Source organism: Schistocerca serialis, chromosome 2 (assembly GCF_023864345.2).
Source record: "Schistocerca serialis cubense isolate TAMUIC-IGC-003099 chromosome 2, iqSchSeri2.2, whole genome shotgun sequence".
Taxonomy (NCBI): domain Eukaryota; kingdom Metazoa; phylum Arthropoda; class Insecta; order Orthoptera; family Acrididae; genus Schistocerca; species Schistocerca serialis.
The window spans coordinates 790,235,601-790,296,548 of record NC_064639.1 but is presented as its reverse complement, the minus strand read 5'-3'; the positions used below and the strand labels follow the sequence as shown (position 1 = coordinate 790,296,548).

General features: G+C 42.4%; 2 protein-coding genes and 1 non-coding gene across 3 annotated transcripts in view; 2 read left to right on the top strand and 1 right to left on the bottom strand.

The window, feature by feature from the left end:
• Positions 1–14,803: 14,803 nt before the first annotated feature.
• Positions 14,804–28,417, bottom strand: LOC126456421 (cuticle protein 7-like). The gene is made up of 2 exons (XM_050092172.1): positions 28,406–28,417; positions 14,804–15,573 (listed from the first exon to the last, which is right to left on the bottom strand). The coding sequence occupies exons 1-2, from the start codon at positions 28,415–28,417 to the stop codon at positions 14,989–14,991; spliced, it is 597 nt and encodes a 198-aa protein (XP_049948129.1). The 3' UTR covers positions 14,804–14,988.
• Trnai-uau (transfer RNA isoleucine (anticodon UAU)) lies at positions 16,306–16,380 on the top strand. The gene has a single exon. It is a non-coding gene; the product is annotated as a tRNA-Ile (tRNA).
• Positions 28,418–59,159: 30,742 nt separating the features above from the next.
• The window catches only part of LOC126458018 (cuticle protein 18.6-like), a 2,641-nt gene continuing 852 nt past the window's right edge, over positions 59,160–60,948 (top strand). The window contains exons 1-2 of the mRNA XM_050094799.1: positions 59,160–59,191; positions 60,923–60,948. The exon at positions 60,923–60,948 is cut by the window's right edge and continues 852 nt beyond it. Of these exons, the coding sequence (XP_049950756.1) occupies positions 59,180–59,191; positions 60,923–60,948 (38 nt within the window). The 5' untranslated portion in view covers positions 59,160–59,179. The remainder of the gene's footprint in view (positions 59,192–60,922) is intronic.

Below are 60,948 nucleotides of genomic sequence, written 5' to 3'. Positions count from 1 at the left end.
CAAGCTGTGGCTGCTCCGTTCGGTCGATGGGACTGGGAAGTACTGAATCATCCACCATACTCCCCGGACTTAAGTCCTTGTGACTTTGATTTGATTCCAAAGGTGAAGGAACCACTTCGTGGCATTCGCTTCAGAACTGTCCCATAGATTCAACAGGCAGTAGACTGCTCCATTCGCACCATCAACAGAACAAGTTCTGCTAACGGTATACTACGCCTTCCACATCGCTGGCAACGGGTTCTACACAACGCTGGTGACTACTTTGAAGAACAGTAACAGGTGCAAACATGTAACTCTTTTGCATCGGTTGTGAATAAATAGTTGCCCCTATTTAAGTTCCAACCCTCGTATCATCAATAGCTGGCAGTTGCGGTTTGTATGGCACTTGAGGAATTCATTTTATGCTGCTGTGTGACTGTGCAGTTGTGGGATATGAATATTAGGAAGCACTGCTAGCGGTTTAACAGATACTGACACTACTGTTCCTCATGTATTTTCATGGCGTGCTACAGATGAGTTCAGTTTTTTGTCTGTGGGTACTGTTAAGGTAAAATAGACTGCTGGACAAACTAACTCACCTGCTACATTTCTGACAGCCTCTGGGTCTGATCCACAGATAGTTACAGGCAGCTTCTGGAACATGATGATGAAGTCTGTAACTCTGAGATAACTATATGGTACGATGGTTAAATAAAACAAGTCGAAGAAGTCAACCTGACTGGGCCGCAAGCTCACATTCGTTTACTAGCGTGAGCCATCAGTTATGTTATCCTATCACATTTTCTGAACTAACACAAAGCTTTCACTAGTTAAAGATGGGAGTCGCGATTGGTAGTGCCCCGCCAACGGAGTACAGGCAGACTATTAACTAGCCATATGTAATCAATTTTCTGCAACATATTCCTCATTCTCTCGGGACACAAACATAAACATCGAGAACGTGGAGGGATAACACCATCTGGCTGTCTACATCAGCCTACCCTTCCCCACATGAATCTTTTTATCATCTTATCAAATCCCCACCCATTCTTGCTCACACTGAACACCTTGATACAATATAATCTGCCCACAAACACGAGTCCACTTGTTTTCCTTCCAATTTCCAATCCTGTTACATTGCTGCACTTATACCGACATGTACAGACATAGAAAGCTGCCATGGTATTTATCCTTACTGTCAGTCAATTTTAAGCTGACAGCAGCAAGCGTAGATAAACTTTCAATAAATGATGTACTCAGCCACTCAGCTGCATAAATCTTATTGTAACAATTCTTGACCAGGTTTCAATACCATTAGCGGCATCTTCTTTAGGAGGAATGAAGTCAAATGTAATGGTGTTAAACAATACAAAATAAACATCTAAAATAACCACAACAGTGAACTGAAGCACGCAGAATAAGAGTGATAACAGAATAACGTACACCATGTTGAAATTGTAAGCAAACATTACGAGCTAAAACGCTCAAGCCAAACAGCATAAATCATAAATTTAGCCCTCCATGAAAAAAAGCGATAATTACTCCACAGGTAGAGCTCACTGTAAGAACAAACACTGAATTAAACATGTGGCAACTAGTTATGATGCCAAGTAAAAGTAACTTAGCGCAAGCCATTTTCTGAGCACTGGTAGCGTGATAAACGCTAAACCGTATGAAATACGTAACTGAAGTACTAATACCAGGTACATCAGTGCAACATTCATTTAAGTATTTTAAGTAGAGCAAATTGTACATACCGTAAAAGAAATAACGTTATAAAAGAGAATACAAAAGCAATATTTTTTTAAATAATTACTACAATACTTAGCACAGAATGAATAAATTGTTTAATTGTACAAACTCGTGCTGATGAAAATTAATAAACAACATACAGTAGCAAGACTTTAATAAGATATTACAAAACCGACGTTACTTTTGATACAAGCAGTGTTCACATGCATGAAGATATATATTTATTTATCATTATTGGTGTTATATTGTAGTCAATAGAACATTCTTCGTCATGATCAAAGGCAAGAGTTTCCTGTTACTATTGATAAAAGCGAAAGCTACTTATAATTAACAGAAACACTTTTTATGTAAGTTGGACGAAGTATTGAAGCAATTTTTGATATATTTATCTTTTGTGTATTTTTATTTTACTTTTTTGTTATGGAAATTGCGTTTTCTGGTGCTATATGATAAATCTGTATTGTTTTCTTATTTTTACTACAACATCCCTCTGTTTCACGTTAGAAATCAACTATTTTCGAATAAAACCTGAATTAAACATCGATATTTTCAGTTTTGTTATAAATACTGCTTATTGGTACGTAACAGACAGGAGGATAACTATGTCCATCTCTTTCATAAATTATTACTTAGTTTCTAGGCGATTCACCTCTCCTACTTGGGGGTAAATCTAGTGAGACAATGATCGCACATGATTAGAAGCATAAGCGTTATTAGAGGCTACTGTGTTAACTAAATTGATTTCTTTTATTAGTTTAGCTGCTGAGAACGGTGTGACTACAGCACAATGAATAGCGGAATGAAAGAAATCTTTCTTGTGGGACTGGGGATGTGGCGACTCAGAAGGTTGGATTTGGGAGTGCTTGCGCTGTGCGGAAGATATCAAAAGCACTCCATCGTCTATTATGGTCAAACTGAGATCCAAAAAACTTATTTTGACGTTTTCCTTTTGCAATTCGCAAGTGAAATTAATTTTTGCATGAAGATTATTAAATTTTTCAAAGAGTTGGTCTGCTGCATCATTAGTTCCATTGTATATAAGTAAAATGTCATCCATGTACCTTGAGTGAGACTGAATGCCTAATTCTGTAGAAGCATAACCTCTAAAAAAATTTTCTTCTACTGAAAATATAAAAACGTCTGCTGGATTGCTTGCTAACGCGTTACTAATTTCAAGACCATCTGATTGGTGAAACAATTTTGCTTTAAATTGGAAATAAATTTATTTAACTACCACTTTCAGTGGCCGAACAACATCTGGAATTTGGCCATTTATTGTATCTTTTTTTTTATAAGCTCTGACGTTTTTCTCCACGATTCCCACAGTTGTCTGAATTGGTACATTAGTGTAAAAATCGTAGCGTCGAAAGATAGTAATGTTGTCTTTTGCTTGCATTCCAAGTTCTGTATTTTATGTAGAGGGAGGCGGCGCAGTGGTTAGCACACTGCGCTCGCATTCGGTAGGACGAAGGATCAAATCCACGTCCTGCCCTCCTCATTTTGGTTTCCCGTGATTCTCCTAAATCGCTTCAGGCAAATGTCGGGATGGTTCCTTTGAAAGAACACGGTCGACTTCCTTCCCCATACTTCCCTAGACATATGGGACCGATGACTTTGCTGTTTGGTCCCGTCCCCCGGTTCAACCAACCTTTAATTTTATTTGCCAAGATTTGACTGTTAGCTACTGCATAATTATTTTGAAAATTGTATGTTTTTTAATCTTTTCATAAATAAACCTGGCTACTTCATGATAATCCCTGCTAATACTGTTTACGATTGAGCGAACTGGATCATTTATTTTATGGACCTTCAACCGAGAACGTAGCTTAAGAGTCTGTGGATTGACGAAAATCAGTTGCTTCGTTTGAAAAGACGTCACTTACAGCGTACCTAATTTCTTTGTGTAACGTGGAAGTCAGATCCTCCTCCAATTCCGAAACATTATTTTCCTCAAAGTATTTCAAACTGTCGGAGATATATTCGTCTCTACTGGCAATAAACAGATTTTGTTATGGAGTCTTCATTTTGTTTGTGTTTTACATTAATATTTTAAATTAATTTTAAATCTTTATTTTGTGAAAACTGACCATTAAATTCAGTTTTACCAAAGATGTTACAAACATCATGGGCTGTGCTATCATGTTGAAAATGTTCCATTTCTTTACTATCGAGACCAATTTTACGATCCACAATAAGATTTTTCACTATATTTACATCTGTAACATTTGGCTTTACATTATATTTGAGCCCTTTCTTCAAGAGGGTATTCTCCTATTCCGTAAAATTTAAAATTTATTTGTGTTTTATTTATGACTCGACTAAAAAATCTGTGATCAGATTATTGAAAGCCAACAGCATTATGATATTCTGCTACAGGAATAACGCTCCTGAGTTTATCTAATTTCTTTTCAAGCCTCTCATAAATTACGTCTTTGCCATGTTCCAAATCATATACATTTGAAAATTAAGGCAGGTGAAATACTTCTGTCAGTTCTAAATAGAAGTAATATGCCTCTTCATTCAAACGGTCTTCCTTTTGTATAATGCACTAACACTATGATTTTTTGAAACACACTTTTGAATGTCTTGGGTTCTTTCACACTTACATTGTTTGACCTGAATCTAGAAAAATGCAATAGATGAGATGTTGTTGTTGTTGTGGTCTTCAGTCCTGAGACTGGTTTGATGAAGCTCTCCATGCTACTCTATCCTGTGCAAGCTTCTTCATCTCCCAGTACCTACTGCAACCTACATCCTTCTGAATCTGCTTAGTGTATTCATCTCTTGGTCTTCCTCTACGATTTTTACCCTCCACGCTGCCCTCCAATACTAAATTGGTGATCCCTTGATGCCTCAGAACATGTCCTACCAACCGATCCCTTCTTCTGGTCAAGTTGTGCCACAAACTTCTCTTCTCCCCAATCCTATTCAAACTTCCTCATTAGTTATGTGATCTACCCATCTAATCTTCAGCATTCTTCTGCAGTACCACATTTCGAAAACTTCTATTCTCTTCTTGTCCAAGCTATTTATCGTCCATGTTTCACTTCCAACCATGGTTACACTCCATACAAATACTTTCAGAAAAGACTTCCTGACACTTAAATCTATACTCGATGTTAACAAATTCCTCTTCTTCAGAAAAGCTTTCCTTGCCATAGCCAGTTTACATTTTATATCCTCTCTACTTCGACCATCATCAGTTATTTTGCTCCCCAAATAGCAAAACTCCTTTACTACTTTAAGTGTCTCATTTCCTAATCTAATTCCCTCAGCATCACCCGACTTAATTCGACTACATTCCATTATCCTTGTTTTGCTTTTGTTGATGTTTATCTTATATCCTCCTTTCAAGACACTGTCCATTCCATTCAACTGCTCTTCCAAGTCCTTTGCTGTCTCTGACAGAATTACAATGTCATCGGCGAACCTCAAAGTTTTTATTTCTTCTCCATGAATTTTAATACCTACTCCGAATTTTTCTTTTGTTTCCTTTACTGCTTGTTCAATATACAGATTGAACAACATCGGGGAGAGGCTACAACCCTGTCTCACTCCCTTTCCAACCAGTGCTTCCCCTTCATGTCCCTCGGCTCCTATAACTGCCATCTGGTTTCTGTACAAATTGTAAATAGCCTTTCACTCCCTGTATTTTACCCCTGCCACCTTTAGAATTTGAAAGAGAGTATTCCAGTCAACATTGTCAAAAGCTTTCTCTAAGTCTACAAATGCTAGAAACGTAGGTTTGCCTTTCCTTAATCTTTCTTCTAAGATAATTCGTAAGGTCAGTATTGCCTCACGTGTTCCAGTGTTTCTACGGAATCCAAACTGATCTTCCCCGGGGTTGGCTTCTACTAGTTTTTCCATTCGTCTGTAAAGAATTCGTGTTAGTATTTTGCATCTGTGACTTATTAAACTGATAGTTCGGTAATTTTCACATCTGTGAACACCTGCTTTCTTTGGGATTGGAATTATTATATTCTTCTTGAAGTCTGAGGGTATTTCGCCTGTTTCATACATCTTGCTCACCAGATGGTAGAGTTTTGTCAGGACTGGCTCTCCCAAGGCCGTCAGTAGTTCCAATGGAATGTTGTCTACTCCGGGGGCCTTGTTTCGACTCAGGTCTTTCAGCGCTCTGTCAAACTCTTCACGCAGTATCATATCTCCCATTTCATCTTCATCTACATCCTCTTCCATTGCCATAATATTGTCCTCAAGTACATCGCCCTTGTATAGACCCTCTTTATAATCCTTCCCCTTTTCTGCTTTCCCATCTTTGCTTAGAACTGGGTTTCCATCTGAGCTCTTGATATTCATACAAGTCGTTCTCTTATCTCCTGTAAGCAGTATCTATCTTACCCCTATCCTTACATTTGTCCTCTAGCCATCCCTGGTTAGCCATTTTGCACTTCCTGTCGATCTCATTTTTGAGACGTTTGTATTCCTTTTTGCCTGCTTCATTTACAGCATTTTTATATTTTCTCCTTTCATCAATTACATTCAATATTTCTTCTGTTACACAAGGATTTATACTAGCCCTCGTCTTTTTACCTTCTTGATCCTCTGCTGCCTTCGCTACTTCATCCCTCAAAGCTACCCATTCTTCTTCTACTGTATTTCTTTCCCCCATTCCTGTCAATTGTTCCCTTATGCTCTCCCTGAAACTCTGTACAACCTCTAGTTCTTTCAGTTTATCCAGGTCCCATCTCCTTAAGTTCCCACCTTTTTGCAGTTTCTTCAGTTTTAATCTACAGGTCATAACCAATAGATTGTGGTCAGAGTCCACATCTGCCCCTGGAAATGTCTTACAATTTAAAACCTGGTTCCTAAATCTCTGTCTTACAATTATATAATCTATCTGATACCTTTTAGTATCTCCAGGATTCTTCCATGTATACAACCTTCTTTCATGATTCTTAAACCAAGTGTTAGCTATGATTAAGTTGTGCTCTGTGCAAAATTCTACCAGACGGCTTCCTCTTTCATTTCTTAGCCCCAATCCATATTCACCTACAATGTTTCCTTCTCCCCCTTTTCCTACACTCGAATTCCAGTCACCCATGACTATTAAATTTTCGTCTCCCTTCACAATCTGAATAATTTCTTTTATTTGATCATACATTTCTTCAATTTCTTCGTCATCTGCAGAGCTAGTTGGCTTATAAACTTGTACTACTGTAGTAGGTGTGGGCTTCGTATCTCTCTTGGCCACAATAATGCGTTCACTATGATGTTTGTAGTAGCTTACCCGCATTCCTATTTTCCTATTCATTATTAAACCTACTCCTGCATTACCCCTATTTGATTTTGTGTTTATAACCCTGTAGTCACCTGACCAGAAGTCTTGTTCCTCCTGCCACCGAACTTCACTAATTCCCACTATATCTAACTTCAACCTATCCATTTCCCTTTTTAAATTTTCTAACCTACTTGCCCGATTAAGGGATCTGACATTCCACGCTCCGATCCGTAGAACGCCAGTTTTCTTTCCCACAATTTTAAACATAGCTGACAGAAAAAACGTAGATAAACATTGAACATCAATTCTAACCCCTTCCCTCCCTATTGCATGCCATATCGTGACTCCGACCCTCCATGTAAACCTGTACCTTTCCTCTTCGTAGCACGTCCCACTCCAAATCCCAGTTGCCCATGCGTTTCTGTCTAATTTAAGGTGTTTCACGTACGACGTAAGCGCTGTATATGTGACAGTATTACGACTTGAATGAGATTTTCACTCTGCAGCGGAGTGTGCGCTGATATGAAACTTCCTGGCAGATTAAAACTGTGTGCCCGACCGAGACTCGAACTCGGGACCTTTGCCTTTCGCGGGCAAGTGCTCTACCATCTGAGCTACCGAAGCACGACTCACGCCCGGTACTCACAGCTCTACTTCTGCCAGTACCTCGTCTCCTACCTTCCAATCTTTACAGAAGCTCTCCTGCGAACCTTGCAGAACTAGCACTCCTGAAAGAAAGGATATTGCGGAGACATGGCTTAGCCACAGCCTGGGGGATGTTTCCAGAATGAGATTTTCACTCTGCAGCGGAGTGTGCGCTGATATGAAACTTCCTGGCAGATTAAAACTGTGTGCCCGACCGAGACTCGAACTCGGGACCTTTGCCTTTCGCGGGGAAGTGCTCTACCATCTGAGCTACAGAAGCACGACTCACGCCCGGTAGGAGACGAGGTACTGGCAGAAGTAAAGCTGTGAGTACCGGGTGTGAGTCGTGCTTCGGTAGCTCAGATGGTAGAGCACTTGCCCGCGAAAGGCAAAGGTCCCGAGTTCGAGTCTCGGTCGGGCACACAGTTTTAATCTGCCAGGAAGTTTCATATCAGCGCACACTCCGCTGCAGAGTGAAAATCTCATTCTGGAAACATCCCCCAGGCTGTGGCTAAGCCATGTCTCCGCAATATCCTTTCTTTCAGGAGTGCTAGTTCTGCAAGGTTCGCAGGAGAGCTTCTGTAAAGTTTGGAAGGTAGGAGACGAGGTACTGGCAGAAGTAAAGCTGTGAGTACCGGGCGTGAGTCGTGCTTCGGTAGCTCAGATGGTAGAGCACTTGCCCGCGAAAGGCAAAGGTCCCGAGTTCGAGTCTCGGTCGGGCACACAGTTTTAATCTGCCAGGAAGTTTCATATCAGCGCACACTCCGCTGCGGAGTGAAAATCTCATTCTGGAAATATCCCCCAGGCTGTGGCTAAGCCATGTCTCCGCAATATCCTTTCTTTCAGGAGTGCTAGTTCTGCAAGGTTCGCAGGAGAGCTTCTGTAAAGTTTGGAAGGTAGGAGACGAGGTACTGGCAGAAGTAAAGCTGTGAGTACCGGGCGTGAGTCGTGCTTCGGTAGCTCAGATGGTAGAGCACTTGCCCGCGAAAGGCAAAGGTCCCGAGTTCGAGTCTCGGTCGGGCACACAGTTTTAATCTGCCAGGAAGTTTCAGTATTACGACTTGTTTTTGACTGTAGGAACTACTCTCGTAATACTGTCAATGACATTAGCGGCATGTGCTCTTGCATATCCCTACATGAAATAACCGTAGGTCTTTTCGTTGCTAATTAGCTTTCTGCAGAAACGCTGCTTATAGTTTTCATATATATATATATATATATATATATATATATATATATATATATATATATAGGGGTCAAGGTGGTTGGTAGAGGTAGCACCTTTGCTTGGGGTTGACTCAGTACTGGTCCTCACCACCCCAGGGATGAGCTGAGGAGGTATGCAAGACCTTTGCCTCTGAGGAAGCTACGTCCAAGACCGTTCGTGCGTGGTGAAGAGCCACATCCTACACGAGGTGACCCTGTTAACGCAGAACACGGCGGATCTGTAGGAGAAAACCTTGAAAAAAAATCTCACATTCCAAATCCTCAATGCGTCTGTACTCGAGTCGAGCGGCAGCGAGGTCAGCGTCTGTTCATCTAGTAGGTGCGGCTGTATTATATGCTCCAGGAACTGACAATCCCTGGTTCTAAACACCCAGTGGAAACACTGGACCAAAACTTACAAGCTATCATGATTCGTGAGAGTAATGACAGAATTACCCCAGGTGGTAACCAGTCCACTCGTCGACAGACGACAACTGGGTTTTCGGATTCTGGGGAACCCGGGCCATCACGATCAGAGTTCTCAAGCAAACTTCGTCCCAAGGTTCCCATGTACATTGGTACCTTTAACATTCAGACCCTAATTCAACCTGGAAAATTACACAACTTAGTAACAGAGCTAGACCAACAAAAAATTAAGATCTTAGCGTTACAAGAAACTAGATTCACGGATGAAAATACAATAGACTATGGCAACTATCGCATCTTCAAGAGCAAGACTGACAAACTAATTGCCAATGGTACGCCACTCCTGGGCATGTCATTTGCGGTGCACAGAAATATATTAGGCTCAATTAGAGAGGTCTCTTCCATAAATAATCGCCTCATGACCATGCGTATCCAGTGCGCCAACAAGAAATACACATTAATAAATGTTCATGCACCCACAAACATAGACAACAAAAAACGCCAACTACAAACTGAAAAATTCTGGACTAAACTTGAAGATGTCATGGCCAAAATTCCCCGGGATGATATCAAAATCTTAATGGGAGATTTCAATGCACAAATTGGCAGAGAGAAAGAACACCAAAAAACTGTAGGAAAATATCCAGCACACAGATTCACCAACAGAAACGGACTGAGATTTATTGAACTATGCCAACAAAATAATCTAAAAATAATGTCTACATCTTTGAGAAAGAAACCTAGAAAACAAAAGACCTGGACGTCCCCCATACAAGAGATCGGCGAATATCAGATTGACCACATTGCCATCTCCTATTTCGTACAGAAAGAGATCCATGATGTCCAAGTCCGCAGAGGGGCGAACATTGACTTAGACCACTACTTAACACGCATTAAAGTGAAATTCACCCCGAAAAAATTCTATCCGAAGAAAACACATATGATGAAATTTGACACACGAACAATCAAAGAAACCAATCTGAAGGAGGAGTGGGAAAAGGAACCAGCTGACTCTTGGGAAAAATTTCGAACAAAAATTACAAAGAAGGCAAAAGAACTGATCCCATTGAAAAAGAACACAAAACACCCCTGGTGGGACTCTGGATGTGAAAAAGCGCTGGAAGAAAGAAAGAAAGCCTTTCTGAAGTATAACAGTAAAAAATCCCCAGAATATCTAGATCACTTCCACAACACCAGAAGACAAGTGGCAAAAACAATCAGACAAGTCAAGAGGAAGTACCTCAAGGAACAGTGTGAGTCTATTGAAGAAAATTTCCGTAACTATAATGTACGAGACTTCTATAAGACCTTTGCTGGGAGAATCAATGGATACGGCTCACGAAATCTATGTTTCAGAAAACCAGATGGAAAACTAGCGCTCACAAATCGGGAAAATTGTGAGGAGCTGGCAAGATACTTTTCCGGACTCCTCAATTGCCCTGAACCTTCTTCAAGATTCCCTCAAGAAACTGCTATCTACACAAATCCAGAATCCCCACCACCTACACTAGAGGAGATCCAAAGACATATTCATAGACTGAAAAACAACAAGGCATCCGGAGAAGATAATATCACTGCAGAACTACTTAAAAATCTTGGACCAAATTCCATCAAAGAACTCACTCAAATCATCACAGACATTTGGCAGACAGAAAAACTACCAGAAGATTGGAAATGCGCCCTAATTCATCCACTGCATAAAAAGGGAGACATGGCAGATATAAACAACTATCGAGGAATCTCTCTTCTCAGCTTATCTTCTTCAACGAACACAAGAACAACTCGAACACAGTATTGGTGAATACCAAGCTGGCTTTCGCCCTCACCGATCCTGTGCAGAACAAATTTTCAATTTGAAGACAACACTAAAATACAAAGCAGTCAGAAACAGTCCGATCATTTGTTCCTTTGTTGATTTCGCAAAGGCTTATGATTCAATCGATAGGCAATCTCTCTTTATTATCCTTGAGGAGCTAGGACTCGATCCGAAAACCCTAAACCTTATCAAAGAAACGCTCATAAGCACTACTTCTAAGATAAAATTCCTGGGTGAAATATCAGAGCCCTTCCTGATCAAAACCGGTGTCAGACAAGGTGACGGCTTGTCTCCACTCCTCTTCAACCTTGTCTTAGACAAAGTCATCCGAGAATGGGAAAAAGAACTGAAGAATCAAAATTACTGGAAGCCTATACAACTAGGAAGATCTAAAGATGGTATTAAAATTTCATGCTTGCCATTTGCAGATGACGTGGCCATTCTAGCAGAAAACGAGACCACAGCAATTAAACAGATAGACATTCTCAAAGAATGCGCCGAAAAAGTTGGGCTACAAATTTCCTTCCAAAAAACCAAATTCATCTGCTCAAAATTTGAAACTCAAAAACTGACTACAAAATATGGACAAATTGAGAGAGTTCCATTCTTTAAATACTTAGGCGAGGTCCTAGAACCCACAGGGGGAGAGAAAACTGCACAAAAAGTTCGACTGCAAAAACTGAAAAGAGCATACTAGAAAACCCACAACATCTACAATAAAAAGTGTCTCTCCATTCACTCAAAAATACGACACTACAATACAGTAATCAAGCCCGAAGCACTATATGCCAGCGAAACACTCACACTCCATAGAAAAGGCGACCTGGAAGGCATCCTGAAAGAGGAACGCAAAATTATCAGAAAGATTCTTGGCCCAAAAAGAACGGAAGATGGATACAGGTTACAGTCTCGGAAAACTACAGAAAAATTATCTAACCTCGCCGCAGACATCCGGAAAAGAAGACTAAAATTTTACGGTCATATCCACAGACTCCCAACACCCAGACTCTCCCACAAAATTTTAATATACATTGAAAAATTGAAAACCATACCCTGGATACAAGAAACCAAAACAGATCTAGCAAATGCACAAATAAATTCTTCAGAAGTTATAAACAGAAATGTATACAGGCAAAAAATCAATAGTTGGAAAGTACAACCCGAGAATGAAGTTTGCAAGAGACAGGGGACAAAATGGACAGAGGAAACAAAGAGAATTTATGGGGAAAGAATGAGAGAAGTTCGGAGAAAAAAAAAATTGAATCGGAAAAGCTTTGCGTAATCCGTATGGGTCCAATCGCACATAATAATAAAGATTCTCCTGCCAGCTAAGCTTCATCAGAAAGAAGAGCACATCAGGATCAGCTTCACGATCATGAACAGACTGCAACGGCCTGTTGCTATACGGATGTCCAACAACAGAATTCGAATTGGTCAGTCATTATATTAACTTTGCATTGTAAAATATGAATTTGCCCGCGTCTCTGTGAACAGACGCTACCGACACGCCACTTTTGTTAAACGGCACAACTGTTTTGTCGGTATTTTACCCCAAGATGTTTCATATTTCGGCAAGTTCACCTGAAACCGATATGCCACCAACCACAGTCCGAGCAAGGAACTGGAGTGGACGCAGTAATCTGCCAGCAACCATAGTCCGAAGAAGAGACTGGAGTGGGTGCAGCAGTCGGAGGCTGCCTTCGCGGTATTGGTCCAGCGCAAAGCCGGACACAGGACTTACCTCGTTCGTCAAACACTTTCTACCATTCACCCTCTGTATGCAGTGCACTCATCTCCACGAGTGCAAGTCAGCTACCCCGTTTACTTACTTTATTTTAAAGGTCCGTCTTGATCACACAAGACGGAACTGTAAAGCCCGCATCTCGTGGTCGTGCGGTAGCGTTCTCGCTTCCCACGCCCGGGTTCGATTCCCGGCGGGGTCAGGGATTTTCTCTGCCTCGTGATGGCTGGGTGTTGTGTGCTGTCCTTAGGTTAGTTAGGTTTAAGTAGTTGTAAGTTCTAGGGGACTGATGACCATAGATGTTAAGTCCCATAGTGCTCAGGGCCATTTTTTTGGATCTGTAAAATAAAGTGTCAAAATACGATAATGGACTCATTTTCACACTTTATGTCTTCAATTGATTATCTCTTTACTTATACCCACAACCCACGACCCTAAGGAACGTCTAACCTTCCATCTTCTAATTACACTTCTCATTGCACGTTCTTCAACTTTCAATGAATGTGCAATACTTCTCGTTAAGATCTCCTCATTTGTTCGTCATCTATTTCTGTTTTAGCGTATGAGGGTGTCCTGAAAAGTAAAACCTCAGTCTGTCATGTGAAAAATGTGTGGTTTCAAATAAAATATACTTTATTAACATTCTATATCTTTATTCTTTTTATCACATATTTATTTCTTAACATATTCTCCCTGGTGACAAACATGTTTCTCTCAACGAGAGTCCAGTTTGTTGATACCGTTGCCGGAGTCACAACTTCATCTTTGCTTGCGCCGGTTCATCACTAGCAAAGAGCAGTCCTCGAAGGTGTTCTTTAAGACGAAGCCAAGCCTGGACTGCAGGGAGGATGATCAACGACAATCAACGCAAGGCGTTGCAGATTTCGCACCGTTCGTGAGTGGTCTGGCCTCTTAATGGTGGGGGACAGGGTGCTGCATGTGTGGTCGAGCTCTTCGAATATGTACTTTCCGCTTTCTGAGGGTCTCGCACTACCGTGCAGAGTTTATAGTTGTGTCTTTCGGCATGAATTCAAAATGCAACACACTCTGAGCACGACTTTCACTGCTGATGGTATGTTATTTAACATTTTTGGCATTGGTCATCATTTGTGACGGCACACCATCCAACTATCTTGTTTTCGAGGTCAAAATGATGAACTCACCTTTCATGACCTTTAAGAATATTTTATGTAATCCATCACCCTTACGCTCAAAACGCAAAAGAAGTTGTTGACATATGACCAGTATCCTCTGTTTCGTGTCAAGAATGTACTCAGTTTTCTGTAACGTAGTTCTGCAATGATTGCCTGTACTGGCTCTTGTGATATGCCACACTTACCTTAGAACTGTGTCTGCGTTATCCGATGATCTCCTCTGATGGTGTCATCAACCCGATTCCGACGATTCTCGCCGATTGCCGTACGGGATCGTGCAGTCCCAGCTCTGACACACACGTTGAGTTAGTAGCGTCGCTTCTTTCATTACAAGCACGAACAACCCAACGTCACACATTACCAAAGTCGATATAGTCATTCGTACACAGCTTTCATTCTTCTATGGATTTCAGCTGGAGGTACGTTGCCCGCAGTCAGAATCTCGATTACAACAGGCTTCTTCTCACGCGCCGACATGGATACGTTAAGCGACTGCCACGCTACAACTTGCAGCCCTCTAGAGGTAAGTACGTTAACATTAAGGATAAAGATGTAGAATGTTATTGACGCTTGATTTATTTAAGAGGATTTAAGAGTTTTTACATAAAAAATTCAGTGGCATTATTTTTCAATACGCCCTGGTATATAGATATGTAAATACGTGTAAAATACAAAACAAAATACACTTAGCGTGCAATTACTATAAATAAAAATTATAATCTTAACATAATTTAAAAAAAAAACTGAAGTATATATCTCACCGGTTACATTATATCATTTCGATTCTATGTATTTTAAACCTGTTGGCTGGAGAGCGAGATGCTTGTACCACTGACAGCCGAACATCAACTATCAGACAACGGGGATGAAACAGGAAACGTAATGGTTACAAGGTCTTTATTTATGTACAAAAATTAGAAATACATTAACCACAAGCACTTTTTGTACAAGACTTATATCAGGATGCCAACGCGAATGGTTAAGGTTAATGAGTGACAAGGGAATGACTTTGGTGCATGCGAAGAAGCACTCATCCCAGAAGGGCTTTGCCGTATGCCAGGCGGCCGTACCCGTAGCCGCTGTACGCCAGTGCGGGTACAGCTACAGGGGCGGCGGCGATGGCGGGGCCGGCGTAGGCAGCCCTGGCGTAGCCGTAGCCCAGGCCGGCACCGTAGGCCAGCGAGGGGGCGGCCACGACGGCGGGGGCGGCAGCAGCGACAGCAGGGTGGGCGCCGGCCTCCTTGTGCACCACGGCGTTGAAGCCGTTGACGGGATCGGCGGAGTAGTCGACGGTGCGGATGGAGCCGTCTGGTTCGGCCAGGCTGTAGCTGCCCTGGACGACGTCACCACTGCGGGCCTCGTGCTGGACCTTGGAGTCTCCAGTGGTGGCGTCGTTCACGCTGTAGCTGAAGCTGTACTCTGGGTGCGGGTCGTACTCCGCAGCGACGACGGCGGGGGCGGCAGCGGCGATGACCACTGGCGCCGCGCGAATGGCGGGGGCGGCGAATGCCAGCGGGGTGGCGGCGATCGAGGGGGCAGCGTAGGTCGTGGCGAGGGCAGGCGCTGAGAGGTAGCCGGCGTGCGCCACAGCCACGGCGGCCAACAAAACTAACACCTGCAGAGAAAGAGGGTGGTTCGTCAACAGTTCACACACACTACCAATTCTTACCTCTCTCGTTTAAAGGAATATCACGTTATATATGTTTAGTCCGTCCGCCTTGCTGGTAAACACAGCTGTTCATGAATGATTTATCTATAGATGACGCTGTCACCAACCCAAAGCTTGGTTTGCGGTCAGTCAGCTGTAGAGGGACCCGCAGTTTAACGTGGACCCTGAACCACGGTGGAACTCGGCATTTTCCGCATTATCAGATATCTCCAGAAATGAAAGAAGTGATATGACGCCGATAAAAGTAATTTATATATACTAAGATGGTATCTGTTCTTTCGGACATGTCCGAAAGAACAGATACCATCGGTGACCATGCAGCTCGTTAGAATGACATTACAACGAAATGAACACCCTTAGCTGCTTACAGGCGTTGACATACGTCAACGGGGACAGATGAAAATGTGTGCCCTGACCGGGACTCGAACCCGGGATCTCCTGCTTGTCCGAAAGAACAGATACCATAATAGTTAAGACTCAACGGCCACTTGACCACCTTCTTCCTCTGTGCGAATGCACAAACAGTGCCCGAACTCTTACGGGAATCGGCAACGCGCCGCGAGTAATGAGTATAATGGGCGGGGGCACTACGAATGTAGTGCGGGACAATACGTTGAGAATGTGGGTTTCGCGGGAGTCGTGCCAGAGATAAATCCCTGCAGTCGCACAATCCTCTGTGTCCTCGGTGGCTCAGATGGATAGAGCGTCTGCCATATAAGCAGGAGATCCGGGGTTCGAGTCCCGGTCGGGACACACATTTCATCTGTCCCCGTTGACGTATGTCAACGCCTGTAAGCAGCTAAGAGTGCCGGCACGGTAGCTCAGCCCTCTGTAATAAAAAAAAACTGAGTTAATGGATCAGCGACGAACTGAAACGGGTGTCTTGAGACGTCCGCCCCGAGCAGATACAACGAACAAAAGTGAAAAAAATGAGATTAAAAAAATAAAAGGTGTTCATTTCATTGTAAAAGTAATTTAGTTGCAACAGGCTCCACAGCCACGATAAACTTCTTGAGAGCAATAACGTTACTTCATCGGTTGGTACTAATTTCTATTTCATTTTTATTTCAGGTACTGCGACATTTCGGCTCTGTAGCAATTCTTAAACAAAATTTTTAACCAGTTAAGTACACGCGTTTTGGGTTACAGTCATTTTCATGATAAGTATTTTGTTGGCCGTGCTTGAAAATTGTAGCCATGGTACTGTGTGCAATATAAGCAGTAGCACCCAGCCACACCATTTACAATTTATAAATTTTGAATAGTAAAAGGCGTGGCTCTGTGCTACTGCTTATACTGCACACAAGGATACAGCTTTCGAGCCTGGCCGACCATAGGGCGCAAATGAAAATGACTTTAGCCCAAAACACGTATACGTAACTGGTTAAACATTTTACGTGAGAGTGGTTACACAGACCAAACGTAGTGTGCAAAAAATGAATGCAGTTGGAAATGAATAACAGTTGACGAAGGAAACTTATTCCTTTCAAGCAGTTGCATACCCTAGTATTAATAGACGATCGGATCTTACAGCCTTGGTTCCATACTCTGTCACCATACCACCAAGACCATTTTTTGTAATGGATGTTTAAAATATAGACAGGGTTATTTACATGGATTAGACTGAAAGTGTTGTTTACTGCTGAGAAGAATGCGTGCGTCACGAGTACAGCAGTCAATCGGATGTGTATTGTGACGTGCTCCGGAGCACAATGGTGTATTCTGCTCTGAAAAAATTTTCGTAAATGCGGCTATGGAAACATTGTAATTGTGACACACCTGATAAGGCTAAAGGAACATATTAATCGTCACACTACTTAAGCATACTGATACTGTCGGAACACGGCCAACAAATTTTTCATTCGTTTATATCAATAGCTGCTTCTTCTTCACGTACACGTTTCTCTTTACTCAGGTAAAACATCACCAATGGTAAGGTTTATTCTTCCTGTTCTTCCTTGCAATAGGTGTGTTACATCTGCATCCACATTCCTTTGCAATTTTCCTCTTGACGTTTGTGTTGTGTATTAAAAGAAGAAAAACAAGATACAAGGTCCAAACGGCCAACAACGAAACACTACCTGGCTGAAAATGAAGTGTAATGGTATGGAAATATTTTAGGACGGCTGGTAACACAGACCAAGGGCATTCACAGTTCGGAGAAGAGGGAACGGAAGGACTCTTTTATCCGGACCTTTCCGCACAAATCTCAGGGACCTTCTGAGCTGCCTCGTGTAGTCCACCTATAAACCGAATATATTGTTACATAAGAGAGACGGTAATCAGCTATCAAAGCTTTTGAAGGCATATTACACTGAAAATCCCCCATGAACCATGAACCTTACCGTTGGCGGAGAGGCTTGCATGCCTCAGCGATACAGATAGCCGTACCGTAGGTGCAACCACAGCGTAATGATATCTGTTGAGAGGCCAGACAAACCTGTGGTTCCTGAAAAGGGGAAGCAGCCTTTCAGTAGTTGCAAGGGTTATAGTCTGGATGATTGACTGATCTGGCCTTATAACATTAACCAAAACGGCCTTGATGTGACGGTATTGTGTACGGCTGAAAGCAAGGGGAAACTACAGCCGTAATTTTCTCCAAGGACATGCAGCTTTACTGTATGGTTAAATGATTATGGCGTCCTCTTGGGTAAAATATTCCAGAGGTGAAAAAGTCCCCATTCAGATCTTCGGTCGGGGACTACTCAGGAGGACGTCGTTATCAGGAGAAACAAAACTGGCATTCTAGGGATCGGAGTGTAGAATGTCAGATCTCTTAATCGAGCAGGTAGGTTAGAAAATTTAAAAAGGGAAATGGATAGGTTAAATGGTGAAGTTAACTAGTGAAGTTCGGTGGCAGGACCAACAAGGCTTTTGCTCAGGTGAATATAGGGTTATAAATACAAAAGCAAATAGGAGTAGGTTTAATAACGAATAAAAGAAATAGGAGGGTGGGTAAGCTACTATGAACAGCATAGTGAACGCATTATTGTAACCAAGATAGACACGAAGCCTACGCCTATCACAGTAGCAAAATTTTCTATGCCCACTAGCTCCGCAGAGACTGAAGAAATGTGTGATGGGATAAAAGAAATTATTCAGATAGAGAAGGAAGACGAAAATTTTATACTCGTGGGGAATAGGAATTCGGTAGAAGTAAACGAAAGAGAACGAAAAGTAGTAGGTGAATATAGAAAGGAGTAAGGAATGAAAGATGAAGCCGCCTGGTAGAGTTTTGCACAGAGACTAACTTAATCATAGTTAACACTTGCTTTAAGAATCATGAAAGAAGATTGTTTACGTGCAAGAGGCCTACAGACACTGGAAGGTTTCAGGTACATTATATAATGGTTAGACTGAGATTTAGGAACCAGGTTTTAAATTGTAGGACATTTCCAGAGACAGGTGTGGACACTGACCACAATCTACTGGTTATGAACTGTAGATTAAAACTGAAGAAACTGCAAAAAGGTAGGAATTTGATGAGATGGGACTTGGATAAACTGAAAGAACCAGAGGCAATAGAGAGCTTCAGAGAGAGCATTAGGGAACGATTGACAAGAACTGGGGAAAGAAGTACAGTAGAAGAAGAGGAATGGGAAGCTTTGAAAGATGAAATATTGAAGGCAGCAGAGGATCAAGTAGGTAAAAAGACGAGGGCTAGTAAAAATACTTGGCTAACAGAAAATATACTGACTTTAATTCATAAAAGGAGAAAATATGAAATTGCAGTAAATGAAGAGGGCAAAAAGGAACACAAACATCTCAAAAATTAGATAGATAGTAAGTGCAAAATGGCTAAGCAGGGATGGCTAGAGGACAAATGTAAGGATGCAGAGGCATATATTATTAGGGGTAAGATAGATACTGCCTACAGGAAAATTACAGTGACCTTTGGAGAAAAGAGAACCACTTGCATGAATATCAAGAGCTCAGAAGGAAAATCAGTGCCAAGCAAAGAAGGGAAGGCAGAAAAGTGGAAGGAATGTATAGAGGGTCTATACAAGAGCGATTTACTTGATGGCAATATTATGGAAACGGAAGAGGACGTTGATGAAGACGAAATGGGAGATAAGATACTTGTGCACTGATAGTGCACTGCAAGACGTAAGTCGAAACAAGGCCTCGGGAGTAGACAACATTTTCCATTAGAATTACTGATAGTCTTGGGAGAGTCAGCCCTAACAAAACTCTACCATCTGGTGAGCAAGATATATGAGACTGGCGAAATACCCTCAGGCTTCAAGAAGAATATAATAATCAAATCCCAAAGAAAGCAGGCGTGGACAGGTGTGAAAATTACCGAACTGTCAATTTAATAAGTCACAGCTGCAAAATACTAACACGAATTCCTTAGAGACGAATGGAAAAACTGGTAGAAGCCGACCTCGAGGAAGATCAGTTTGGATTCCGTAGAAATGCTGGAACACGTGAGGTAATACTGAGCCTGCGAATTATCTTAGAAGATAGATTAAGGAAAGGTAAACCTACTTTTCTAGCATTTGTAGACTTAGAGAAAGCTTTTGACAATGTTGTCTGAAATACTCTCTTTCACATTCTGAAAGTGGCAGGGATCAAATACAGGGAGCGACAGGCTAATTACAATTTGTACAGAAAACAGGTGGCAGGTATAAGAGTCGAGGGCCATGAAAGGGAAGTAGTGGATGGGAAGGGCGTGAGACAAGGTTGTAGCCTATCCCCCATATTATTCAATCTGTGTGTTGAGCACGCAGTAAAGGAAAGAAAAATTTTGAACAGGAACTTAAGTCCATGGAGAAGAAATAAAAACTGAGGTTTGCCGATGGAATTGTAATTCTGTCAGAGATAGCAAAGGGTCTGGAAGGGCAGTTGAACGGAATGGACAGTGTCTTGAAAGGAGGATATAAAATGAACATCAACAAAAGCAAAACGATGGTAATGGAATGTAGTCGAATTAAATTAGATGATGCTGAGCGAATTAGATTAGGAAATGGGGCATTTAAAGTACTAAATGGGTTTTGCCAATTGGGAAGCAAAATAACTGATGGTGGTCAAAGTAGAGAGGATATAAAACGTAGACTGGCTATGGCAAGGAAAGCGTTTTTGAAAAAAATAAATTTGTTAACATCGAGTACAGATTTAAGTGTCAGGAAGCCTTTTCTGAAACTGTTTGTATGAAGTGTAGCCATATATGGAAGTGAAACATGGATGACAAATAGTTTTGACAAGGAGAGAATAGAAGCTTTCGAAATGTGATGCTACAGAAGAATGGTGAAGATTAGATGGGTAGATTACGTAACTAATGACGAGGTACTGAACAGAAGTGGGGAGAAGAGGAATTTGTGGCACAACTTGACTAGAAGAAGGGATCGGTTGGTAGGACATGTTCTGAGGCATCAAGGGATCACCAATTTAGTAATGAAGGGCAGCATGGAGAGTAAAAATCGTAGAGGGAGACCAAGAGATGAATTATACTCTAAGCAGTTTCAGAAGGGTGTAGGCTGCAGTGGGTACTGGGAGATGAAGAAGCTTGCGCAGGATAGAGTAGCATGGACAGCTGCACCAAACCAGTCTCTGAACTGAAGACCAGGACAACAACAACATGACACTGAAGTGTCAAAGAAAATGGTATAGGCATGCGTATCCAAATACAGAGATATATGCACAGGCAGAATATGGCGCTGCGCTTGGCAACACCTATATAAGAAAACAAGTTTCTGGGGCAGTTGTTAGATCGGTTGCTGTTGCTACAACGGCAGGTTATCAAGATTTAAGTGAGTTTGAACGTGATTTTATAGTGGGCTCACAAGAGGTGGAATACAGCATCTCCGAGTTAGCGATGATGTAGGGATTTCCCCGTACGACCATTTCACGAGTGTACCGTGAATATCAGGGATCCGCTGAAACATCAAATCTCCAACATCGCTGGGGCCGGAAAAATGTCCTGAAAGAATCGTTCAAAGGTACAGAAGTGCAACCCTGCGTAAATTGCTTCAGATTTCAATTCTGGGCCACCAACAAGTGTCAGCGTGAGAACCATTCAACGAAACATCATCGATATGGGCGGTCGGAGTTGAAGTCCCATACTTGTATCTTTGATCACTACACGACACAAGACTTTACGCCACGCCTGAGCCCGTCAACATCGACATTGGACTGTTGATGACTGGAGATATGTTACCTGGTCGGACGAGTCTCATTTCAATTTTATCGAGCGGATGGACGTGTATGGGTATGGAGACAGCCTCATGAATCCATGGACCCTGCATGTCAGCAGGGGACTGTCCAATCTGGTGGAGGCTCTTTAATGGTGTGGGGCAGGTGCATTTGGAGTGATGTGATACCTCTGATACGTTTAGATACGACTCTGACAGGTGACGTGTACGTAAGCATCCTGTCTGATCACTTGCATCCATTCGTGTCTATTGTGCTTTCCGAAGGACTCTGGCAATTCCAACAGGACGATGTCACAACCCATACGTCCAGAATTGCTACAGAATGGCTTCAGGAACACGCTTCTGAGCTTAAACACTTCCGCTGCCCACCAAACTCCCCAGACGTGAACATTATTGAGCATATCTGAGATGCCTTGCAACGAGCTGTTCAGAAGAGATCTTCACCCCCTCGTACTCTTACGGGTTTAAGGGCAGGATAAACGGAATTCGTGATGTCAATTCCCTCCTAGCGACGATAAGAACTGGTGTCTTATGAGGAAAACACGGCAAGTTGCCATAACCCGATTTCCCAGAAACTTCGCTCAGTGGAAGAGAAGTCATAATACGCGAACACATGTCTCGGCTTATCCGTAGATATTCCATCGTTTCTGAGAAAATGACAGTCAAATTTTTCTTGATAATTTAGATGTCCTTTTAGCGCTCGACAGGCGCAGCCCAACTGGTGGCTAACATGACGATGTTTAACTTTCGCGTCCTGTGTTTGGGAACCGATTATCGTTATTATTAATTTTCTTTTTCTTTTTCATTTTTCTACTCATGTTGTAGAAGGTTTCTTACCACGTTATGGGATACAAGGGTGTTATACTCGTATTGTTTGTAAAATTACAGCTGAGTTTCACAATAAGTGTTATCCATTCATTATATAATATATGTGTTACTGTATTTTCAGGGGTTAAAATCTTTTTAAATTTTCGTGTTCTTATATTTCTTTTTAAAATCAGTTCTTAATTCTTATATTTTATTCTTATGTTTATTCTTCAGGATGATTTGGTTCATTCCCTTCGATAGCACCGATCTTAAAAACGTTCGAAACACAAAAATTCCGAATAATACGAGCATCACGAGAAGGTAGATTTCCCACAACGACATTTCTTCGTACGGATCTTACTCGGCAAAGAAATGGCGTTAACACTGCCGAAGATTTCACTCATTGTCAATATCAGCGGCGAAACACGCATAACGGATCACTTTACCGAAAACTGACGCTTGCTATTGATTATCAATCAAGATACACCACAGGAATTCCACCGAAAACAATTTCAAATAAACTTTCCATTCATTTGCTGTCTGTATTCTTTTTAATTCATTCATCATACAAATGGCAGACGAATAAGGGCAACGCTATTTCAGTGGAGATTGGAAAACATTTGTGTATTATTCTTCTATCGACATGGGTAGGTAAATGAAAAACAAAAATGAAAAGAAATAATAATAATCGGGCTTCGAACACGGAGCACGAAAGTGTGAAGCCGCGACGCTAGCCACTGTGCCACCTGTTCGGCTGAGCTACTTGCTTGCTAGAAGGCATATCAAGGATCTCGAAAACTTTGACCGTCGTTTTCTCAGAAACGATAGAGTATCTACGGATAAGCCAAGACACGTGTTCGCTTATTTTGATCCCTCTTCCACTAAGCGATTTTCTGTTAATTCAGTTTCTGACACTTGGCGTCTCCTCGTCGTTAGTGTAGTGGAGTAATGCAAAACCACCAAATTTACACAATCTAATCACGTTGATGTGACCACTGCCTATGTGCGACGTCAACGTATAAAGACCACTCACACACTGGCAGATAGGTGCGAAAACTATTTTACAATGAGCTTAACACCCCATGCATCCAAGCTGCTGGCAAGAATAATGTGCAGAAGGACGGAAAAGAAAACTGAGTATCTATTAGACGACGATCACTTTGGCTTTAGGAAAGGTTAAGGCACCAGAGAGGCACTTCCGGCTTTCCGTTTGACAATGGAAGCAAGACTGAAGAAAAATCAAGATACGCTCATAGGATTTGTCGACCTAGAAAAAGCGTTCGAGAATGTGAAACGACGCAAGATCTTTGAAATTCTGAGAAAATTAGGAGTAAGCTAGGGGGAAATACGGGTGATATATTGTATGTGCAAAAGCCAAGAGGGAATAATAAAAACGAAATGCTCGGATTGGAAAGGTTGTAAAACAGGGATGCAGTCTACATCTACATCTACGTCTACATTATACTCCGCAAGCTACCCAACGGTGTGTGGCGGAGGGCACTTTACGTGCCACTGTCATTACCTCCCTTTCTTGTTCCAGTCACGTATGGTTCGCGGGAAGAACGACTGCCGGAGAGCCTCCGTGAGCGCTCGAATCTCTAATTTTACATTCGTGATCTCCTCGGGAAGTATAAGTAGGGGGAAGCAATACATTCGATACCTCATTCAGAAACGCACCCTCTCGAAAGCTGGGCAGCAAGCTACACCGCGATGCAGAGCGCCTCTCATGCAGAGTCTGCCACTTGAGTTTGTTAAACATCTACGTAACGCTATCACGCTTACCAAATAACCCTGTGTTGAAACGGGCCGCTCTTCTTTGGATCTTCTCTATCTCCTCTGTCAACCGGACCTGGTACGAATCCCACACTGATGAGCAATACTCAAGTATAAGTCGAACGAGTGTTTTGTAAGCCACCTCCTTTGTTGATGGACTACATTTTCTAAGGACCCTCCCAATGAATCTCAACCTGGCACCCGACTTGCCAACAATTAATTTTATATGATCATTACACTTCAAATCGTTCCGCACGCATACTCCCAGATATTTTACAGAAACAACTGCTACCAGTCTTTGTTCTGCTATCATATAATCATACAATAAAGGATCCTTCTTTCTGTGTATGCGCAATACATTACATTTGTCTATGTTAAGGGTCAGTTGCCACTCCCTGCACCATGTGCCTATCCGCTGCAGATCTTCCTGCATTTCGCTGCAATTTTCTAATGCTGCAACTTCTCTTTATACTACAGCATCATCCGCGAAAAGCCGCATGGAATTTCCGACACTATCTGCTAGGTCATTTATATATATTGTGAAAAGCAATGGGCCCATAACACTCCCCCGTAGCACGGCAGAGGTTACTTTAACGTCTGTAGACATCTCTCCATTGAGAACAACATGCTGTGTTCTGTTTGCTAAAAACTCTTCAATCCAGCCACACAGATGGTCTGATATTCCGTAGGCTCTTACTTTGTTTATCAGGCGACAGTGCGGAACTGTATCGAATGCCTTCCGGAAGTCAAGGAAAATGGTGTCTACCTGGGAGCCTGTTATCTAATATTTTCTGGGTCTCATGAACAAATAAAGCGAGTTGGGTCTCACACCATCGCTGTTTCCGGAATCCATGTAGATTCCTATAGAATAGATTCTTGGTTTCCAGAAATGACATGATACGCGAGCAAAACACCTGTTCTAAAATTCTACAACAGATCGATGTCAGAGGTATAGGCCTATAGTTTTGCACATCTGCTCGACGACCCTTCTTGAAAACTGGAACTACCTGTTCTCTTTTCCAATCATTTGGAACCTTCTGTTCCTCTAGAGACTTGCGGTACGCGGGTGTTGGAAGGGGGGCAAGTTCTGTCGCGTACTCGGTGTAGAATCGAATTGGTATCCCGTCAAGTCCAGTGGACCTTCCTCTGTTGAATGATTTCAGTTACTTTTCTATTCCTTGGACACTTATTTCGATGTCAGCCATTTTTTCGTTCGTGCGAGGATTTAGAGAAGGAACTGCAGTGCGGTCTTCCTCTGTGAAACAGCTTTGGAAAAAGGTGTTTAGTATTTCAGCTTTACGCGTGTCATCCACTGTTTCAATGCCATTATCACCCCAATCTTTCGCCCCTACTGTTCCATTTGTATATCTAAGAAGCAATGACCCAAATAAAATAAAGGTTAAAGAATGGGATTACAATTCAGGATGACAGGATATCTGTATCATACCATTCATACAACGTACTAGCACATAGTTTTGGTGTTATTTTATCCATGTTGGAGCTTGTTGAACTCCGTGGCCGTTTGCTTTCTTCGCCAGCAATATAATTTTAACTCTAGTAACTTCATTGCTGATATTTTTTCCCTATTCTCTAAAAACTATTAGTTTTCCAGATATGTTTGGAAACCCTAATGTCGCAAAATTGACAGTATTGATACTTACATTAGAGCAATAGTGACATACGCTGCGCCTGTCGGATTATGCAGCTCCATCACGTCTCCGCTGCCTGCGGTCATACAACGCAAACCTCTACGAGTCATAAGCAATGCTCCACGGTAAACACGGACCGCTGATATGCACAATGTTGTACTGTGTCGAGAGCCTCGTGGAGGTTTTCCAAGAAACTCGCCAAACGACTGTTCAGGGAGTCGAGACACCAAGAACAACCCCTTCATTGTAAGTGTGGGAATCTACGATCACAACCGCAAGTGGAAACATAATCGCCCAAAAACACTATTTCTTAGGGACACTCACCTATCTATGGCACGCTTAAACTGAACACTCAGACAACGCGATATCTGTGAGCCCCTGCATCACAGAAAATCTGACTCGCATAGCTAGCTGTGCTCATACAGCCAGCAAACCAGCAGAGGCAGGGAAGCCTGTCACACTTAAACGCAAACAAGAACCACACGACATTCAACACCGAACGGCCGATTTTGCGATCAAAATCAGCTCTATGATGTCGACTTTGACATGTTACAGGTACGCTGACGCTGAAGCTGGCACGAGAGATATCGTCGGTCATTAACAACTGTAACATGTCTTTGTACCCATGTACCATGTATGAACTATCATTGTTGGCAGCAGGCGTAGTACTCATCCAGACTGTCGCAGGGCTTGCTTTTTTCCCACGGCCCTTGCCATGGCACTATTCCTATCCCCCCGCCCCCCCCCCCCCCACCCACAGTCACCCTAAAACCACTATTCTTCAACCGTTTTTTGTCTGCTGTCCCTAAATAGGACCGTGTAGTGGGTGATCGAACCTAGATGTACGGACTTCACAGTCGCACATCCTGCGTTTCCTCGATAGAAATACAAACAGTTTCACGGCGGTGATAGAACTTTTTGACGCGTCATCGATTGATTAGAAAAAAAAGGTTTAAGAAAATAGTGAATACATCTACATCTACAAGGATACTGTCCAAATCACATTTAAGTGCCTGACTGACGGTTCATCGGACCACCTTCACAATAATCCTCTACTATTCCAGTCTTGTACAGCGCGCAGAATAAACGAACACCTATATCTTTCCGTGACAGCTCTGATTTCCCTCATTTTGTTATGATGATCGTTTTTTGTTTTGTAGGTCGCCATCAAAAAAGTATTTTCGCATTCGAAGGAGAGAGTTGGTGATTGAAATTTCGTGAGGAGATCCAACCGCGACGAAAGACGCCTTTATATTAATAATGTGCACCCCAATTATTGTATCATTCCAGCGACGCTCTCTCCCCTATTTCGCGATAATACCAAACGTGCTGGCCTTCTTTGAACTTTCTCGATGTACTCCGTCAATCCTATATGGTAAGGATGCCACACCACGAAGCAGTACTCTAAAAAAGGACGGACAAGCGGTAATGTAGGTAGTCTCTTTAGTAGATCTGTTACATTTTCTAAGTGCTCTGCCAATAAAACGCAGTCTTTGGTTAGCCTTCCCACCATTTTCTATGTGTTCCTTCCAATCTAAATTGTTTGTAACTGTAATTCCTAGGTATTTAGTTGAATTTACGGCCTTCAGTTTTGACTGATTTATCGTGTAACCGAAGTTTAACGGATTCCCTTTGGCACTCGTGTGGACGACCTCACACTTTTCGTTATTTAGGGTCAATTGCTTTTTTTTTTTTTTTGCATGATACAGGTATCTTTTCTAAATCGATTTGCAGTTTGTTTTGATCTTTTGATGACTTAACTAATCGATAAACAATAGCATCATCTGCAAACAACCTAAGACGACTGCACAGATTGTCTCCTAAATCGTTTATATAGCTAAGGAACACGAAACAGTCTATGTAACTACCTTGGGGAACGTCAGAAATCACTAGATGACTTTTCGTCATTTAGTACGAACTGTGACCTCCCTGACAGGAAATCACGAATCCAGTCACATAGCTGAGACGCTATTCTATAAACACACAATTTCACTACAAGCCGCTCGTGTGCTACAGTGTAAAAAACCTTCTGTAAATCTAGATATGCCGAATCAATTTGAAATCCCTCAAAGTTTCACGTGAATAAAGAGCTAGTTGTGTTTCACAAGAACGATGTTTCCTAGATCCCTGTTCACTGTGTGTCAATACACCGTTCTTTTCGAGGTATTTCATAATGTTCGAACACAATATGTGATCCAAAATCCTGATACGGGTCTGTAATTTAGTGGATTACTCCTACTACCTTTCGTGAATATTGGTGTGACCTGTGCAACTTTCCAGTCTTTGGGTACCGATCTTTCGTCGAGCGAGCGGTTGTACATGATTGTTAAGAGTGGAGCTATACTTCAAAAATGAATATGGTTTGGCGACTTCAGTACAGACAGGTACGCTTACCTGTGGGACCATGATGGCGGGGCTCCTGTCTCAACGGTGGACGCACAGTGACGAAAGATACGGCGCCCAGAGCTTATATACTGCACCTCCATGTCGGTGTGCCCCACCGCCACAGCTTTTCACGCCACGGCTGCCCACAACATCTTAAGGGTCACATGCGGAATAATTTAGCAGCTGAGACAGACGGAGAGCTCAGCAGCACGCAATAGGCTCGTTCCTTAACACCAGCTCTTACGCAAATACGTTTCGACGAGTTCGATGTCCCTGGAAGTGTACAGTATCTGTCACCGCAGATAGAGACGTTACAAGGCACCATTAGCTTCAGAACAGAACACAACTCAGAATGGAACAGGTTTCGTGTCACGAACCGATACTTGCCAGTAGCCAGTTTATGTGTTGTAAATGCGTTAGGTCTGGCTGAGGTGCTTGTCAGTAGCGAGGCGCCTGCTGTGAGTCTCAGCTATTACTATTACATAAGCTCCTCTAGATGTGGGAACTTGTAGCTTTGAGTATCTTTGCAGGACATCGGCAGTAAGAACGGAACGACGCAGTACCGGGTCATCTCTTCTCCTTCAACTTATGTGGCCATAAGTGAGGTCTCTTCGCCGCTAAAGATAATTACATCTACTCATTGCGTTATTTCATGCTGTGTTTTTCAGGCCACAGATAATTTGGTTAGGTTCCGTCAATGTGTCCAGGAAAGAAAGTTAAGTCATCGTTAACAGTGTTGCCACGTGCTCCGAATTTACGGAAGATCTTCAGATTTTTTAAATTTTTCCACAAAATACGAAATTTTGTGTAAATCGTCCAAAATTTTCTGATTTTCCTGATATTTTGAGTAAATCTTCCGAAATTTTCCAATCTTCCTTCATGGATAGTAAATGCTGCTACATGACGCACACCTATCAATTCCATCCACAATGAGACATTGCGTTAATTACTGCCGTATTACTGCTGTACTGTATGGACTCAAATGCCGGAAAAGCCAGCTGATGTATTCAAAGTTACGCCGATTCAACAAAGGAGCATATGAGCAACAAAGCGCGTGCAAGGCACTGGGTAGTTCCTAGCTGTGTCACCAGATGACACCATCAGCTTGTGCAAAGTAGTGCAGTGCTGTGCTTGTTTAGATATGAGTTTGAAGTCTGGTACTGAATCTGTGCTGGCGGCGCCCAAAACAGTAAAATATGCTACGAAATATAATCTCCAATGGGAAAAAGAAACAGTGTTTAGTGGTTGGCTCAGAAGCAGCAAGAAAGGTCCTTATAACGCCTAATGCTGTGATTGTGATTGTGATCTAAGAATTACTCCTGGGAAAAGTGGTATATTAAAGTACGTAAGTGGTAAGAAGCATGTAACTGAATGTGGTGTCCAACAAAGACAACATAAACTTAGTAATATGTCATCAATTAGTTGCAACTGAAGATTACATGACACAATTAAGGTAAGTGAAATTCGCCTTTCTAGTTTTGTTGTAGATCATGATTTTGCACTTCGGGTTACTGAACGTTCACTGAAACTCATCCAGCCAGCGTGTCCTGATTCGCAAGCTGCAAAACATATTCATTGTGGCAAAACAAAAGTAGCTGGAGTCATAAATAACGTTAAAGGGAAGGCAGGTTTCTCGAAACTAACTGACGAGCTTAAGGCAAATAAATTTATTTATTTATTTAACCTGATCAGATTAGGGCCATCAGGTCCTCTCTTACATCGGACCAGTATTCCACACATGCATCATTTTACACATCATAGTTACATCATGACAGTAGTTTGAAATAAAAAAAAATAGATTAATCTACTGACATTTTGAATGAGGAGTAATTACTAAGACCTAATAAAGTAAATACTGGCAGTATTTTTACAAAAGCTGCTATACATAAAATTATGATAAAAGAAATAAAAATAACAGTAAAAGAAAAAATGAAAAAGTAATGGTAAACATGAGAAAAATTGGCAACAGTAATGAAGATTTGTGCAGTTGTACATTAATATATTGGTGTATAAAGTAGATGTTTACTGGTATAGAGAGTTTTGAGAAAGGGAGATATAAGGAGGTAACATCAGGTAAGAAAAAAAAAAGAGTGGGAACTGAGGAAGATCTAGTAGGAAAGAAGGAAGTAACAGGGTGAAGTGCATTCATGTACAGAGGAAGGCATTAGGTGCTTAAGTAGATACGTCATTAACTGTTTTTTGAAGCCGGACATGTTTTTAAGTTCTGTAATATAACGAGGGAGGGTCTTCTAGAGTCGGGTTCCAGTTACTGTAAAGGACTTCGAGAAGGTGGCTGAGCGATGTAGTGGAACAGAGAGGATTTTATTATGATGAGAATGTGCGTTTCTGTCATGTTCAGACATGAGAGTTAAGGACTAGGAGAGATATGAGAGACAGTGTACGTTTATAAGACAGTAGATGAGACAGTTGTGCATATGCTGGTGGAATCTGATCAAAAAGTCGAACGTCACAGATATATCGGACGCAGGATTTCATGACCAGTTCCAGACGTCGTGAAGTTTCCTGATAGAGACCTTCTAGGATAATATCGCTATAGTCAAATCAAATGTGTGTGAAATCGTATGGGACTTAACTGCTAAGGTCATCAGTCCATAAGCTTACGCGCTACTTAAACTAAATTATCCTAAGGACAAACACACACACCCATGCCCAAGGGAGGACTCGAACCTCCGCCGGGACCAGCCGCACAATCCATGACTGCAGCGCCTTAGACCGCTCGGCTAATGGCGCATGGCTCGCTGTAGTCAATGATTGGGAGTATAAGCGATTGTACTAATTTCTTTTTAAAATCGAAAGGGAAGAGTTGTTTATATTTTTGTGGAGCATGAAGGGATGCTGATGCTTTTTTGCACACTGCAGTTACATGCTCTGTCCAATTTAGATTTTCATCTATTATTACTCCCAAACTCTTTGCTGAATGAGAGAAGTTGATATTTGTTCCATTTAGGATTAGAAATGGTACGGATTCCCGATGATTTGGGCTAATGAGCTTAGAGTGACAAACAAGTACCGCCTGGGTTTTAGATGGGTTGAGTTTTAGCCCTATGTTCTATGCCCATTTTGATAGTGCCTCGAGGTCACTATTGAAATTTTCAATAGTTTTCTTAAGATTGATTGGTTTTGCACTTATATGCAACTGAAGGTCATCAGCATACATGTGATAGTTGCAATAGGTCAGAACTGATAACACATAATTGACATACAGAGAGAAGAGTATAGGACCTAATACAGAGCCTTGGGGAACGCCTAACATTACCTGCCGCCATTGTGATTTTATATTCCCGGACAGGACGCGTTGCTGACGAAACGTCATGTATGAGCGAAACCATTGTACTGCGCTGGGTGCGAAATTTAGACCGCTAAGTTTGGCAAGTAAGATGTCGAAGTCGTCAGTATCAAATGCTTTGCTGAAATCTAAGAAGCAAATGATTGTCGCTTCTTGTTTATACATGGCAAGTTTCAGGTCATCTGACCCCTTTATAACTGCGGATGTTGTGCTTCGATGTTTACGGAAACCTGATTGGTAATCGTCTAGTAGGTTGTTAGTAGTTAGGTAGTTGGTGAGCTGGTCATGGACTATATATTCTAACAAGGGAACCTCCCCATCGCACCCCCCTCAGATTTAGTTATAAGTTGGCACAGTGGATAGGCCTTGAAAAACTGAACACAGATCAATCGAGAAAACAGGAAGAAGTTGTGTGGAACTACGAAAAAAATAAGCAAAATATACAAACTGAGTAGTCCATGGGCATGATAGGCAACATCAAGGACAATGGGAGCTCAGGAGCGCCGTGGTCCCGTGGTTAGCTTGAGCAGCTGCGGAATGAGAGGTCCGTGGTTCAAGTTTTCCCTCGAGTGAAAGTTTTACTGTCTTTATTTTCGCAAAGTTATGATCTGTCAGTTCGTTCATTGACGTCTCTGTTCACTGTAATAAGTTTAGAGTCTGTGTTTTGCGACCGCACCGCAAAACCGTGCGATTAGTGGACGAAAGGACGTGCCTCTCCAATGGGAACCGATAATATTTGATCGCAAGGTCATAGGTCAACCGATTCCTCCACAGGAGAACACGTTTGATGTATTCTATACGACACTGGTGACGGCATGTGCGTCACATAATTGTCTGAAAATAAAAAATTAAACTTTTCACCCGAGGGAAGACTTGAACCACGGACCTCTCGTTTCGCAACTGCTCACGCTAACCACATTTTTTTTTTAATTAGTCATAACATTCCACAGTAGTACATAATTTTCAACTAACATTTAAAAGTAATAAAACAAACTAAAATTAATTACCACTGGACCACGGCGCTCCTGAGCTCATACTGTCCTTTTGCTTATTTTTCTCATAGTTCCACACAACTTCTTCCTGTTTTCTCGATTGATCTGTGTTCAGTTTTTCAAGGCCTATCCACGGTGCCAACTTATAACTAAATCTGAGGGGGGTGCGATGGGGAGGTTCCCTTGTAAGGCTTTTGGTAGTGCAGGAAGAATGCAGATGGGGCCATAGTCAGAGGGTGCTGTGGCAATGTACTTTTTGGGCAGTGGTTTAATTTGTCTCAGTTTCCACACCTCAGGGAAAACACTTGTGATTAAGGAATCGTTGAAAATGTCTGTTATAGAGGGCAGTAGAGGATCAATAATAAGTTTTACCATCTGGATAGTGATGCAATCATGTACAGTAGATGCTGGTCTAACCCGTATGATGGCTTTCTTGACAGTATTGGTGACGTGTTGTAGACAGTATTTTTCTTTGCTACAGTCGTTCATCCCCATGAAGTTATCAATGATTTTTTTGCGGTTCAATTGTGGTTGTAGGTAACGTGAAGAATCGGTTTAGTTGTTCAGCTGGGACCATGGCATTTCCTGCAACTTTTATTTTGCCTAAACCGAGACAACGGAGATTTTTCTACAGGATTGCTGGTCTACGTCTATTGTCAGTTAATGCACGGGCATACCTGAGCTTAGCGTTTCTCACCGCTTTACTATGTTTCGTTACTGCTTGTATACAGTGTGATTTTCAGTTGTAGGGTGTATCTTGTATGCTCGATGTGCAGCGTCTGTGAGACTCATGAGCTGTTTTAGTTCATCAGTCAGCCAAGGAGCAGGTTTCCTTTTTAATTTTCTAGTCTTTATTGGAGCATATTTGTCATATAGATCAGTAATTTTGTTAGTGAAATCCTGAAGTTTTTCGTTTATGTCCATGAGGTGAGTAGGAGTCATCCCCAAACTATTTCTTGTGCCTCAGTTTCGAGTTCAGGGAAATTTATGCGTTTGAAGTCTCGGTATGTAGACAGTTTTTGTTTCTTTCTAGGAGATTCTAGTCATGAAAATAATGTCATGGTCAGACACTCCAGTCGCAGATATTTGAGAGGTGCCGATTATTCTGTTTGGAGATTTTGTTGCGAATATATCTATGAAAGTGTGACTGGTAGTCGTGCGATGAGTAGGTCCCAGCTGAAGTAGCGTCATATTTGAGGAAGAAAGCATCCTCTTAAATTTTCCACTGGAAGGACTATTGAGCAGAAAATTAATGTTAGGGTCACCTGCTATAATTTCATGTGTATATGACGATTCGAGACTTGAGAGGGCAGTTTTGAAGCAGGTGAACCCACCTACTTTAGGAGGTTTGTAAAGGACACATATTAAGCACTTTCTGTTAATGGATTTGATCTCTATGAACATATATTCCTCTTATTTATCTACAGTATTGTCGGATGTATGTATGACAGTAGGTGATAAATCAGAGCATATTTAGCCTCAGTGCTGATGTATCGACAGAGAACGGGTGCATAAAACATTTGTGTCTGGCAGTTCGTGTTCTGAGTGAAAGAAGCGAAATAACTTATGCCTTTCTAAGGCTGACTCCACTTACTGATGCTACTAGTGATACATTATATTAGGAGACTATCAAGTTCTTCTGTGACTATAACATTCCTTAGAAAGAGAATATGACTGGTTTCGCAGCGGATGGAGCGAAAGTTATGTTAGGGGCTAGTTGTTCCTTAACCACTTTGTTTAAGCAAGATGTCCCAGTGCTGTTCGTTATGAAATGCACTTGCCATTCATTTGCGCTATGCGCTTACTATTCTTCTTTAACCCTTCCTACAGGCATAGAAGACCTAGAGAGGGATGTGTATAATTATTTCATGTGTAGTCCTAAACGTGTTGGTAAACTGAAAGAGTTTCAGAAATTTGTAAAAGTGAAACAGCACAAATTACCTCATCCCAGTTAGACACGCTGGCTCTCTTTACGTAAGGTTGTATCCCGGCTTCTTCAGCAATATGATTCTCTGAAACTGTTTTTCACCGATAATGTGGCTAACGGCAAACTTTTGGAAAGTGACACAATTCTGCAGAAATTAAATGGTAGTACTACAAGACTCTTCCTTGATTTTTGGATTTTGTGTTGCCTATCTTCAACACACTTAATCTTAAGATGCAATTAGATTCTCCTCAAATCCACACGATGTAATGTGATTCTGAGGCGACACTTCAAAATGGTGTTAGAATGTTGCATGAAGGAAAATTATCTATAGTCAACCCACTTGAAAGAAGTTCAGTATCGAAATCCCACTCATTATAATCTCTTGACGAACTGTACTTACAAGCAAAGGTTTCGCAACATTGATAAAAACAAAGATCTAACTTGTGACCAACTGAGGAACTTTAAACTTCGACGCATAGACTTTTTGAATGGGAGTGCTGAACAGAAATTCAAACGGTTTCCTTTTAGTGATAATGTTCTAAAAGATTCCGAGGCACCTGACTCAATTTGCGTTAGAGACAAGAGAGTTCCGATTGTTGCCAGTCTTGCATCAAAGTTTCCAAGTTTAATTAAAAATGACATTCAATAAACTCACACTGAGAGGAGGCTATTGAGAAATTAAGAGATAGCATCGAAGACTAAAAATCCGGCAGAATTGAGGAACGCAATCTGTAAGCTGAGACGGGGAGATGGTACACCGATGTTCCCTAAGTTATCAGCATGATGATGTCGCTGCTATACTTATCCCTTTCGTCGACTAGTGTGGAGAGATTATTTTCAGTAATAAACAGAATGCTGACCAAAACAGGAAACGTTCTCAGCACTAGAATGATAACAAATCTTGCATTCCTTTTGGACTTTTTCTTTCCAAAAGGAATACGAGATTTGCGTCCTCTTACGATTTTCCTACTGCCGCGGAGTTTCTATGTCTGATAACTAGTGACATTTACAAGGATCTACATCTACATCTACATCAATACTCCGCAAGCCACCTGACGATGTGTGGCGGAGGGTACATTGAGTACCGCTATCGGTTCTCCCTTCTATTCCAGTTTAGTATTGTTCGTGGAAAGAAAGATTGTCAGTACACCTCTGTGTGTGCTCCTCTGAGCCATCGAGGTTCTTCAGAAACGTTTTCCTTGCCATTGCCAGTCTACATTTTATATCCTCTCTACATCGACCATCATCAGTTATTTTGCTCCCCAAATAGCAAAACACATTTACTACTTTAACTGTCTCATATCCCAATCCAATTCTCTCAGCATCATCTGATTTAATTCGACTACATTCCATTTTCCTCGTTTTGCTTTTGTTGATGTTCATCTTATATCCTCCTTTCAACACACTGTCCATTCCGCTCAACTGCTCTTCCAGATCCTTTGCTGTCTCTGACAGAATTACAATGTCATTGGCAAACCTCGAAGTTTTTACTTCTTCTTCATGGATTTCAGTTGCTACTCCGAATTTTTCTTTTGTTTCCTTTTCTGCTTGCTCAAGATACAGATTGAATAACATTGGGGATAGGCTACAACTCTGTCTCACTCCCTTCCCAACCACTGCTTCTCTTTCATGCTCCTCGACTCTTATAACTGTCATCTGATTTCTGTACAAATTGTAAATAGGCTTTCGCTCCCTGTTTTTGACCCCTGCCATCTTCAGAATTTGAAGAGAGTATTCCAGTCAACATTGTCAAAAGTTTTCTCTAAGTCTACAAATGCTACAAACGTAGGTTTGCCTTTGCTTAATCTATCTTGTAAGATAAATTTTAGGGTCGGTATTGCCTCACATGTTCCAACATTTCTACGGAATCCAAACAGATCTTCCCCGAGGGCGGCTTCTACCGGTTTCTCCATTCCCCTGTAGAGAATTCGTGTTAGTATTTTGCAGCCATGACTTACTAAACTGATAATTCTGTAGTTTTCACACCTGTCAACACCTGCTTTCTTTGGGATTGGAATTATTGTATTTTTCATGAAGTCTGGGGGTATTTCGCCAGTCTCATACATTTTGCTCACCAGATGGTAGAGTTTTGTCAGGGCTGGCTCTCCCAAGACTATCAGTAGTTCTAATGGAATATTGTCTACTCCCGTGGCCTTGTTTCGACTTAGGTCCTTCAGTGCTCTGTCAAACTCTTCACACACTATCATAACGCCCATTTCATCTTCATATACTTCTCTTCCATTTCCATAACATTGTCCTCAAGTACGTCGCCCTTGTATAGACCCTCTATATAGTCCTTCCACCTTTCTGCTTTCCCTTCTTTGCTTAGAACTGAGCTCTTGATGTTCATATAAGTGATTCTCTTTTGTCCAAAGGTTTCTTTAATTTTCCTGTAGGCAGTATCTATCTTACCCCTACTGATATGCGTCTCTACATCCTTACATTTGTCCTCTAGCCATCCCTGCTTAGCCATTTAGCACTTCCTGTCGACCTCATTTTCGAGACGTTTGTATTCCTTTTGGCTGCTTGATTTACTACATTTTTTTATATTTCCTCCTTTCATCAATAAAATTCAGTATTTCTTCTATTACCCATGGATTTCTACTAGTCCTCGTTTTTTTACCTAGTTGATCCTCTGCCCTTCACTAATTCATCTCTCAAAGCTACCCATTCTACTGTATTTCGTTCCCCGTTCTTGCCAATCGCTCCGTAATTGAATCTCTGAAGCTCTCTACAACCTTTGTTTCTTTCAGTTGATCCAGGTCCCATCTCCTTAAATTCCCACATTTTTGCAATTTCTTCGGTTTTAATCAACAGTCCATAACCAATAGATTGTGGTCAGAGTCCACATCTGCCGCTGTAAATGTCTTACAATTTAAAACCTGGTTCCTAAATCCCTGTCTTACCATTACATAATCTATCTGAAACCTTGCAGTGTCTCCAGACCTCTTCCATTAATATACAACTTTCTTTCATGATTCTTGAACGAAGTGTTAGTTATGATCAAGTTATTCTCTGTGCAAACTTCTAGCAGGCAACTCCCTCTTTCATTCTTTACCTCCATTCCATATTCACCCACTAGTTCTCCTTCTCTTCGTTTCCCTACTATCGAATTGCAGTTCCCCATGACTTAAATTTTCGTCTCCCTTCACTATCTGAAGGGAGACGAACTTCAGTAATTCCCACAATATCTAACTTTAACCTATCCATTTCACTTTTTAAATTTCTAACCTACCTGCGCGATAAATGGATCTGACATTCCACGCCCCGATCCGTAGAACGCCAGCTCTGTTTCTCCTGATAACGACGACATCCTGAGTAGACCCCGCCCGGAGATCCGAATGGGGGACTATTTTACCTCCGGAATATTTTACCCAAGAGGACGCCATCATCATTTAACCATACAGTGAAGCTGCATGCCCTCGGGAATAATTACAGCTGTAGTTTCCCCTTGCTTTCAGCCGCTCGCAGTACCAGCACAGCAAGGCCGTTTTGGTTAATATTACAAGGCCAGGTCAGTCAATCAACCAGACTGTTGCCCCTGCAACTACTGAAAAGGTTGCTGCTCCTCTTCAGGAACCACACATTTGTCTGGCCTCTCAGTAGATACAGTTGTGATTGCACCTACGGTACGGCTATCTGTATCGCTGAGGCACGCAAGCCTCCCAACCAACGGCAAGGTCCATGGATCATGGGGGGTCAGTGACAGTAACTTGCATTATTATATTTTGTACGGTGTTTGCTATACCATACATTTTGCTGCAATTGGTTTCGGAGATATGTACGAGAATTCACTGGTATCTGTTGGAATGTTCGATGCGTTACAATCAATTTTTGCCAACCGTACAATATGTTGCTCGTTTTCACTCAGTAATCCAATTCCTCGACAAAGTCTAATTACTGAATGAAATACACATAGTAAATTCCTACAATAATTTCCTTTTAAGTATCATACTGAAGTTTTGTAAGCGTACTGCTATATCGCCAAACTATCGATAATCGCGCCTCTGGCGAGAATAGAGCGCGTCAGCAGCCGTATCTTAGTTGCCATTGGGCTTGGGCATTGTGCAGTGCTGATGCCGTGGCTGCAGCACGTGTTTCTCAAGTTATTTTGACGTAATTAAAGTGTGTGCCACGCGGGTTGTACGTTTCATATCTGCGTTCACGGCTCAATATTAATGTTGTCTAAAAGGTGACGATTTTCGATTACTTGTGCCGTGTCGGAAGACCAATAAAAAAACGCGTCGGAATGGTGACGGGAAGACGACATATACTGGAATGACTCTAATTAAAGGTTCCAAATGAAAGAAACATCTGTTGTTGAACTGTTTTCATATCAAGACGTAGGTGCTTTTCGGATATAGCACACCGACTTTTTGAAATATAAGCGTAGCGATTCCGTCATGCGGACGCTCGTGTAATGAACGAACGAATATGAGACCTGAGTTTCTCCTGGCGTATACAACTTTCAAATAACTTCCGGTAATTCAGCCAGGTAACACTTCCAGCGACCGGCTGTCGCTGAAAGTATTACCTGGCTGAATTCCCGGAAATTATTTGAACGAAGGAATAGTTTAGTACTGACTGGGAGGGCCGTGGTTTTATATGAAGATGGTATCTTTTCTTTCGGACATGTCCGAAAGAACAGATACCATCTTCATATGGATAAGGCTTACCGGCCAATGATTTTCTTCAGTGTGGATGCGCTCACATTGCCCGAACTCATACGGGAATCGGCAGATTTACTGCCGCGCGTAATGAGTATACTTGGCAGGGGCATGTGGACATTAAGTTGGAAGTGTGGGACTCACGGGGAGCGTGCCAGAGATAAGTCTCTGCAGTTGAATTTTTCTCTGTGTCCTCGATGGTTCAGTCGGATAGAGCGTCTGTCATGTAAGGAAGAGATCCCAGGTTCGAGTACCGGTCGGGGCACACATTTTCAACTGTCCCCGTTGATATTTATCAGCACCTGTAAGCAGCTAAAGGTCTGGATTTCATTCAAGACTCTTGTTTTCATTGACTTATTAAGCTTCTTTTTAACAGTGAATTTCATGAGTAACGTGTTACACGTACTTGCACTGGATGCTAGTACTTCAGCAATACCTTCAGTATATCGCAACGGATTACGCGGTTGGAATGCAAATACTGACTATTTTAATTGTGAAATAACGTTGATTGTGAACGGTGCCATCCAATTCTGTGCGTGTGTTTATCATAATATGCTGAAATCTGTCAGACTAACATCACATTCTTCTTTTTTTTTTCATCAAACAGATGTATGATACACGATAACTCAGCACCTTACACGTTAGTGGGTCTTAATTATCTACAATATAATGGTTTTATTAGCAGATTTATTCTATTCTAAATTTTCTAATTTCTTACTTCTACGGGATATAAGGATGTTATTTACGCTATGGGTAAGTACTACTACCTCTTAATGCTATCCTAACTATCCTAGTAAGCTAACTCCTGCGACGTTACAAGCGTGCCGGTGCATCTATAAACCTACAATTTTTTGGCCGTTCCCACCGAGCTAACCCCAGTGGGCGTGCCCCTGTCATTGGGTGGCCTTAGCTAGAAATCGCTGCAGGTATTCTCAATGAATATTCAAAAAACTACTTCCTACTTAAAAAACTACCAACTACTACTAGTCATCATTAGTGTGCAGAGTCAAATCCGGGTCGTTTTTTCACCTACCCCCTGTTCCAAGACGTAACGGATTCCGATCGTAACGGCGATCGGCCAATGCACGCCCTGCCGGAATGCGATAGGTGCGGGAAATGTCGTTTTATGATGTACTGTTCATAGATTTCCCCTCGATATTCTTGCAGGACTTTTGCTGATACCTCTGAGCCGTGGCGGCTGGCGCTAGGGCGCTCCACTTGCATCGCTGATATCGATATTCGGCTGTCCTGCTATCTTTGACTGCTTCCCCGGCGATTTTCCGGGTGAACGTGTGGCGAGAGAGTCTCCGTTCGGCGTTCAACGAGCCACCTTGTGTTGAAAACAAGCCCACGGCCCTAACCGTGGTGCATGGGCCTCGCCGTGCTCGCCACCCTTGTCTTTCAGCGCGCGCTGGATGTACGGTGGCGATCATTGGGTGCCTTGACGTGAAAAATTGTGGTGGGTTCGTCGTCTCACGCTGAACAGCTTCCCAGCTCGTAATTTGAAAGCTCCAAGTTACGTATGACTATTATTCTGTGTTCAACAAAGAAGATTGTTGAAACTTATGGCAGCATGGGTAGCTGTCGAAGATGATTCTGAACTTGGTTCAACAGTGGCTATTTTTACGGAGACTTACGTTCCACATTCCGTTTCTGTTTATCCGTGGAGTGTGTATTTTAAGTGGTTTTCATGCAAATTTTAACTTGTTTTAGCGCATATTGCCACCTTTGGGACTGACTGCGGTTGTGTACGTGCCCGGCAGCCGTAGAGTTGATGGTTTAATCATTTGTCACTACAGCATTTGGTATGTTTATTTAATGTTGAAAGTGCCTTAAGGCAACTGGAAGTGATCTCTAAAGTTATCCCGTAATTTACTTGGAGGCGGGTAACGTTAGAGTATTGCTCCGTAAGAATTTGGGGGTGTGCTTATTATTTATTCCAGTGTGGCTGTGATTTCACCTTGTTTTCATTGCAATCTATTTGTGCTACAGGCCATTTGTTAAGACAGCTTGTTCTCTGGCGTCGGCGCGGTTATGGACCGCTCATTGTGGTGTCGGTCGGATTATACATAACTAGATACCACCTGCTATGTGACCCTGTGCACAATCCGTGGGCAGTGAACGCTTGTATTGTCTGCCGGCCGTAGCGTTATTGCTTGCGGACACTGCTATGGGCCTTGACGCTATTCTCTAAAGTTAAGTGCAAATAGGGGCCGGCCGCGGTGGTCTAGCGGTTCTAGGCGCTCAGTCCGGAGCCGCGCGACTGCTACGGTCGCAGGTTCGAATCCTGCCTCGGGCATGGATGTGTGTGATGTCCTTAGGTTAGTTAGCTTTAAGTAGTTCTAAGTTCTAGGGGACTGATGACCTCAGATTATAAGTCCCATAGCGCTCAGAGCCATTTGAACCATTTTTTGCAAATTGGGAAACATTATGTCCGTTAGTTAAGTGAAGCCACCCTGTTATAATACTAGCGTTTCTGTAAGTTATTTTACTGGTTGAGTTATTAGTAGCCATTCTTATTTAACACCTATTTTAATCATCTGTGTGTCTCTAATGAACATGCAACTTGTTATTATTTTTGTGTGCAAGTTTTGCGACCTTGGTTGGCCCACCTTGCATTTTTAGTATAAGCATGTGTCACTGTGGACCTTTATGTGGGCAGTTCAGTTTTACTAAGCTTTAAGATTTCTTTGTTCTTTATGAAGTTGTGGTATTATGTTGCTGTGTAACTTTGGTTGGAAGAGTATAGTGTTATTAGTCTCTTGAGACATAGTTAAACAAGAACGATTGTTTGATTATTCACAGTGCCTACTATCAATGATTTTGGTTGCGGACGCAAAATAATATAATTCTTACTCGTGTTTATGTAATTCAGTTAAAGTGAATATTTGTATATTACATCAGTAAGAGGGCAAATATCCGAATTGAAGTTTATTATAAAATTTGTTTTGAGTCATATCAAAATTATACAATAATCACAAGCTTGTCCATCACCAGTGATCCCGGACTTTCTATCTCCTTTAAATAACTGTGGTGAAATTGTAATTTCTGATTTTCTAAAGAATTGAATAGTACCGGGGTTCAACTTCGTTGCAAGACTATCGATGATTCTAAATGTGAATGGATTTCTAATCAGGTGATAAGTGTCTCTATTAGGTAACTGATTTGTTAAATCGGTAGCTACGACATCGAAAATGGGACATTTGTAGATCACATGGTTCAGAGTGCCTATTTCAGCACCACAGTCACGCGAGGGGGTAGCCCTCTACCCGAATAGGCAAAAATATGCGGCCCATTCCCCGTAAGGAAGTGCAGAAATCCTTTACTTGGTTTAAAGTGCGTAAGTTGGAGCCGTTCCTTGATGTTAGGCAGCAGTTGGTAAGTCCTTCTTCTTTACCATAAAGTTCCTACCATAGTTCTTCACCCCTTCTTCTGATTGGAAATTTAACGCAATGCTTCCAACGACCTCTGGATCACCGCTTCGATATGTTTGGCGAAGCTCCATCTTTCATCTATGATGACACCCAAGTATCGGGCCTCACGACGCCGAATAACTGGCGAACGCTCGATTCTCACCGTCGAATTTCCAGCCAGTTGGCCGTTGAGTAATAAATACATTGATTTGTTGGGTGCTATTTTAATTTTTGTTGTTTGGCACCATTGTATCAGTATGGTCATTGCCCTTTCAATTTTATGTTGCAGATCCTCGCTGCTATGGTCGCCCACCAGCAGTAGGAGGTCATCTGCGTAGGCTATCGCCTCTAGCACATCTGCACTGCTCTCCAGGCTCTCCAGGAGAGGCTCTATATTTATGTCCCAAAAGAGTGGCCCCAGAATAGAGCCCTGTGGACACTCCTTCGTAACCTTTTTTTTTCACAAATGTTCGATATGTGCCCCCTTAGTGATTCGGCAGACATCAAGCCGATAATCAAGTTCCTCCCACACTCGGCGCAGCATGTCCCCATCAATGAGTTCGAAAGCATCGTTGATGCGAGCTCGGTAGAGGACGTTTAAACACTGAATCTTTCACATAACCCCACAGAAAGAAATCGCATGGGGTTAAGTCGGGAGAGCGTGGAGGCCATGACATGAATTGCTGATCATGATCTCCACCACGACCGATCCATCGGTTTTCCAATCTCCTGTTTAAGAAATGCCGAACATCATGATGGAAGTGCGGTGGAGCACCATCCTGTTGAAAGATGAAGTCGGCGCTATCGGTCTCCAGTTGTGGCATGAGCCAATTTTCCAGCATGTCCAGATACACGTGTCCTGTAATGTTTTTTTCGCAGAAGAAAAAGGGGCCATAAACTTTAAACTGTGAGATTGCACAAAAAACATTAACTTTTGGTGAATTGCGAATTTGCTGCACGAATGCGTGAGGATTCTCTACCACACAGATTCGCACATTGTGTCTGTTCACTTCACCATTAAGAAAAAATGTTGCTTCATCACTGAAAACAAGTTTCGCACTGAACGCATCCTCTTCCATGAGCTGTTGCAACCGCACCGAAAATTCAAAGCGTTTGACTTTGTCATCGGGTGTCAGGGCTTGTAGCAATTGTAAACGGTAAGGCTTCTGCTTTAGCCTTTTCCGTAAGATTTTCCAAACCGTCTGCTGTGGTACGTTTAGCTCCCGACTTCCGCAGGCTACGCGTGAAACTTGCCCGCACGCGTTCAACCGTTTCTTCGCTCACTGCAGGCCGACCCGTTGATTTCCCCTTACAGAGGCATCCAGAAGCTTTAAACTGCGCATACCACCGCCGAATGGAGTTAGCAGTTGGTGGATCTTTGTTGAACTTCGTCCTGTCGTTGCACTGTTATGGCTGACTGATGTGAGTGCATTTCAAGCACGACATACGCTTTCTCGGCTCCTGTCGCCATTTTGTCTCACTGCGCTCTCGAGCGCTCTGGTGGCAGAAACCTGAAGTGCGGCTTCAGCCGAACAAAACTTTATGAGTTTTTCTACGTATCTGTAGTGTGTCGTGATCATATGTCAATGAATGGAGCTACAGTGAATTTATGAAATCGCTTCAATCATTTGTAATAGCCCTGTACTTGTGTGGAGACGACCCACAGACCTCAGCCGCCAGGGCAATTGCGTAGGACGCAGATCACTCTGACCGAAAGCCAAATTGCCTGCCGCTCATCCCACACAGCACTCGGTGTGCTATCAGTCTGTCAGCTAGCAACTGCTCTAACAATTTGCCTAGCAGGTCCAACAGACAGATCGGTCTATAGGACTTTACTTCCTTTGGATCTTTGTCCTGGACTTTCTTGATGATCACCACATTGGCCTGTTTCCAGATGGAAGGAAACATCCCGAGGCACAATTCCTCATTGTTTATTCGTGTCAGAGGTGTTACCAGTTGTGGAGTGAGGTATTGCACTACTTCTGCTACAGTGCCGTCTGGTCCTGGTGCCTTGCCTGTCTTTAAGGATCTTATATGTGCTTCCACTTCCTCTTCAGAGAATGGATACACCACTATGTTGTTCTCATATTCTCCATGAACTGCCTGTCTAATTAGGCGTTGCTCTTCTGTGTCCCCTTCTACTTTATCGTCAGGGAGTAGGGGTTGGAGGAGGACCTCAGCAGTTTCGTGCGAGGATCCCGTCATCCAGTTCCCCTCCCTAACGGTCGGAATGCCCCGTGGATCAATAGTCAATTAGCTCTGAACAATTTTTCCTAGCTCTGGAGCCTAACTGTTTGTAGCTCCTTCTGGAACTGCTCCTTGACATCTCTACAGATTCGCAGCCAACGTTGTTTCCCTTCCCAGACGACAATTCGCTGGTTATATCTCCTCACCCTCTTGGCAGACTGAATGATCTGCCCTACTTCTGCACACCATGGTGACGGAGAGGCCGCTACGGCTCTCCTCCTGGTTAGTACAGGTGCCCTCACCGCCCTGGTGAGTCCACTCACCAGCTCTTCGGTGTGTCTGTTGACGTCTTCGTCACCTTCCGCCCATATCGGGACCTCAAACTCTCTTGCAAGGCGCTCCCAATCAGTTTTATTAAAGTTAAGCTGCACTTCCCACCCTGTGTTCCAATGACACTCTTTGTCAGAGAGCTTAAAAGTAATTAAGTAATTAGATTATGGTCACTAGTGGTGACCCTGTCTTTGACCATCCAATTTTGAATATTGGAAGCAATATTTGCTGACATTAACGTGACATCAATGTTTGTGACCTCACACCCTCCGCCAGTATAGGTGGGCGGATTCCTGGTTTGTTAGCGACAAGAAGCTGTAAGGACATGATGGTCTCTTCCATTTTTTAGACTCTTTCATCTCGAGTGCCACTGTATCATAGCGGGAGGTGGGGGGGGGGGGCATTTGGCATTTACGTCTTCCGCCACTACAATCTTGTGCCCTCTCAGCACCGTAGACACCAGCATGAGTTGGTCAAGGTATACTTCTACTTTGGTGCCGTACTGAAAGTACATATTCCGCAAGTACATGATACCCACTGGTGACTGGAGCTCTACGACATTACAGTGATTATCTGAAAGATGTGAGAGCACTGTGATTCGTAACCCTTTGTTGACTACTATAATGGTGGCCTTCGGGTCGTTCCCAAAGCTTACTACCTGCCAATTCACGGCAGCAAATGCTATATTCCCTGAAAGAGAGTATGGCTCCTGTAGACAGAGCACGTCAAGGCTCGTCTCGTCCACCACCCTCCGAAGCTCCGGCATGACCAGCCTACTATTATGTGCATTTAACTGCTCTATCTGGATTGCTGTTGTCATGGGAAGTATGTATGGACATATGATTCTGGTAAGGTCTTTCTCGAATCGAAAGCTATTCTTCCGTTAGATAGGAGATTGATTGTAGATTTCATATAGATCGAAAGTTTCAGTTCGCCTTTCAAAAACCTTTTTTACGAAGTCACGTAGGGCGCCGAAGTCGGTGGGGATATTCATAGTCTTCAACTACATTCTATCAACAGACTCCATGGCCGAGAAAGTGACCTTACGCCCATACTTGTGCCGTACATGCACCACGTGTTGCAGTGCTGTGGTCAGGACAGTCGGCTCTTCCAGGAGGGACAACTGCATGGAATGTTCGAGGTTACTGTAGGTTCTCTCAGGATCAACTTCCAATGATGTGAGTGGTGGTTGCCCTGGGACTGTGCCAGCGTTTGTGCTGCTGACTGTGCTGACTGGTACTGGTTATCTGGTGCAGAGTTATCTTGTACTAACACTGGTCGGCCTGCTACAACAGGACACATGTTTTATGTTGCCCAATTTTCTGGCAATCTGTTTCCCCGGAAGCAGGGTGAGGGAGCGGCAACTTGTTCCCATGAGTCTGTCTGTAAACACGCGTCCTTCATTCCCACCATTCTTGACTTGCCTTCTGCTACTAAGGTTAAAAATTGTTTAAACTTTGCTGCCCATGCCACATCCCTTCGCCTTTTGCACAGGGATTTTCTTTTTGGCATCCTGGGTGCTGTTATAGCCTCAGCCATAACTGGTCCTTGATACCAATCTCGGCTCCAGCATACTATATGTGGGGCAACTTTGTCCTGTAGCATTACATGTTTTTTGCCCCTCTTAGCACAGGGGATACAAATTCCTGATCTTGTTCAGTTTCTTTTTATGTGATTTTCTGCTCCACACCTGGAGCAAGCCAGCTTCTGATCACAGTACTTATGTATATGATCCAGATCTCCACAGCTGTGACAGCGAGGCACTACCAAGTAGTCCCACACGTTTATTGCGTGGAAATCAATGTAAATATTACCCATAGATGTGAGCTTTTTCCGCATGCTACCAGAAACTTTGGCTACATGGTGAACTACATCTCTTTCTCTGGGTCCTGTTTTAAATCGCAATTTGAATTCATTTTTGAACTATTCAGTATTCATATTGGCAAAATTTTGAGTTATTATTGTTTCACATAACCCATTATTGTGTATAGTGACTGGAATATCATACTTGATTATAAGCGGGTTTTCATTTTTAGAAGGTTCGCATTTTACAGCTATATGTTTTTGATTACTTAATATCTTGTTTTTATCCTCTTCTGTTGCTACATCAACAATCACTACATTTTCAGTTGCTTTCACTTCATTAAATTCTATTTTTTCGTTAATAGGATTGACCATAGTCGTGAATAACTCCTATACTTTCTTTGTGACTTGACCGGACAAGGGTCTCAAAAAGACTGCCGTGTCTGATCTTTGCGACACTTTAACAAGTGTCTCTCTCGTGGTTTGGCTTTTGGGTGCAGCTTGAGCCACTACATCAGCCCGCGATTTGGTTGACTGCTTGTGCAGCCTTTATTTTTTTTTTTATTTTTTTTAAGTTCCTCAACTCGCCCCTCGAGCTTCGCGTGAGCGACGGCCCCAGAGACGAGTTCATTCTTTAATGTCAGGATCACAGCCTGGCTTATTTTGCCATTTTTAATATTGGTTTCCAGCCACTGCGTTATCCTGAGTGTGCCTTTCACTGATACTCTCCTCAGTCTGATCCGAGCCCCCTTGTGGGGAGGCAACAGAAAGCATCAAAGCCCTCGCAGGCACACATGATTTGCTCATCTCTTCTTCAGCCATATTTGGTGCCAAGGATTGGGAGCCCGTCTCTTGCCCCGGACCGGCTCCTCTGGCATCCGGGGGGGGGGGGGGGGGGGGAACTGATGCAGCTCGCCCACCAACCTCGCGCCCCTATGCCAAGGGCACTCCCGAGCTGCCGGGTTCAGCACGCCGTCGCCAATGTACTGATCCCCCTCGGTGGCCCCCTCATCGATTATTTCATCCGGCGCTTTTCGGCAAGTGCACCCCGCACTCCGGAGATGCGGATGCAGTACTCGTCCTTCGCCGTCTACTAGCCCGAGCTCTCTCCTCTCGGCCATGGACCCACTGCTACTCAGGAGGTGGAGCAGTCACCCAGTCGTTCAGCAGTCTGGACCTAGCGAACCTGCCTCAGGTGATGTCGCCACCTCCTGGCAGAACACGCCCGGGTTACCCATGGGTGCGGTGGAGCGTCCTTGCCAACTGGCACTGACATCCCACGCCAACAAACGAGGCCAACGGCACCTGGTGTTCTGTGTTCTGCGCAGAGAGGGAGAGGAGCAGCAGCCGCCCAGCTCAGAGGGGTTACACACAAAGTGAGCAACACTCCACGCAGCCTAGCAGTCCCGCTCAACCCTTCACCCACAGGACTGATCTTTGGTCCCTGGACACAGCTCCCACTGTGCCACGCACCCTTCAGTTTGACATCAAGTTGGGTCGCATTGTTTGGGTGAATAGCTCCGCACCCTGTTAGATCTACTTATCACAGGACACATCGAAGCAGGCAGCGCAAAGAGAGAACAGCAACCGGCGCGGGAAAACCAATTACTTAGGACTTAGGCACGATGTCAGACATCCAGCCCCCGCTCTTGTGTTAAGGGAGCACTTTTGCACACATAACTGCCCCCAGAGTGCGCTACAGGTTTCACTTTACTTTACGTATTACTCACAGAAAAGCGGAAAGATTGTAGATTCATTATTGTTTATGATTTGGTACGGTAAACAGGGATACTTTTATTTAATTGTTTCAATTTCAGCTTACATAAATAGAGCCTATATATCTGTCGTTTAATATACGTAGACTGTCGGGAAAAAATGCAACACCGCCAACACAAGATCACTGTGTGTGTATTGAACTGAGGACCTAGAAACGATGGAGAGTCTTCGTCCCACCGTAGCTCTGAGTGGTTCACAGCCCCATAATAGGCCACAGCAGTCCACCCACGTCACCGCCGCCCCAGACCGAACCCAGGGTTATTGTGCGGTAAATGGAAATGAGCGTTTGGCGTCATTGGCCGGGAGGCCCCTCGCGGGGCAGGTCCGGCCGCCATATCGCAGGTCTTATTACATTCGGCGCCACATTGGGCGACCTGCACGCCGGATGGGGATGAAATGATGATGAACACAACACAACACCCAGTCCCTGAGCGGAGAAAATCTCCGACCCAGCCGGGAATCGAACCCGGGCCCAGAGGACGGCAATCCGTCACGCTGACCACTCAGCTACTGGGGCGGACATTGTGCGGTTTGGTCACCAGTGGACACCCCGGGAACGTCTCATACCAGGCGAGTGTAACCCCAATGTTTGCCTCATAGAGTAATTAGGGTGTACGCGTATGTGGAGACAGTGTTTGCGCAGCAATCGCCGGCATAGTGTAACAGGCGGAATAAGGGAAACCAGACTTCATGCGCCGAGGCAGATGAAAAACCGCCTTAAAAACCATCCACAGGCTGGCCGGCACACCGGACCTCGACACTAATCCACCCAGCGGATTCGTGCCGGGGTCAGGCACGCCTTCCCGCTCGGGAAGCAGCACGTTAGACCGCGCTGCTAGCCGGGCAGGCCGAGGAGACGCGTAATTTATCGTTGTAGGAGTATGTGATAACAAATTCAGACCAAATGAAATACACAAGTCAAAACAAAGGATGACCAACTAGACGCATCAGTATGTAGTGTACCCCTTCTAGTGACAACGCAGGCGTGTATTCTAGCATCCTGCACCTTGCGATAGATTGTCCCATGCATCTTGCTCCTTTTGTTGCTATCCGGCATGGTTATTGAAGGCGCTGGAGAATGAGTAAGTTCCCCCTTCATCATATCCCATAAGTGTTTAGTTTGCGAGTTATCTGGTGATATTGCTGGCTAGGTCAGTTCTTGTGCGTAACAAAAAGGACGTTGCATCACAGCAGCCGTATGTGGACGTGCCGAGGACATGCAAATAGCTCGGAAATAACAACACTTACTGGTTACTTTACCTTGCAGTAACACCAGGTGCGACCGCCAGTTGTAACTGATGGCCTACCAACAACATGTAGCCAGGATGTTACGTAAGTGTCGTGAAAGAATGCATTCTGGAACAGGCAGCTCAGCGGGTCTATGCCATACACGTGTACATTCATCACTCGCTTACAGATACCCTCATCAATGAAGACAACAGAACGCGTTCCACTCTCCAATCAACTGCTTCACGACATCAGGGAAGGCTTGGCGGTGACGTGATGTCAGTGGTAGCCTGCTCAGAGCCATACGTGATCTTAATCCTGCTGCGAGGAGGCTGCTCCTTACGGTCTCTGATGATGCGACGGGTTTAGGATGTATGCTAATCTTCCTAAGTTCATTGCTGGAAGCACCGAAAGACGACCGAGACACTGTGTCCAACATGAGCAGCAATGCGTCGATGCATCCATTCAGTTTGTAGCAGCCCTGTTCAAATGGCTTAAGCTGTTCAACAGGAGTACGTATTCATCGGTGGGGTACGACCGTACACTAGAACAAATGTTGCAAACAATGTTCACTTCCGAATTCGGCAGAGTTACTGCCCGCAGAGTCAAAACAGAAGGTGCACATAAAGGCCACCTGCGCACCATCTGATCGCCGATGACCATGACATATGAATCACTAACAGTATGCACGTATTTTACCATGAATGTATTTATTTATTTAATTTCGGCAGTTTGTACTGGGAGGTAGCTTCAGTTTTAATATAAAGGGTGTCCCATTGATCTTGCTAACCCAGAATTACTTTAGTGTGATGCACTGAATGAAAAAATGTTGCAGCAAATATTTTTCAACGTTACTGACTAGTTCTTATGTATTCTTACACATGTAGGAGATACAGGGTAGGGGTTAAATTTGTTAAATGCAGCGTCGGCCGCTGCGGCCGAGCGGTTCTAGGCGCTTCAGTCCGGAACCGCACTACTGCTACGGTCGCAGGTTCGAATCCTGCCTCCGGCATGGATGTGTGTGATGTCCTTAGGTTAGTTAGGTTTAAGTAGTTCTAAATCAAGGGGACTGATGACCTCAGATGTTAAGTCCCATAGTGCTTAGAGCCATTTGAACCATTTTGTTAAATGGATCAATGCACATTTTATTCAAGAATACACTCAACATCTCCAAGAGCTACTCAAAAATGTATCACACTGTAACATTTTATCCACGAAACTAGTAGCAATCGAAATCGTAAATAATACATAACGTCTCTAATTTAAATGTAAGTTCTGTGCATTTCATTAACTATGTTATTTAACCTCTTCAAGGCACGTTTGAACAATTTACAAATTACCAATAAATATTGAACGCAACAATACTGCGCTGTAAAGAAATTGGATCCTTTTAGTGTCAGTGTTAGTGTATTACAGTATGCAATGCAGAAGTAACATGGTCCTTCTTAGTAACTTTTATTGTGATGCTACCACTACATGAAAAACAGAGCATTTACAACACATGCTCAAAGCCGTGACTATTCGATTCATACATAGGGTCACTCTATGGATGAAGGACGCCCTACATCGAGCTACTACTTCCTCTGTGATGACTGTACAACCATCAATAATGCCTTTTTGGAAGGTGACCATTAACAGCCGTCAATTTATGTATAAAATGCATGTTTGACCATCAGTTGCTTTTTTTATTTAAGATAAAAAATATCTACCGTTTTCAGTCACAGACCATCTTTACGGATTAGGATTAAAACAGTCTAGGTCACAACATCACGTCTGTCACTACTTAAATAATGACCATGTCTCTTATGCAGATGTGATGTTGTCGCCTAAACTGTTTTAACCCTAATCCGTGAACATGGTCTCTGACTGAAACCGGCCGACATTTGGGTTTCAAATAAAAAAGGAGCTGATGGTCAAACACGCATTTTATGCGACAGTACTTGGTGCTGCGTGTTATCGGGTGATGTAAGAACATTTTGGTAGCCAGCATCTTTGATTGCTGCCCACAGAAAAAAATATCAAATGGCGTAAGGTCCAGAGGTCGGGCAGGCCAACTAACTGGCCCATCACGCCCAATTCACCTACGAGGGATCTTCATTCCAGAATTTCTCGTACTCGTAAGGCGTTATGTGCAGGGCATCCGTGATGCTGATATCACATGACCATCCTCTGATTCAGAGTTAAGGCGTCCAAGAGGAGAGGAAGAGTATGTCTTAAAAATCTGGCATATTGTCTACCATTTTGGATGGCATTTACAAAGAAAGTTACGACAATTATATCTCTAACAATTCCGTACCAAACATTAACGTTCCATGGACGTTGATGCTCTACCTGTCAGGGCCATCATGGATTGTTGATGGACCAATAACGCATATTTCTCGTATTGACAATTTCTTTGCTGGAGAATGACATCTCGTTGGTAACACGAACATCTGGGAAGAAATTAGAATTAGTCAGAATTTGTTGATGAGCCAACTGACAAAATTGAATCCTATTGTTAAAGTTATTTCCAAGGAGTTCTTGGTGCAAATGAACATCGTAAGGATGGAATTTATGACGTTTGCAGAATGCGATGTGCACTTCTTTTCGAGACTCCAGCTTCATGATGAATTTGTCGTGTGCTGACTCGAGGATTCATGGCTACTTCAGCGAGCACAGCGACCTCAGCAGCTGCGTCTGTTCGTGTTCTACGACGACTTCGAAGTCTTGCATTTACACTCCTCGTTTCACGCAATCGAGAAATGAGACGACCAAACATCCGGCGAGAAGGCAATGATTTTTCAGGGAATCGTCTGTTGTAGTCTACACACTGAACAGAATGTCTCCCGCCTACAGCAAATTACAGTACAGGTATGTACAACAGAGTACAAGATAGACATAAAAACACAATAATCATAATTTTCTCTAACAGTACTGGACATAAAAATGCAAATTACTAAATCATTTCCTGGCAATGAACTTTCTCTGTAGCCCAGCGAAATTTCTATCTAATCGTCATGCGTTACATGACAGAAGCTGTTTTCACAGTATATACATAAAACGTATTCCCTCAGCAGGAACTACCATGTGATGTTAAAAAACGTTGGTCGAAACAATCAGAAAAAAGTTATTTTTGGTGAGCAAGGTAAACGGGACACCCTGAATACGGTCCAGATAATTAGCTCTTTTATATGCAGTTAAGTTAGGCCTTATTTCTCTAAAGGAGTTTTCAAATTTCTTGGTAATACATGATCCTTATTCTTGCCAAATCCTTATTTACCTCAAGTGAAAATAACTGGCTTTCGGTAGAACCGCTAGATGCAGGGTATGATCTGATGCATGATGTAGTTTTTTCCGTTGTAGTGATCGAGGATTGTGAAAGCAAATGAGGTTCTTCACTGGTTTTTCAGTATCTGCATTAAATACAGGAAGACAGAGAAGCAGCATGAAAAGATTCCTGCACCACAAGCTGAATAATATGACGCTAAGAAAGATCTAAGCAGGTTAAAGCGGAAGAAAGGTGAAGTCAGGTGCGAAGGGGCAAGAGGTAATAGATTGAATGGGCAAAGGACTTCTTCCGGCAGCCTTGTGGTAAATGTGCCGAGTAAATGTGATCGCTTGGAGATGTCGTTGTCTAAATGACGAAATGCAATGTGTTGCTTCAGTTGGAAACGGGTGAGCCCCCTGCAGATGTAAGTGTAGGCAGGGCACAACAACTTTTCAGTAAGAATTTGAAAACTGAGAATGCAGAGAATGCAAAGAAAGAGAGTTTTGTTAGGCAGTTATCATGATATTTGTGTAAGCCAACTTTAAGAAGATGAACTAGAATCAGAACACCAGATCACAACTTTTTTTAAGCCTAGTGTTGACCTGTGTCAGACAGAGTGATAGTAGGTAAAGTTCTCACCAAAAAAGACACCGTGATAATAGTATTATCAGCTGGTCAGTAGTATTGATAGAGATCCTTAGTACAAGAGGAGCGCGTCCTAGTAAAGATAGTATTGAAGTAATAGTTCTTGCTGTTACCATGTGTATCTCACAGTTACACTTAGGGAAAAAACGCTTTCTGAACTTGGCTGTGAGGAGAAAATTTGCGATCTCTCGTCGGTAAACACAGAAACCAAGCCAATAATCTCCATAACTTCGCGTGTGATGTATACATTTAAAGCTGCACTGAAGAAATTCTGTATCAGAATTCGAGGTGAAGTAGTCTTTCGAAACAGTGATTCTGTAATTGACTACAGGCTGTTTGTCTTTTAGAGTGTAGGAAGGGTAATCTCTGTAATATGTACAATATGAGCAAATTATATGTTTTGTCTTTGTCATATAATCTCTTTGGTTATCTTTAAAATTAAATAATTTTATTTAAATAATTTTGTCTAGAACTACCGATATGCGCAAATGTTCTGTTTTAATTAATATGTTTGGTTTTTATTGTGTAATTGCTGGTCCTCACTTAGGGTTCTTAGTTATTTTGTATGTAAAAGGTGTCGTGGTTCTCCTCGGGAACGGTAGAATGCAGCGCGCGCAAATTGTGGTTGGCATGGATAGAAAGGTGGAACAAAGAGTCAGTCGGGGACGAGCTACCAAACTGTCAACTGCTCATGTAAAAGTGGTGTATTGTGCTGGTTCCGAGAGAGGCTTTTCCCGACGCTTTCCAATGCCTCGGTTGGATGGATAAAGAGCTGGAACTATTCTGGAATTGGTATCTCTCATCGCCACCAAGAAATGGCAGAGTCCAGCAATTCTACCTGCAAATCCACCTACCAACATGCTATCGTACCACATTGCGCAATCACTGTAATGGAACACTATAGTAATGTACAGTGAAGGATCAGCTCATAGGATGTTATAGTGTACCCAAATACAAGGTAAAACTTGACTGAACTCTTGTACCTATCGCGATTTATCCTCAGTCACGTATTCACTTAGGGTCCCTCCCACGCTAAAGTGTTTACCGAGTGTCCTTTACTGAAGGCATATTAAAATTAATATGGCATTAGAGTGTGCTAAAACTAATATTGTTTGTTGAAAGGATCTTACAAATATCTCAAATTTGTGTTTCGCTGCAGTAAAAGTTCAGAACTGCAACTGTTGAGAGTTATATGTTCATGCTTGCTAAGTACTTGTTTCTCTAGTGTATTGAAAGTGTGTTTAGTTTGCTCTGCTACAGTGGTCAAGATTAAGGACGCCCCTCCATTGAAAGTAGCTCAAATGCACGAAGTTACTTAATTACGGAAAGTTTTAATTACTCTTGCTATTCAAGTCAAATTCTGTACAATATTGGGTGCCTCTTGTGTATTCAAAGTGTATATTAATAGTGTAATAGGATTCACAGTTTATCCTTTATGCTCATGATAAATAACAATTAATAGAAAGACCACTATCTATGAAAACAGTAATATTTTTATTCAAAATTCAGTGACAAATTCAAATTGTTTGTTAGTGATATACATTTAACTTTCATTCTACATAGAAAAGTATTTAGCTGAGAGAGATTTAACCTATGACCTGGACATAATTTTGCTGTGAACTACATTTAAAATTTTTTGTCAGATAGTAAAATGTTTGAAAAGTAATACTGAACCTACGTCCAATTTATGATTCTACAGTGAATATTAATAGTAATGTTATAAAGTCCATTCAGTTTGAATAAGCCCTGAAAGTAATAGTGTGTATGGTTATCTGTTATATTTATGCAAATAGTTTCTTCTGTTCTGTCAGTTCCAACCTTACCGTGAGCATATGCAGGTGTAAGAGTTCATTGCACTCTCGAGTGACAAAATATAGGCTGTGTTTGTCCATTGAAGTTACTTATTTTCAGTTCCTGAATAAGAATGTTACTCATGCTCTTGACTAATTAAGCTGGCGACCGTTTTCTTTATTGTTTGAACAGTGTAGATAGGTAAAACATTGTTTGTTACTGTTTAAATATTTACGTAATTTTGACTTTCACTTCCGATAAGCCACCTCCGTTAGGTATATTACGGACAACACAACTAAATTTCTCTCAGAGGGTAACACTGCTCTGATTCTTTATACTGCAAATGTTTTAATAAAAATGATTTCTTTTATACGAACTACCTCCAGCTTTGAGGTTATAGTATAACAGTAGCAGGCGATAGTGTTACATGTTCACTGCAAGATTTAGATCACTGTTGTTCAAAAACCTTAATATAGTAAATATGGCAATTCAGCATCACGTCTCCAGTGCTGAAAAGTTATTAATAGGAAACATATCTATTTTGCTGTTACAGTAAAGTAATAATTTTAAGCAATTTACTATGTCCTGCTATTCTTTGTACGCCCGATCACGAACGTTCAGTGTGATCGAACCAATTGTAATTTGTTCTTCACAGCCAAATTGCTATAAAAAAAATTTCAAATAAATCAACACCCTTAACTTCTTTATTGAATTTCAATTTAAATTACACTAGAGAACGTCTAAGGCGCTACATTCATGGACTGTACGGCTGATTCTGGCGGAGGTTCGAGTCCTCCCTCGGGCATGGGTGTGTGTGTTTGTCCTTAGGATAATTTAGGTTAAGTATTGTGTAAGCTTAGGGACTGATGATCTTAGCAGCTAAGTCCCATAAGATTTCACACGCATTTGAACATTTTTGAACACCAGAGAACACATAAATACTCCTTCCTAAACCAAAGAAAAAAAGTATAGGACGATAAAACTTTCAATTTACTTTCTCTGTCATTTCAGCAACGAAAAAGAATATTTTCGTTCGTTTATTCAATAATCGTTTATTCCCACTTTAAACAAATGACACAAAAAAATGTACAGAATTTCAGGACATGGTGTTCCCTGACAGATTGAAATCTTCACAAGAAGAGTTAATCTGGAGGTGGCACGGTTGCTTATGTCGTGAGCAGGGTCACGCTTTGGTCGTTGTCCTGCTAATTCTGTCAGTGGATGGGGCTCTACTAGGTACGGCCTCAACCTCAACACGAAAGGAAAGGTAAAAGTGGCCGGGCTAGCAACAGAAAATACAAGGTGGTAAGGTACAGTCATGAATGGTAAAGTACTAATGGTTACAGGTGTCAGAGCAGCACTTTTTTGAAGGTAGGGATTGCAGTAAGTAATAATGTTTTGAAGGAAATCGGTGAAGTAAATAAAAAAGCCCAGTTCTAGCATAAGGCGTACAGACAAACAGTTAATTGTTGAAAATTTTCGGCAGTAATCATGAACATATTTTACATTCATTTTTATATACATCAACAAAATAGGAGTGGGTACGTCCCCTTGACAGATATGCATGTTTGAGTATTGGGAGACCAGAGGTCTGTTAAATGGTACTGGATGTAGGATAGCGTTAAACGGTTGTAGAGCAGAAATGAAGAATAGGGGAGTTTTCATATTAATGCTGAATACTACACGCTTAAGAACACAGGCTTGAATAATTCTTGCTCAGAGAGGAACCTGAAGGAATGTTCAGGAGGAGTAAAATTTATTAACAAACCATTTGTAATAATAAATGTACATAATGAACATGGAGGCAATTGTAATTTATTCATAAATCACTTCGAAACGCTACTGGACAAAACATTCAAATTAGAGTCAGACACAGCCAATGGTAAGGTCTTTATAGAGAGGCCTAATGAAAAAAAGTAGAAAAACCGTCTGGAGCATAATTCTCGAATAAATTCTAATTTCTAATTATTAAATTTCCTCGAGACGGAACATCTTCTGTCCACGAATCAGCAAGGGTTTAGAAACCATTGCCCGTGAGAAACTCAGCTTACCATTTTCACATGAAGGTCAACAGGCACATTCCATGTTCCCAGATTTCCGGGGAGCACATGACACGGTACGCCACTGCAGACTTTTAACGACAGTAGAAGCATATGGAACAGTTTCCCTGAAATATGAGTGGCTCGAAGACTACTTAAATAATATAACCCATTAAGTTGTGCTCGACAGCGAATGTTCATCAGAGGCAAGGGTATCGTCAGAAGTGCCCCACGTAAGTATGATAGGACCGCTGTTATTTTCTGCACACAGGTACATAAATGTGTAAGGTGAGCGGCTACCTGCGGCTGTTTGCTGATGATGCTGCGGTGTACGGGAAGATAACGTCATTGAGTGGCTGTAGGAGGACAAAAGATGACTTAGACAAAATTTATAGTTGTTGTGATGAATGACAGTTTCCGCTAATTGTAAAAAAATGTATGTTAATGCAGACCAGTAGGAAAAACAATCCAGTAATGTTAGAATACAGCATTAAGGGTCTACTGTCTGGTACAGTCACGTTCTTTAAATATCTCGGGGCAACGTTGTAAAGTCATATAAAATGGAATGCTCACTTCAGGACAGTAGTAGGAAAGGTGAATGTTGCTTTCCCCGAGGTATTTGCATTACTTCGAAAGGAAGGTGACTTGCCTTTTCAGCAAGACAACGCACGTTCACATCCGGCTGCTGCGACACAACGTTCTTTTGTTATGTACAACAACTGCCTTGGCCAGCAATACGACCAGATATCTCGCCAAATGAACGCATATGGGATATGATGATGCGGGAACGTACTCGGTCTCCAGGGCCTGCAGGAACCACTGTCGCTTTGCAACAAAAGCAGCAAGATTCTTGGGACAATCTATCGCAGGATGCCACCCGGCATCTTTAAGATGGTTTGCATGGTTTCTAGGTGCTTCAGTCCGGAACCGCGCAGCTGCTACGGTCACAGGATCGAATCCTGCCTCGAGCATGGAGGTGTGTGATGTCCTTAGGTTAGTTAGGTTTAAGTAGTTCTAAGTCTAGTGGACTGATGACCTTACATGTTAAGTCCCATAGTGCTCAGAGCCATCTGAACCATTTGAACGTGTCGTTTCCTTCTTACTTGCCAATAGCAAGAGCAGTTTCGGATTTTCTGTCTTTGTCACCGAGCATAACAGTAATAACATGCTGAATATAGGAGTTTGAGGGCTCTAGTCTGAAGGGATCTGTAAACTGCAGCAGATGACACCACACGAGCGTAACCGATATATCTGGGCATGCGGAGTGCCGGTCAGCTGTTAGGCTGTACAGAGGACCGGTGCTGAGGTTGCGGCAGCACTTCTCGAGTGGTTCCTGTCAGACGAGATTGCCGTCGAGAGCCGTGGACCAGTATATAAGCGGCGGCCGCCGGCTGTCACCGCACACGGCCTCCAGCACTCACCAGCGGACAACATGGCTTGCAAGGTGAGGCTCAGGACACCCTTGTAGTTGACCCGTGATACTGTTTCAATAGGTTCCAATTCTCATATGTTTCACACACGTGGTACGCCGGTCGTGTGTGAAGAACACGCAGTCCACCCAACATGTTTCGCAATAGCTAATTTGTATATTGACTCGTACAGAAAGAGCGTTTTTATAGGAGCGCGCTTCACAGACTTTCCACATTTCAACTGCCGTAATCACCAAAATCACCTACGTAGGTACCTCCCATGCCATTGTAAGGTAGCTGGTGAGAAGTATTTTGTACCCTTAGCGACATCCCCATTAATTTACACCAAAAGCGAGCATTGGAAAATCGATTGTCTGTAAAACACCTCTATTTGGTCTAATATCCTTTTTCTTACTCTCATTTATGGGCTTATTAGAATCTGTCTCTAGTATTGGTGCTTTATACAGGCACAATTGTTTTTCACAAAAAATCATATTTATGTTCCAGAAATCAGGAAAAGATAGTTGCCCATATTCCGAGCAAACCCGTTCTGAGTTAACAAGCCTGTTACAAATGCACCGTTCAATCGATGGAACAAAATTTCTGAACCTCTCTATTGAATATTAAACGCCAACTCTTGAACTTAAATGAGATACAATATTTGTGTAGTTACCACCTTAGTTTGGCTGGGGAAGGGTGGGGGGAGGGGGGGGGGAGGCAAAGGTTTTGTGTGGTATATCACTCACAGTTCACAACGAATTTCGAGCCCTTAAATCAAATGTCGAAATTTGTTCAAATGATCCCTGCCGCATTGAATAGTCGCATGTCTCAAATTCAGTCCTAGGAAGCATGAATTAGCATTCCCATAATGTTTCAAAATATTTGAGGCGGTTACTGTGTTGACCTCGTTAGCCAAACCACTATTGATTTCCTAACCGATATATTTAGCTAGTACTTCGCTCAGCTCATCTTGACGTAGCCCAGATTCTGGTTGCCTCCGCATTTATTCTACAAACGGTGTATGTAACACCGCAGAGAGCTGACTACACACACAGTGTTTCATCATTGTTCGCAATGTGGCTTTATGAGCATAGTAACATTAATCTAGCTCTAATATGTTAGATTTTTCTAAACTATAAACCGTCGGCGTTATCTAGACAGGAAATGACTACGTACATTTACTGTAACATTTTCTTGAACTTAAGTCAAAGTATTTAATAAAAGAGCCTTCATTTCAGCATAATTGAAAGCAGTGGGATATCAAAAGGCATCTGAATCGTACCTTGACAGTTAACAGTCTTGAACTGGGTGAAAATAAATCATGTGTGACGATTTAACAAAGCAAGAATATGGTAGAAGCAAATACACTGCATATAACATCATTTAATTTTGAGTCTTTTTTTAACACAATACATTATTTTTGTGTGAAAATATATTGTAATATCGCGCGGTTTCGGTACAGCGTCAGTCTTTCCGTAACCCACGCATCCGTAGTTTCGGCCATTTTACTGGTGCCTTTTTCCGGGAGCTGACAGCACATTCCGGGCAGCTCCAGGTGAAAAGGCCACGACAGAAAGATCGTAACAATGGATCGGGAGATTGTGGAAACAATGACGCAGTACCAAAATACAAGATTTTCTTAATACTATCAGCAACAGCCTTGAAGCCTATTCTAATATGATGCTTAGTTTTCCTTTAGCAATGTTGAATGCGTATAGCCAGAGGCCTATAGTTGCCTATATGTTGTGCTCTTTGCTTATCAACAGGTGATAATTTTCTTGGCGGCTCTGTC